At 38.5% G+C, this 63,957-nt stretch overlaps 3 protein-coding genes across 8 annotated transcripts in view; 2 read left to right on the top strand and 1 right to left on the bottom strand.

The window, feature by feature from the left end:
- Nucleotides 1–4,474: 4,474 nt before the first annotated feature.
- Nucleotides 4,475–19,248, top strand: LOC141014234 (protein NLRC3-like). Of its 2 annotated transcripts, XM_073487944.1 has the most exons (8): nucleotides 4,475–4,640; nucleotides 4,735–4,854; nucleotides 5,591–5,670; nucleotides 5,783–7,646; nucleotides 9,043–9,216; nucleotides 16,891–17,064; nucleotides 17,736–17,909; nucleotides 18,944–19,248. In XM_073487944.1, the coding sequence occupies exons 1-8, from the start codon at nucleotides 4,510–4,512 to the stop codon at nucleotides 18,963–18,965; spliced, it is 2,739 nt and encodes a 912-aa protein (XP_073344045.1). In that variant the 5' UTR covers nucleotides 4,475–4,509; the 3' UTR covers nucleotides 18,966–19,248. The 2 variants fall into 2 exon arrangements, with proteins under 2 accessions (XP_073344045.1, XP_073344046.1); XM_073487945.1 differs by lacking the exons at nucleotides 9,043–9,216; nucleotides 16,891–17,064; nucleotides 17,736–17,909; nucleotides 18,944–19,248 and having other exon boundaries at nucleotides 4,477–4,640; nucleotides 5,783–7,650.
- A 1,934-nt stretch (nucleotides 19,249–21,182) lies between these two features.
- On the top strand, nucleotides 21,183–42,578 carry LOC141014229 (NLR family CARD domain-containing protein 3-like). Its single transcript, XM_073487940.1, has 11 exons — nucleotides 21,183–21,623; nucleotides 23,388–23,538; nucleotides 23,633–23,752; nucleotides 24,276–24,355; nucleotides 24,468–26,337; nucleotides 27,334–27,507; nucleotides 32,943–33,119; nucleotides 38,343–38,516; nucleotides 39,284–39,457; nucleotides 40,131–40,304; nucleotides 41,341–42,578. Exons 2-11 carry the CDS (start codon nucleotides 23,408–23,410, stop codon nucleotides 41,345–41,347), a joined length of 3,081 nt encoding a protein of 1,026 aa, XP_073344041.1. The 5' UTR covers nucleotides 21,183–21,623; nucleotides 23,388–23,407; the 3' UTR covers nucleotides 41,348–42,578.
- A 14,738-nt stretch (nucleotides 42,579–57,316) lies between these two features.
- The window catches only part of ssr1 (signal sequence receptor, alpha), a 9,993-nt gene continuing 3,352 nt past the window's right edge, over nucleotides 57,317–63,957 (bottom strand). For 2 of the 5 annotated variants that reach the window (XM_073487997.1, XM_073487996.1), the window contains exons 4-10: nucleotides 63,942–63,957; nucleotides 63,665–63,823; nucleotides 63,119–63,195; nucleotides 62,950–63,028; nucleotides 62,539–62,632; nucleotides 61,443–61,457; nucleotides 57,317–60,195 (exon numbers count right to left, since the gene is read on the bottom strand). The exon at nucleotides 63,942–63,957 is cut by the window's right edge and continues 88 nt beyond it. In XM_073487997.1, the coding sequence (XP_073344098.1) occupies nucleotides 60,128–60,195; nucleotides 61,443–61,457; nucleotides 62,539–62,632; nucleotides 62,950–63,028; nucleotides 63,119–63,195; nucleotides 63,665–63,823; nucleotides 63,942–63,957 (508 nt within the window). In that variant the 3' untranslated portion in view covers nucleotides 57,317–60,127. The remainder of the gene's footprint in view (nucleotides 60,196–61,442; nucleotides 61,458–62,538; nucleotides 62,633–62,949; nucleotides 63,029–63,118; nucleotides 63,196–63,664; nucleotides 63,824–63,941) is intronic. The other 3 variants (XM_073487999.1, XM_073487998.1, XR_012180485.1) reach the window with 2 other exon arrangements.

Raw genomic sequence — 63,957 nt, 5'->3', positions numbered from 1 at the left:
AACAAGAAGACTTCCGACCAGACTCCTTCAGAATAAAAGCATTCTCCGTAAATATAAACTGGAACCAAACTTAAATCTTGTACAACATAAAAAACGAGCTGCTGCTGGTGACGTATTCATTTTAATGTTTTAAATATATCATTTTAAATGTAAAGTTGAAGTTAAATCTCTATAAATGAGCGCTGCCCCAATCAGTGATCCAATGTAACTAAGTACATTTACTTAAGTACAATACTGAGGTACAATACTGACCAGGTTAGCACCTGGTTAGCGTTAGCGCCGACACACTTCCTCGCTGGCTCAGTTACACAGCATCTTGTTATGACAAACAGTTAACAGCTCCACCTTGTGGTTAAATCCTGTATGACAGCCAGTGACAGGAGGACTCGCCGTTGTAACAGTATTACATTTTGAAAAATATTAATAATCGATTTTTGGAAAATTCATAATCGATTCATAATCGGTCATTTCATAATCGCGATTAATCGATTATCGATTTTTTCCACCACCCCTACTTGTTGTTGACAGGCTCATCATGTTTGTCTCATCCAAACCTGGCAACAATGACCGTGACGGTGACGTACGTACGTAACGTGGCCCGTGGCCGGTGGGCGGGGCCAGAGCGTCAACGTCTGTCCGAGTTGGACGGCGAAGATGCGTCGAAGGATCAAAGCGTCAGGCGCCGAGAAAAGGAGAAGGAAGAGGCTGAGGAAGCACCAGAACCAGAACCAGGTGATGTGCAGTGATGCAGTGCTCACCAGCTGATGGACGTTTAGCGACAAAACGTCTGTTTTTAGTTCAACATGTAGAAAAAGCCGTCAGCGGCTGCGGGTGCTGCTAGCTAGCTAGCTAGCTGTAGCCTGCGTCAGGCTCTGGCGCCACCGGCGGTCGCCTCAGTTCTGGAGAAGAGAGAAACTTGAACCCAGAAGCTGGACGGTTGGATTTCTCTCTTTATTTAAAATAGATAAAACATATATGTGAAATTTTCTCTTCTCCGCATATTTTTGAGTTTATTTAGTTCAGTTATCTGAGTGAAACGTGAAGAGATGTCCTGAAACGTAGCTTCCATCTTCCACATGAGTTTGTGATGATCATCAGGGCTCAAGTTCTCAGCACCTGATGGACCGGGATCATGGACCAAGATCGTCCAGCGGCTCCTAATCAGGGAGAAATCGAGCCCTGCTGATTAGTGGGCTGTGCTACGCAAAGCCCACTATGGACACCTCTATAGCAAAGCTATAGGTGTCCATAGTGGGCTGTGCGAAGCACAGCCCACTATTGTTCTTCACTGGGCCTCTTTTTATTATTCCCCCTCCCGCTCTTATTTCGGCGCGTAACTCACCCCGCAGCTTTGAGCGCACACAAACAAAAAATATATCAAAACATGCGCCTCGATCGGACTCGGTATGCTATTATTTTTATCTCCAAAATATAAATTTTTCGCGTCGTAAGACGCGAAAAACGAAAAAAAATTCCCATAAGAAATGAATGGGACGAGGAAAAAAAACTCAAAAAATCGGCGACGTTTTTCAAACATCTCCTGCTCTGGCCTACATTCACCTACAAACACCATTCAAACTTTAAAATGTAGGTACAGGTCTTGTCTATTTAAGTCGTATTTGAACTTTTTTCCTGCGATGTTTTGTTTTTGAACGGTGACGCTTGAAAGATGGTGAGTGATTTTGGGAAAAATTCAGGATTTATAATGGGTGTGTATTGCGGAATGTTCGTGCAGAGCCAACTGCCAGAGTGTGAGAGACTCAAAAAAACTCTCAGAAATTCTCTCTTTCTCTGACGACGCCAGCCACAAATTACACAGTAGAAATGTGATTTTTTCATAGAGTTGTAGCCACACTTGTCTTCTTTCTCCCAATGTGTCTAGTTTATCAGTAGGATTTACGGTTTTTCATTTATCTGCCCCTAACCGACAAGAGCAGCTCTCAACTGCTCCATTTACTCCAATGTTAATCGGGAGGAGGATTTTTCAGGACTTTCCAAACTGCACCTGTTTTTAACTCGCTCCTATTACCACATTTTAGAAGCTAGGACCACAAAAAATTATGGCTGTGTTCTTTAAGGCCTTTCTGGCTTGATGGTGAAGAAATTTTGCCCATATCATGTTTGGTTTTGAAGATATAGCAGTAGTTTGAAGTCCTGCTTCTGAGCCAAAAGTCACTCTCAGATCAGCTCTGTCACAGGCCGTTGCTAGGGGGTTCCGACAACCATTGCCGTAGCAACCGAGATCAACTGGGCCAGCACAGCAGAGACACACAATTCATATTCACTCTGTCTAACTTTCGGCGCTTAACTCGTGCCGCACCGTTGAGCGCACACAAACAAAAAATATATCAACACGTGCGGCTCGATCGGACTCGGTTTGCTATTATTTATATCTCCAGAATATTAATTTTTCGCGTCGTGAGACGCGAAAAGCTTTTCCATAAGCAATGAATGGGACGAGGTCAAAAACCTCGCAAATCTGCCACTTTTTCAAACATCTCCTGCTCTGGCCTACGTTCACCTACAAACACCATTCAAACTTTAAAATGTAGGCACGGGTCTTGTGTACTTAAGTTGTATTTGAACTTTTTTCCTACGATGTTTTGTTTTTGAACCCTGACCCTTTAATGATGGTGAGTGATTTTGGAAAAATTCAGGATTTTCAATGATTGTGTATGGCAGAATTTTGGTGCAGCAGGCTCTAAACTGCTCCATTCACTTCAATGTAAATCGCAGGCAGGCAGGCAGGCAGGCAGGCAGGCGACACACACACAGACATGCAGCGCAGCACAGCCCACTCTCGCGATTTCCCAACGGGGAATTGTCTAGTTATTGTTGCTTCGCAATAGCAGCAATGAAAGTGTGTTGTCTTTCGACAACTCAAGCCACATTTGATGATTGTGAACTCTGAAAGAGACACAACAGTAAAGTAACATTATAAGATTAAATGAAATACATTGCGCTATAAATAAGGGAAAAATGTCAAATCAAAAAATGTGTCTTGTTTTTATTCAATATCAATTTGGAAAGCTGAGGAGACGAGGAGTTCAGGGTGGACAAGGGCAGGAGAGAGTTATATTACAGTGTAGGGCTGTAGGGCAATTACTCCAACATTAAGAAAAATTAACACAAATGTGAAATTGGTTCATGTTAGTTACTCATAGTCCAGAGAAATATAGGCTGAATATATGCATAGAGGAACTATAAGTAAAACTGAAAAGAAAACACGCACAATGCGTTTATTATAATACCATATAATAATATTACATATAGAAAAATGATAAAATATGACCAGAGGCTCATAAAGCATCCTATTTCTGAGTTGTATAGTTGTGATTTTAAAATCAAAAAGACAAGATATGCTCTTAATAACAAAACAAAAAAATCACTGATATATTCATAGAGCATATTTACTGTACATGTAAATATAAAGTTTGCAGCTAATTCACATAACCTAACGATACTCCTAAAATTATATGAACAACATTATAAAAGTCACACTTCCTTCCATTATTTATACCGACGCGGAAACAGAACCGAGGAGAGAGACAGGAAAACAGGAAAACCGAGCAGGAAGCATCACGGTGACGTCAAATGTTGGAGAGTGGGCGGAGTTAAACGTTTGACTCCGCCCACATTGAGGTCTGCGGCCTGCAGGGCGGAGACATGAAAGTGAAAGTGTTCAGACTCCATTTTGCATCGACAGCAGCAGGAGGAGGAAAAGACGTCCGAGGCAGAGGTGAGTTTTATTTCTACATTATTGTTTTACAGTCAAAGTCTCTGATTCATCTGTGAGAACAGCGGGATCGGCTACAAAATTCACATTGAACAAGAGACAACAAGCTCATATTTAAAGAAAACTGACGAGAGGCAGGATGGTGTGTGTGTGTGTGTGTGCGTGTGTGTTACTTCCTCCTTCCTCAGTCTGGGTTGAGAAAAGAAGAAGTATGAAATGATTCAAACTTGACAGACTTTTCTCGTGACTCTTGTGCTCTGAGCTCAGTCAGTGTTATGTTGCTTATTTCTCAGACTGACTCAAGTCCAGAAGACGACAGCAGTTTTGTTTTATGAATTTTATTGTCAATATTTTCTCTGCCACTTCAGGTTCACCTGACAAAATAGTTTAACAGTAAAAGTTTCCACTAATAAAGCCTCGATTAAAGTCTGTTTCATGGACTTGGACTTCGCTGTTCACTCATTGAAGATATTGTGTTGTACCACAGTAGATCCTGTACTGTCCTGTTGGTCAGAAGGATCCAGATTGCTGTTTCAGTATTAACATATTTTGTTATAACTTAACACTAAGAACTAGATTCTGTTAGACATTTAACCTCTGACATTTAAAAGATGAAACCCAGTTGCAAAGACACAAAATGTTTTCTGTAGAAATCTCAAGTGAAAGATGCCAGAACAATCATTTTATTACATTTTACACCCTCCTCCTTGTCTTCATGTTGTTCTCCTTCCATGTGCTACATATTTACCTCAGTGCTTTCTGAAGTGCAGAAGATGAGTGATTGTGTGGAGGAAGAGGAGGACGGAGCAGAGTCTCCAGTCTCCAGCTGTCTGTCTATGAAGAGTGACTGGTCCAAAGAACCGCCTCCAGACTTCAGTACTGAACCTGGACCCTCAGACACACAGTAAGAAGACTGCTATGTTTTTAATCACCAAACTGTCAGTATCAGCAATTTGTGTATTTAGATGAAATAAATACAAACATGTTGGTGTTTCCAGAAGTCAGTACCACAGACGGAGAGAAGAGTCTCCAGTCTCCAGCTGTCTGTCTATGAAGAGTGACTGGTCCAAAGAACCGCCTCCAGACTTCAGTACTGAACCTGGACCCTCAGACACACAGTAAGAAGACTGCCATGTTTTTAATCACCAAACTGTCAGTATCAGCAATTTGTGTATTTAGATGAAATAAATACAAACATGTTGGTGTTTCCAGAAGTCAGTACCACAGACGGAGAGAAGAGTCTCCAGTCTCCAGCTGTCTGTCTATGAAGAGTGACCGGTCCAAAGAACCGCCTCTGGACTTCAGTAATGAACCTGGACCCTCAGACACACAGTAAGAGAACTGATACTAACTTCAGTTTATATAATTAAATCATTACCATTATATGACTGTAGCTGCCCAAATATAGGACAAAATATTTTTTCTGGAAATTACATTTTAAAACTTTGTATCTCATGGAAACTGTCCCAAAATCTTCACTCTGACATTGTTTTTATCTTCATCAAACCTTTTTATCAAACACAGTTGTTGAAAAAAGAGGAGGGTATATTGTACTAAGCGTGGCCGTGTACTTTGTCCAGTATGGTTTAAGTTTTTAATAGCTGCTAATGAGGTCATGTTTTGTGGTCCTTTTTGTTTGTGTGATAAAATTTCCCATTAAAATAAGTTTGTTTACTAAAATCAAATGATGCAAACTGCTCCACTGTGACTCAGACAAAAACAAACTGTTAGTGATTGGGAGTTCAGTCCAGATTCAGAGCTTGGAGAAGACATACTTATGTTTACAGTCTGTCTTCTCTTTTGTCAGACTGATCTGTGATTTCTAATCTGAGGGATTTTCCTTTATCTCTTCAGAAAGACAGAGGGAAGTGTTTCTGTGGAGGAGCAGCTGTCCTGCTGTCCAGTGTTAGTCAGTCAGACCAACACTGTACAAAGTAAGACTGCACATCTGTCTGCTGATGTCTTCATGTCTGAAAACAGGAACTTTTTGATTTAATCAAGATTCTTGCTCTCAATTTAATCCCAGAATATTTTCTTCTCCTTCAGCTGATAGTGTTCTGCAGGAGGCTTTAGATGAACATAAGATCAGTCTGAGGAGGAGATGTGAACGTGTGACTGAAGGAAGTGATGAAACAGGAAGTGATGAAACAGGAAGTGGAACCCTCCTCAACAGGATCTACACTGAGCTCTACATCACAGAGGGACAGAGTGAAGAGGTTAATACCCAACATGAGGTGAGACAGCTAGAGACAGTTTCCAAGATGGAGGCCCTCCATGACACTCCAATCAAGTGCAGCGACATCTTTAAAGCCTCACCTGACCAACAGAGACGCATCAGAGTGGTTCTGACCAACGGCGTCGCTGGCGTTGGAAAAACCTTCTCAGTGCAGAAGTTCACTCTGGACTGGGCAGAGGGCTCCGAAAACCAAGATGTCAGTCTGCTGGTTCTGCTCTCGTTCAGGGAGCTGAACCTGATCAGAGATGAGCAGTACAGTCTTCTCAGGCTGCTCCATGTTTTCCATCCAACATTACAGAAGGTGACAGCAGAGAAGCTCGCTGTCTGTAAACTTCTGTTCATCTTTGACGGCCTGGATGAAAGCAGACTGTCACTGGACTTCAAGAACCATGAGGTCGTGTCTGATGTCACACAGAAGTCATCAGTCAGCGTGCTGCTGACAAACCTCATCGAGGGGAAGCTGCTTCCCTCGGCTCTCGTCTGGATAACTTCCCGACCTGCAGCAGCCAATCAGATCCCTCCTTCACGTGTCGACAGGGTAACAGAAGTACGAGGCTTCACTGACGCCCAGAAGGAGGAGTACTTCAGGAGGAGGTTCAGTGATGAAGATCTGTCCAGCAGAGTCATCTCACACATCAAGACCTCCAGGAGCCTCCACATCATGTGTCTGATCCCAGTCTTCTGCTGGATCACTGCTACAGTTCTGGACCACATGTTGACTACAGGCCAGAGAGGAGAGCTGCCCAAGACCCTGACTGACATGTACTCACACTTCCTGCTGGTTCAGACAAAGAGGAAGAAGCAGAAGTACGATGAGGGACGTGAGACGAGTCCACAGGAGCTGACGGAGGCTGACAGGGAAGTTCTTCTGAAGCTGGGGAGGCTGGCGTTTGAACATCTGGAGACAGGAAACATCATGTTCTACCAAGAAGACCTGGAGCGGTGTGGTCTTAATGTCACAGAGGCCTCGGTGTACTCAGGAGTTTGTACAGAGATCTTCAGAAGAGAGAGTGTGATCTTCCAGAAAACAGTCTACTGCTTTGTTCATCTGAGCGTTCAGGAGTTTCTGGCTGCAGTCTACATGTTCCACTGTTACACCAACAGCAACACAGAGGTACTGAAGGACTTCCTGGGAAAATCAAAGTCTTTTCTTGAGAAGATTTCTAAGTTTTTTGGTAGAGGCGTTGATGGCGTGGAGACCCGTTACTCATCCCTGGATGACTTCCTGAGGAGCGTCATGGAGAAATCCCTGAAAAATAAAAATGGCCACCTGGACCTGTTTGTCCGCTTCCTTCATGGCCTCTCTCTGAAGTCCAACCAGAGACTCTTAGGAGGTCTGCTGGGTCAGACAGACAACAGTCCAGAAATCATCCAGAGAGCCATCAAGAACCTGAAGGAGATGAACAGAGATGATGTCTCTCCTGACAGAAGCATCAACATCTTCCACTGTCTGACGGAGATGAACGACCACTCAGTTCATCAGGAGATCCAAAAGTTCCTGAAGTCAGAGAACAGATCAGAGAAGAACCTCTCTGTGATCCACTGCTCAGCTCTGGCCTACATGCTGCAGATGTCAGAGGAGGTTCTGGATGTGTTGGACCTGAGGAAGTACAACACATCAAAGGAGGGACGACTGAGACTGATTCCAGCTGTGAGGAACTGCAGGACGGCTGTGTGAGTCCAGATGTGATTATCAACATTATAAATCAGTGTAGATTAGCAGTTTAATTCTTCAGATATACAAACTATAAAATAATTTATTTTGAAATAGCGCTTACATTTTTAAATACAATTGTGATTATTTTAAATAATGTTTCAGTTACCATGAGTGCAACAATGTAGATGTTTCAGTTGGATGTGTTTATAGCTGTCAGGTTGTTGAACTCAGTTATTCCATTTATTTCTAATGATCATTAAATGTGACAGTTTTTCTTCTATGAATCTTTCTTTGGGTGATAGAAGAAACCCTGGTGAAACTAATGAAAGAGGTTTTTTTAACCACTATACTGAAGAGTTTAAAATAAGATCTGTATCATTTTTCATGTGATGTTTCTAAAGTCCTTGAGAATTTCTTTCATGCAGTTATTGTTCTCATTATGTCGGTTTAGAGACATTTCACAGTGAGCAAATGGACCAAGAAGTTCCAGCTCAAATTAAAGCTTCTACTTTACCTTTTACACATGACATGAGATCTTTTTCTGACTTGACTCTTATTTAGTTTTAATCTTCATGTATTTTTGTTCTGTAGAATCAGAATCAGCTTTATTTGGCCAAATATGTGTTGACATACAAGGAATCTGACTCCAGTTTATCATTGCTCTCAGTGTAGTTACACAGAAGAGACATACAGCTGGAAAGGAATACACCGAAACTGAACCAATAACTAGATGAAACGTGAAGCATAAAGAAGTGTGAATGTTCAGGACTGCAATGTACAATAGCATCTGAAAAGACAGCAGGTGTATAAATCAAAATCACCAATGGCAACACCATAAAAGTGTAAATCATCCAAGTCTTTATAGAAGTCAACTGTTCTGAATCACATCTGTATTAGCTGGCAAAATATTAATCATGTAAATGTAGATTTCTAAGATGGTTTTTCAAACTTCAAGCTCATCCATGTTGAATTCGGGAAATGCACGATCATTCAGCAACATGATTTGTGGAGCTCGACACAAGACGTGCGATGATGTTGATTTTGGCACTCTCACCCTCATGCTAACACTGTGTGGGGCATAAACTAATCTAACTTTTTGGCAAAAGACATAGGATCAGATCACACTGACAGACTGTGGACATCATGGAAACCCAAATGTAACTACATTTTGTCTTCCTTCATCTGCAAGATTAAAATAAAACAAAGATTTAAAGTCTGCAGGTTTTAGTAAGTGATGAGAATAACTGTTTCATGTCAAACACAGATCAGATGAAGGTTTGCTGAACCACTGATGTAAATAGCAAATGTCAATCAGAACAGAACGTTTCAAACTGTTTTGACATCAAATGCATGAAGTAAATATAAAGTGTCCTCTTTCATAATAACATTTTTGTAATATCTGTGTCATGACAGACTTTCTGGCTGTGGACTCTCAGAGACTCACTGTGAAGTTGTGGCCTCAGCTCTGAAGTCCAACCCCTCCCATCTGAGACAGCTGAACCTGAGTTTCAACAGCCTGAAGGATTCAGGAGTGAAGCTCCTGTCTGTTGGACTGGAGAGTCAAAACTGTGCTCTAGAGGCTCTGGGGTCAGTTCATTGTCTTGTTTTTCCATATATTCAATTCAAGCCCTTCACTGAGACTTAAACAGTTTAGTTAATTAACTCTGAAGATTTGCAGCAGCATAAATCTGAAGAAATGTCAGTTCTTTGAGACATTTTCTGTGTATTCAAGTGGCTCCATCCTGTGGTGTTCAGAGGAGGCTGCACTGAAGGACTCTATTCAGTGTTTTTATTTATTTATTTTTTTCATTCAGTTTATTTCTAACTTGTAAGTGTTAGCATCCAGCTGATGTCAGTCCCATTCATTTTAGAAACAGGACCATTAATTTAGAACGGACAGTTTCACTTGAACTACTCGAGTACTTCCAGAGGTGTTGGTATACCAAAAGTTTATGGACAGCCTGCAGCCAATCAAAATCCAGTTTTCACCCAGACCATGGTATAAAAATATATTTTTTCCTCTTACCTGTGGTGGTATTTGTCCATCTGCGGTAGATCAGCTGGACCACTGATGTAAATAGCAAATGTTAATCAGAACAGAATGTTTCAAACTGTTTTGACTTCATCATTTGACAAACATTATCAGTATTATACTCATAGTTTGACCAAAACAATAGAAGTTTATAAAATGACTTTCAGTAACACTTTACAACGTTCTACACAAAATGAGAGTAGTTACTACTATATTTAATAGATAATGATGAGTTTCTGAAGAACAGACTGGAAGATACTATATTAATAAAAAATGATGTCATGATTAGTTCATAAATATCCATGAATCAACATACTGACCACTTTCTTCATGAGTCGTTCCTGATAAACCAGCTGCTTAGAGGACAAACACTAGTGATGATTCATTCGTACTAATTACTTAATGCTAAGTTACTTTCTGAGTTCCCCAACAAGTGAAGTGAAACATCAGACTGACATCAGTCACTGTCTGTTCAGTGTTGAGGAGTTTTGAGTGTGTAGGGAGGGTCGAGCTCGTTCTCATGAATATATTTAAATACTGGAGACTTCCGGCGGAGCGTTTTCAAGATGGCGACATAGGTAGAAAGCTCTCCCGATCAATTTAATAAAAAAACCCACCAAACTACGAATATTGCTATCACAAGAAAGTAATATGACATAGAATGAGTGGGACAAGAAGCAAGACTCGGGGAAATAAAAATCAGGTAAACAAAATTCAAGACGAAGAGGAGGGGAAAGAAGCAACGAACAACATCACAGCTAACGCTAGCATGGAGGAATCCGACAGTGAAGAGGTGAACCTCACAACGACCAAAGCCATTCAAAACTTGAGCAAAGACATTCAAAACATGTACAGAGAATTCAAGCAAGATCTAACGGACTTCAAGAACGACATCAAGTAGGAGTTTAATAACTTCAGAGCGGAGACAAATCAAAAAGTACAAAGTGTTGCTAGCGATGTCCGCAACCATGGTATAAGGTTAACTGAAGCGGAGCAACGAGTGGAAGAAACGGAGACCGCTAACACCGAGCTGAGGGATGCTTTGCTCGACTCACTAAAACAGCAAAAACTGCTTCAAGACAAAGTAACGGACCTGGAAGGAAGATCACGCCGTAATAACATTCGCATATACGGCATTAGGGAGGGCACCGAAGGAACCTCCATGATGGCGTTTATTGACAACTTTTTGAAGACGGAACTGGCGCTGGATAGCACAGCTGATTTACAAATCCAACGAGCCCACCGGTCTATTGGCCCAAAACCCCAGGATGAAGCAGTCTCCAGATCTATCCTAGTCAACTTTCAGAGGTATGACACCAAGGACAAAATACTGAAGAAGGCTTGGTCAAAGAAAATCACTTGTGTCGGGAAACCAGTCACATTTGCACACGATTTTCCCACAGAAATTAACAACAGACTCCGGGAGTATAGGGATATAAAGAAGACCCTTAAAGAAAAGCAGATACGTTTTCAGACCCCCTACCGCGCCCGGATGAAAATCCACTGGGATAACGGACCGCGCCTCTACAACAACGCAGTAGAAGTATGCGAGGACATGAGAAAGAGAGGCTTTCAGCTCGACCTGCCGCAAAAAACTACCACCAACTGGGAGCAGAAACTCACCCAGGGCGCATGCTGGAACAGACAGGACGGAGATCGATCCACACGCATCCGGGAGAGGCTCAGAGATTTTCATCGGCAATAACGTAAACATCACAGTGGAGCTCACGTGACCGGTTATTATTATTATTACCCCCCCCCCCCGCGTCCCCCACGGGAGTAAACTTGATCCGGAGGAGAGTGTATGACTGTTCGGCTGAAGAGGAGAAGGACACTTTGCTAATTGCAAAGAGGGAGCCCCTACACAAGTAGGACTTATTCTCCACCAGAGCATGAGTAGGTGTAGGAAGAAGACAGGGCAGTGTAAGACCCTGAGGTTGGAAGTCAGTGTTGTTCTTACTGTTCATGTAAGTGTTTTTTTTTGTTGTTACCACAGTACATATGTTCATAAAGCCAGCACATGTGGATTAATCTATGGTTATGGGGTGTAGCAATTTGACAATAACTTCTTGGAACGTAAATGGCTTAAATAATCCTGTTAAGAGGGGTAAAGTAATGGCAAAAATAAGAAGAGAGAATAATAAAATTATATTTTTGCAGGAAACCCACCTATCTCGAAATGAACATGAAAAATTGAAAAAATTTGGATACAAAAACACATTCTACAGCACATTCAAATCAGGCCATAAAAGAGGCGCTGCAATTTTGATACACAATTCTGTTAATTTCGAATTAATTAGGGAGATTGGGGACAGTGAAGGCAGATATATACTGGTGCAAGGTAAAATAGAAAACCACCTGACTACACTCATTTCAGTTTACTTACCCCCACTAAGCGATCAAAACATTATAAAAAAGCTCCTTGAACTGATTGGCTCAGAATCACAAGGCACACTAATCTGCGCAGGGGACTTTAACACAGTAATGAATGGCAAATTAGACACGTCTAACAGTAAGAGAAATATAACTCCTCAAACTAAAGTGCTGAAGAAAGGGCTGGACGAGGTGGGTTTACTTGATATTTGGAGGGATCTTCACCCGTTAGACAAAAGTTACACCTTCTACTCTGCTCCTCATGCAGTACATTGAAGGATAGACTATTTTTTTATTTCTCAAAATGATAGACATAGAATTCTGAATTGCGAAATCGGAACTAGAGATATTTCAGATCACTCACCACTCTATCTGAAATTATATCTTGACAGTAGATCGAAGAAAACTACTTGGAGACTGAATACAAGTCTGCTTAATGACAAATCTGTCATAAAAGATGTGAAAACTGAAATTAAGATTTTTCTTGATCATAATGACAATGGAGAAGTGAACCCAAATATATTATGGGATACTTTAAAGGCAGTTGTCAGGGGCAAATTGATATCCCTCAGTACAGCAATCAAGAAGGCAAAAGAAAATAAACTAAAACAGTTTGAGGACAATTTAAAAGAACTGGAAAAGCAACATTGCAAAAACCAAGATCCCCAAACCCTGTTAAAAATTAAGAAAATTAAAAATCAGATATCAGACATCTATAAAGAGGAACTTGAGAAAAAACATAAATTTTTAAAACAGTCATACTACGAAGTGGGCCCTAAGGCTACAAAATTACTAGCAAAAAAAGTACGCAAAAAACAAATGTCCCAATCGATATACAAATATCAGACTGTAAAACAGGACAAATATACCATAATTTAGAGGAAATCGATGCTGCTTTTCAATCATATTATAAGAACCTATATTCGCAGCCAGTGCTAGAAACTAAAGACAATATAAAAACCTTCCTAGACTCCTTAGATCTACCTACAATTGGAGATCATCAAAATAAATGTTTGACATCACAAATTACAGAAAAAGAAATGGAAACAGCACTGAATAAGCTCAAAAATAATAAGACACCAGGAAGCGATGGACTACCAGCTGAATGGTACAAAATATTTAGAGAACAGCTGAATCCAATACTTCTTAACTCTTTTAATTGGACATTAGACAATAAATCATCACCACCTTCATGGAGAGAAGCGATCATTTCTGTTATCCCCAAGGAGGGAAAGAATAAATTATTATGTAGTTCGTATAGGCCAATCTCCGTTCTAAACCAAGACTATAAACTATATGCATCAATAATGGCCCGAAGATTGGACTCATTTATGCCAGAATTAATTGATAGTGACCAGACTGGGTTTATCAGGGGGCGTCAAACACATGATAATATCAGACGCTCTCTTCATATAATACAAAACATTAGGAAAAATAAAATAAATGCAGTGCTGGCAAGCCTAGATGCGGAGAAAGCTTTTGATTGTGTTAGCTGGGAATATTTATTTTTAGTCTTGAAAAGATTTGGATTCAATGAAAAAGCTATCAACAGTTTTAAAACATTATATTCTGCCCCTACAGCAAGAATTAGGATAAACGGAAGCCTCACTGATCGCATAAATTTGGAAAGATCCACACGTCAGGGATGCCCTTTATCGGCAGCCCTTTTTGCGCTTTACCTGGAACCTTTGGCACAGGCAATAAGAGAAAACTGTAACATACAGGGTATTTTGATTGGTAATACGGAACATAAAATAGCAATGTACGCAGACGATGTCTTACTTTACATTAATAACCCAGAAAAATGCCTTCCTGTCATTTTAGATCTCCTTGATATATTTGGCACATATTCGGGTTATAAACTCAACATACAGAAAACCCAGGTATTAACCTTTAATTATATCCCCTCACTGGAGCTCAAACGTAGAATGCCAATTGACTGGTCTCGAAAAGTAATTAAGTATTTGGGAATTTGGTTGACTTACTGTCCTGATGAATTGTACAAAAAAAACTATGAATCTGTGAACAAAAAAATCAAAGAAAACCTTGGTAACTGGACATCTTTTTTACTAAGCTTCAGTGCAAGAATTGACCTTATAAAAATGTCTATTTTACCTAAACTATTATATCTATTTATGTCACTGCCTATTAAAATTCCAACTAGTCAATTTCATGAATGGGACAAGCAAATTTCACGTTTTATTTGGAGAGGGAAAAAACCAAGGATTAAATACAGCACATTGACTATTAACAAAGAAAGAGGTGGCATGTCTCTCCCTAATCTCAAGGATTATTACCATTCTGCCCAGTTAAAATATGTGGTTCTCTGGTGTGATGATGGATATGAGGCAAAATGGAAGGACATGGAAAGAGAATGCAGGGGCATCCCTATACAAGCAATGATTGGTGATGTCAAATTATTGACAGCATTTCAAGAACATTTGAGTCCATTTGTCTTGTTTACATTACACACCTGGTTTGGGGTTGTGAAGCAATTCAACTTGTGGAACCAATTGGAAAAAAATCAGATGGGTTGGACATGACACAGACTTTAAACCGAATGGTATGGACGCCAGGTTTAGGTACTGGACAAGTATGGGTATTACTACCTACTGTAATATAATGGAAAAAAACACGCTACAAAGTTTTCAAGCACTGAAAGAAAAATATAACTTAGAAAACCTGGATTTTTTTAGATATTTACAAGTACGTCAATACTTTATGAAAGAAGTCCGAGGAAAGGAAACTACAGATTCAAACGAAATAATACAACTAATAATACGGGCATATAATGGTACCTGCCAATCTGTTATTTCAAGACTTTACCAAGGCATTGCTGAGAGCAGAGATAATACCACAACATACATCAGAGAGAGATGGGAGAGAGAATTAAATGACAAAATAACCTGTAAACAATGGGATAATATGTGTGGCAATGCTTTTTCCACTTCCTGTTCTATGTATTGGCGCGAATTCTGTTGGAAGAACCTTGTTCGTTTTTTTGTAACACCTAAAATGAAAACATATTCAGTTACAGCGGTTCACAACTGCTGGAGGAAATGTGGAAATAAGGAGGCAAACCACTATCACATTTTCTGGAGTTGCCCAGGACTATGTCCTTTTTGGAGAGATATTGTGAAAACCATACAACAGATATTGGGACAACAGATTCCTCTACCATTTACAACTCTTTTTTTAAGTGATTTACCTGATGGAATGACAGAAAATGATAAATATCTCTTAAGGATAATGTCTGCAGCAGCAAAAAAAGCTATCACCCGTAAATGGCTGCAGTCAGACCCACCCTCAACCTCTAACTGGTTAGAGATTATTAAAGAAATTCACCAGATGGAGAGACTAACCTTCCTGCTCAGACTAAAAAGAGACATGTACTACGCAAGATGGGAAAAATGGTTGGCGTTCTTGACGAATGAGGAGGGTCGTTCATGATCCTTCCTCCCTTTTTCTTTTTTTTCTTCTCTACTTTTATTTCATTATCCTGCCAATCTATCTGTTTGATATGATGTTTAACCGCCAGATACTTTTCAAGGGACACATACTGTTTGATCTGTGCAGATCAAAATTATATTTTCTGCTTGCCCTCAAATGATCCAGTTGCCTGGCTATGTTATTCCTCACTTGAATGTACTGTGATGTTGTCATGTTTGACTATTCCTGACATAAAAACTAATAAAATATAAGTATAAAAAAAAAAGAATATATTTAAATACTCAGCCAGATGAAAAAATAACACCTCAAATATGAAATGATAGAAGTGAAAATTGAAAATAAATAATTTATTCAAAAGAATATCAGAATAAAATCCAAATCATATTTAGATTGAAATGAACATTTTCCTTCACTTATTTTTATTTTGAAAATGTTGTTGATATTTTTATGATTCAAGATCAAAACTTGAACTTTCAAGTTCAAATTTTATTTCTTCAATACATTTATTTTTTCCAAATGAACAAACCTCTTGGCCTTGATCTGGCTCCATATCCTTTCACCATCTGTCCTATTTTGGCAGGATTCTGTGAGTGAATCTGACAAAACACTGGTAATTTACTAGAAATAGTGTCGTTGGTGTTTGGGATTGTGTTTTTCTGTATTTGTTCCTCAGAGATGTGCAGCAAACACACACAGGCACAGACCACAGGCTTAAGAAAACCCCTCCCCACATATAATCACACAAGTCTATGGTCCTTTTAACTTCATTGTTACAGAAGAAGCAGCGTCCTGCTTATCACATAAAAGGCTTCATGTTATCAATTCATGATCTTTATTATAAAGATGCTCTACGTGTGCGTCTAATTAGAAAAGAGCCGAGGAGCAGAATTGAAGTGAAAGACATTTTATGTGCTTGAAATGTTACATGTTGACTTTTGATCACTTTTGTGGACTTAGTTTAACTTTTTTGACTTGAAGACTTACATGAAGTCGTTTTACTCACTCTGACGTGTCAGGATATAACCTTTTTAATTAAAACAGCATTAAAATATCATGTGATCTGCTACTTCAGTGCAGACTAACAACAAATATTACTGGGACCATAATAAAAATTTGCACACCAGCTTTTTTAATATCCAAGAGTTCAAATCATAAACTCTACCACTGACTTCCTCAGTAATGAACTGGACACATTTAGGCACCTTGAGTAACCATATACTTGTTTTGTCACTTTTTGTATTTGACAGTGTTGAACCTGCATCCTGTTGGGTTCAGGTGTTTGGAGTTTCCATTTTCTAAACTTCTACATTCTGAACCTTCTTCAGCTCTGAACAGATTATTAAACACTGAATGATTTCAAGCAGGAACATTGTTTCCTAAACTTACATCATTTATTCTTTATTCAGATTGTGGGACTGCAGTTTGTCAGAGATCAGCTGTGCTTCTCTGGCCTCAGCTCTGAAGTCCAACCCCTCCCATCTGAGACACCTGAACCTGAGTAACAACAAGCTGCAGGATTCAGGAGTGAAGCTGCTGTGTGATTTTCTACAGAGTCCAAACTGTAGACTGGAGACTCTGAAGTCAGTTCACTGACTCTGCTAACTAATATTTGAGTTTACATTCAAACATAACTTATATTGATAAAGTTATAGATTTCCTTTGGTTCATATTTTCAATTTTCTTGAACTAAATTTCTTCTTCAGTCACAAAAGACTTCTGTTTCTTCAAGAAACTGTAGAAAATGTTCAGTTAGTTGTTAAAGTTAATTAATGTTTATAATTTAATCTGTTAACAGAAAACTGAACTAACATTTGATTTAAATTGATAAAGTTGAGAAGCTGAAGTAGAAATATTTAGATTTCTGTTGATGTCAATGTGTTTTCACTAATAATGTCTGATCGTTGATATTGATCCTACAGAACACACACAGATCAAAGCATATTTTCAAAAGAAGATGTTTAAAAGAAAATTCATTTTTTTCTCCTCTAATAACAGACCTGACTGAGATCAGCAGCATGTTATTAATCTGTGTTGACATGAACAGCTGTATGAATGTTGTGCTGACATGTGGATGATGTCTGTAGAAGGCTGATGATGATCCACAATAACACAATTACAAAGTTACTCTACTCATTTTAGAGAAAAGCTCATTGATGAGGACACTGTAATGTTGAGCTACACATTCAAAACCTGAACACATCTGATTGGATTATAAATTGATTTTTATCTCCATCATTTATTCTTTATTCAGATTGTGGAGCTGCAGTTTGTCAGAGATCAGCTGTGCTTCTCTGGCCTCAGCTCTGAAGTCCAACCCCTCCCATCTGAGAGAGATGGACCTGAGTGGAAACAACCTGCAGTATTCAGACATGAAGCTGCTGTGGGATCTGAAGAAGAGTCCAGACTGTCGACTGGAGACTCTGAGGTCAGTAGAGGGTTGGAGTCAGTTCATGCTGGTTTCAGCAGTATTGTACTAAACACAGTATCAAAGTAAAGATCCAGTATTTCCTGCTTTCCTCAGTGAAGCTGTGAGAGGAGAACGGTGACAGGCTTCATGATTGGACAGAAAGACAGAGAGAGAGCAGTCAGCCAATCAGATGAGCCAGAAGCTTGTTGTGATCGTGTGTTTGAGTTGATGTGAAGACGACTGTTGTTGTTGTGTTCATGTCTACAGGAAATAAAGCTGGATCACAGCTGACAGCATCACAGGATGTATAGAGACAGTGTCCTCATTCATCAAACTGTCGGAGCATCAAATCTGATCTCAAAGTGTTTGTTCTCTCATTTCAACACTGAACAAGTGATCAGTTCATCTTTGTCACAGCTCTCAGATCAGTCTGACTGAAGCCTGCAAATCACTGGCTCTTATTTCAGAGAACCATCATTACATTTAGTAACCATGTGGCCTGTATACGGACCAGAACCTCTGCTGAAGTCCACAAACCACAGCTGATGTTTTACTGTTCAGTGTAGGACCTTTAACGTTATATTTATATCTGCCCATGTGTCATTTGATTTGTCCAAATATTTTTATAACAGACTCCATATTTACATATTTGTCATGTGATGTTTCCAAAGTAGATGAAATATTTAAATGTGAGTGAGACTCTGGTTTTTAACAGCAGTAAATCATCATTAAAGTGAGCTGTGAGTATCTCTCTGTTCCTGCAGTAATGATGCGTTCAGGGACTGTCAGCAGTTTATTTCCACTGTGTCCTTCAGTGAAACCTGCAGAATAAACAGACTTGATGTCCAAAGTGTCTGCAGGTCTGTGAGCTTCACTCCAACACGTTAACATGAGAGCTGAAAGGAAGCTGGCTACGCTACACAGCCGCTCCACTTGTGGTCTGAACAGGACTGAAGTCCTGCTGGTCTTTATATCACTGACTGACAGCTGATGGAGGGAGTCTCTGCAAACACTCATTTATCACTTTACTGTCTCTCTGCTTCTCTCATCAGCTGGTGGTCTCTGTCAGAGTGATGAGGAAGGTGGAGGTGTTGAGAGGATCAGCTGTGTCCTGATGATCCAGAGAGGTTGAAGCAGCACCATCAGCTGGTGGGTGGAGAGGCTCTGACTGGGCCGTGTTACTGGGAGGTGGAGTGGAGAGGAGAGCTTCATCCAGCAGTGACTGACGGACCAATCACAACAAGTGGAGATGACTGTCAGTGCTGCAGTGTGAACTGCTCTGAGATCAGCTCCACTGTCACACACAATGTCCAGTCCAGCATCGTCCCTGTGTTCCTCTGGATGTGACAGAGTATCATCAGTGTATCTATATATATGTATATATATATATGTATATATATACATATATATATATATATATATATGTATATATATACATATATATATATATATATATATGTATATATATATATATATATATATATATGTGTATATGTATATATGTGTATATATATATATATATGCATGCAAAGTAACTAAAGATCTTGAGTAAATGTACTTAGTTACATCCCTCACTGTCTCCAGATCAGCTGTCTTTATGACAACATAACTGCAGATTAACACATTTAATTGGATCTTTGTGTTCTGCTTCCTGTTGCAGCTCCACCCTGTGGAGCGATGGAGTAGTGCAGTTAATTTCCACATGTTTCTGATGAACAGTAGAAGTTGATGTTGCAGAGTGAAGTTCTGCTTATTACCACTAATATCAGCTGTTTGTCATTTCATAATAAATGAAGTGGATCAAATCTGAACACAGTCTGATTCAATCGAGGCTTTACTGAATCTTCTGGACTGACTTGTGTCTGGATTTTGGTGCAAAGTCAGCAGCTTCATATTTCATCTTTCTATAATGTTTGATATTAAAAAGATGTTTAACATGCTGATTCTACACTTTATGTTCATTAATCATGTCTGTAAAACAATTACAAGTACACAGAAATATAAAACTATCTGGATTTTTACAGAAAACAAACAAATCCTGTGTTTGACTGTAAAGTATGTGAAGTTTAGTCTCACTTTGCTAAATCCACATGAAAAATCAGTTTGTGTCAAATAAAAGCAGCTGGACTGTCATTTTGAGCTCAATCCAACATGAGAGTAAAAGTGTGGAGCAGCAGCTGACACTAAACTGTGTTTAGAGAAAACTAAAGATTTAAAGAAATGTTTCACATCAATCTTGTTCAGACACCAGAACACTCAGCAGGATTTAGTCTGGTGGACATTTGTGGCATCTTAAAATAATATTTCTCTCTCCTGTTTGTTTCTTAAATACAAAACATGTTGATGTTTCCTCTGGTTCCTCAGTCTTCATTCTGTCTCCACAACAATATCCATGTTTGCTCGCTGCCAGTCGTCTTCTTCACTGTGTTTCCTGACACGTGGCTGCATCTGTTGGTGTGTTACCACCAGAAAGTGTCGGTCAGCACACATGTATTTACTTCAAATGACTGATGTGTGTCACCAACACCATGAAGAACATCAAGTGAGACAAAAAACAAAATCGATGTCGTCCTCTTTTATAATTTCTCAGAGAATCTGTCGGTGGATAAAGAGGCACCGGACCGAAACCAGGGTTCAGAAATGTGGTGGAGGCTTTGTTGGACTTTGCTGGTTCACAGTAACAATCCTTCAAACTGCTGCTTGTTACCACAGTGGCTGCTGCCTTCATCGCCTCAGTTATGAGGCCTTTTAACACATAAATCCTTTCCTCAAACAATCAGCACACACTGAAAATAACACACACTGTATTATAATAAAATACAAATGATCAAAAGAAATATTGAGTCGACAGAAAGACTGTTTTCATTTTATTTAGTAATTATTACTTCCTGTTCCTGCAGGTGCAGGTGACGCGCATGCGCAGCTCCTCTCCCCTGCTGCCTCTGGACTGACGAGAAGAAAAGATGAGAGAAAGTTCAACATTTGAAGCTTCGTGCTGACAGAAAGAAACGAGGCTGCTGTGAGTCCGCTGCTGTTTTATTCTATTAAAGCTGAGCTCAGTGTGACTCGGAGGAAAACTAATTCAGGACTGTATTCGTGACTCGCTCGCTGGCTGGATGAGACGGGACTGAACCGGCGGCTGCGGCCAAGATGGCGGCCGAGCGGCTGAAATAACCGTTGTAGCATTAACCAACAAACTCTGGTCGCTGCGCAGATAAACGTGTCATTTTTGTAAAATATGAGCAGAATTGTAAGACGGCTCAACAAATACAGTCAGACAGCAGCAGCGGAGTGAGCAGCAGCGGCTGTAGCAGCTGTTCTTGGCTTTAGCTCGCTGCCGTTAGCTCATTAGCTCAGCGGGCCGTTACTGCCTGGACCGCGGGGCACGAGGGGAGTCGCTGCGGGCAACGGGGCTCAGTTCAACCGGGCTCAACCACCTCCCAGTGAACACCGGACCGGGACCAGACACAAGCTCTGAGGCCGACAGAGGTCAGTGTGAAGACAGGGGGGACGGTGTGGATCCGATCAGGACTATGACTCCGGGGACGAGAAGAGACGACAGGCGGGGACAGGAGAGACGTGAAGCGGCAGAGGAGAGAGGACGAGTCGGGCATCAGTGGCGGCGAAACGAAAACGGCGCGGAGCCTGAATATTTCCACATTTTTACTCTGTGAGCTGATGATTGATTTTCACCAAAGCAGACGTGGTTGTGCAAAGACAAAGCGAGACTTGGTGAGTTTGATTTCATGTGTGTCCAGTTTGAATGAAGTGTTTTAACAGAGTTAACAAGGTGATGAAGCTCGTCTCGGTTCTGTCAGAGAGAAACTTGAACCCAGAAGCTGGACGGGTGAATTGTTCTGTTTAGTCCAGAAAATAACTCTGTGAGTTTATTTAGTTTAGTTATCTGAGTGAAACGTGAAGAGATGTCCTGAAACGTAGCTTCCATCTTCCACATGAGTTTGTGATGATGTGTGTTTTTATGGAAAGAGTCGATCAGGAAAGTGACAAAGTTGTTCTGGTGTCACAAAGACGACTGCAGCAGCAACATGTCTGTGAAGAAGCTGCTCCAGGACAAAGCTCACGTTGAAGAGCTGGACGGTACCAAACACTTCTTCAGCTGATCCACAACCACAAACATTGTTCAAGGGAGGTGAACTCAGCTGACCAGGGGAAGTTTGTCTGACACTGATCTGAACTCAGTTTGCTGTGTTTGGTTTATGTATCTTACTTATGAGGGAGACAGTCACGGAGAAACTGTGATTAAAGTTCACATGTGATTTCCAGTAAATGACAAGAGGAGGAGCAACACTGACCAGGTGGTTCAGGTTCAGTATGTGAAAACAGGACAGGGACAATAAAACAATAAAAGTGAATGTGTTCAGTCAGTCAGACTTCATTTTGAGTCGACAGCAGCAGCAGCAGGAAAAGAAGTCAGAGACAGGGTGAGTTTTATTTCTACATAAATATTGTTCTGTGGTCAAAGTCTCTGATCTGGATCAGTACTTTTGACTGTATGTGGTGTATATGTGATACTTTCCTCTCCTCAGTCTTGGTTGAGACTCTTGAACAGACTCGTTTGATTCTCATGTTGTGAGCTCACTGTCAGTGTTACTGGTCACCTCTCAGACTGACTGAAGTCCAGAAGACGACAGTGGTTTTGTTTTACTGGATTGAGTTTTATATTCAATATTTTGTCCACCACTTCAGGTACAGCTGACAAAATGATTTAATAGTTACACGATAAATCATTATCAGCAGGTTCAGCCTTATTTAACATCTAACGGTCAAAGGTCTGTTTTTATAGGCTTGGATCAAACTGCACACGCATTCAAGATATTGTGTTGTATCAGTGTAGATACAATAAATATTGTAGGATCAGGGTTGCTGTTAAATATTAACATAACGTGTTAATATTTAACACTAAGGACTATGAGCCTCTAACGTTTGAGGTTGAAACCATATTGCAAAGCTGTTTTTGTTAGTTTTGCTAATTTCAAGCTAAAGATTTCAAAATAATCAATCGTTGTATTTGATAAACGCCAATTTAAATGAGATATCACAAAACATGTATGTATTTTAGAAGCTTATGAAAACATGTCATCTATTGCAGGACTATTCAGTGAAGTTACATTTTATTGAGCAAAGAATAACAGAGAAGCTCATAAGTTGATCTCAGCACAAACCTGAGCAGGTGATCCAGGTACATGAAAAATGGAGGAAGCAACCAACAACGTACAGAGAAAGTGTGCAGGCAGTTAGTTGAGTCTCTGCTTTGAGTGGACAGAGCAGGACATCATACTGAGGGACGTCCCTTTAATTAGACAGAGACAAGGCCGATCTTTGTAAATGTCACTTTTGTTTAGCGTCACATTGGGTGATGAGTCTGCAGGCTTCACCATCTCCATTTTACACCCTCCTCCTCTGCATCTTGTTTCACCTGTTTGTCCTCCTTGTCTTCATGTTGTTCTCCTTCCATGTGCTACATATTTACCTCAGTGCTTTCTGAAGTGCAGAAGATGAGTGATTGTGTGGAGGAAGAGGAGGACGGAGCAGAGTCTCCAGTCTCCAGCTGTCTGTCTATGAAGAGTGACTGGTCCAGAAGTTTACCTCCAGACTTCAGTAATGAACCTGGACCCTCAGACACACAGTAAGAAGACTGCCATGTTTTTAATCGCCAAACTGTCAGTATCAGCAATTTGTGTATTTAGATGAAATAAATACAAACATGTTGGTGTTTCCAGAAGTCAGTACCACAGACGGAGAGAAGAGTCTTCAGTCTCCAGCTGTCTGTCTATGAAGAGTGACCGGTCCAAAGGTTTTCCTCTAGAATTCAGTACTGAACCTGGACCCTCAGACACACAGTAAGAGAACTGATACTAACTTCAGTTTATATAATTAAATCATTACCATTATATGACTGTAGCTGCCCAAATATATGACACAATTCTTTTTCTGTAAATTACAGTTTAAAACTTTGTATCTCATGGAAACTGTCCCAAAATCTTCACTCTGACATTGTTTTTATCTTCATAAAACCTTTTTTATCAAACACAGTTGTTGAAAAAAGAGGAGGGTATATTGTACTAAGTGTGGCCGTGTACTTTGTCCAGTATGGTTTAAGTTTTTAATAGCTGCTAATGAGGTCATGTTTTGTGGTCCTGTTTGTTTGTGTAATAAAATTTCCCATTAAAATAAGTTTGTTTACTAAAATCAAATGATGCAAACTGCTCCACTGTGACTCAGACAAAAACAAACTGTTAGTGATTGGGAGTTCAGTCCAGATTCAGAGCTTGGAGAAGACATACTTATGTTTACAGTCTGTCTTCTCTTTTGTCAGACTGATCTGTGATTTCTAATCTGAGGGATTTTCCTTTATCTCTTCAGAAAGACAGAGGGAAGTGTTTCTGTGGAGGAGCAGCTGTCCTGCTGTCCAGTCTTAGTCAGTCAGACCAACACTGTACAAAGTAAGACTGTACATCTGTCTGCTGATGTCTTCATGTCTGAAAAAAGGAACTTTTTGATTTAATCAAGATTCTTGCTCTCAATTTAATCCCAGAATATTTTCTTCTCCTTCAGCTGATAGTGTTCTGCAGGAGGCTTTAGATGAACATAAGATCAGTCTGAGGAGGAGATGTGAACGTGTGACTGAAGGAAGTGATGAAACAGGAAGTGGAACCCTCCTCAACAGGATCTACACTGAGCTCTACATCACAGAGGGACAGAGTGAAGAGGTTAATACCCAACATGAGGTGAGACAGCTAGAGACAGCTTCCAAGATGGAGACCCTCCATGACACTCCAATCAAGTGCAGCGACATCTTTAAAGTCTCACCTGACCAACAGAGACGCATCAGAGTCGTTCTGACCAACGGCGTCGCTGGAGTTGGAAAAACCTTCTCAGTGCAGAAGTTCACTCTGGACTGGGCAGAGGGCTCCGAAAACCAAGATGTCAGTCTGCTGGTTCTGCTCTCGTTCAGGGAGCTGAACCTGATCAGAGATGAGCAGTACAGTCTTCTCAGGCTGCTCCATGTTTTCCATCCAACATTACAGAAGGTGACAGCAGAGAAGCTCGCTGTCTGTAAACTTCTGTTCATCTTTGACGGCCTGGATGAAAGCAGACTTTCACTGGATTTCAAGAACGATGAGGTCGTGTCTGATGTCACACAGAAGTCATCAGTCAGCGCGCTGCTGACAAACCTCATCGAGGGGAAGCTGCTTCCCTCGGCTCTCGTCTGGATAACTTCCCGACCTGCAGCAGCCAATCAGATCCCTCCTTCATGTGTTGACAGGGTAACAGAAGTACGAGGCTTCACTGACATCCAGAAGGAGGAGTACTTCAGGAGGAGGTTCAGTGATGAAGATCTGTCCAGCAGAGTCATCTCACACATCAAGACCTCCAGGAGCCTCCACATCATGTGTCTGATCCCAGTCTTCTGCTGGATCACTGCTACAGTTCTGGAGCACATGTTGACTACAGGCCAGAGAGGAGAGCTGCCCAAGACCCTGACTGACATGTACTCACACTTCCTGCTGGTCCAGACAAAGAGGAAGAAGCAGAAGTACGATGAGGGACGTGAGACGAGTCCACAGGAGCTGACGGAGGCTGACAGGGAAGTTCTTCTGAAGCTGGGGAGGCTGGCGTTTGAACATCTGGAGACAGGAAACATCATGTTCTACCAAGAAGACCTGGAGCGATGTGGTCTTAATGTCACAGAGGCCTCGGTGTACTCAGGAGTTTGTACAGAGATCTTCAGAAGAGAGAGTGTGATCTTCCAGAAAACAGTCTACTGCTTTGTTCATCTGAGCGTTCAGGAGTTTCTGGCTGCAGTCTACATGTTCCACTGTTACACCAACAGGAACACAAAGGTCCTGGAGGACTTCCTAAAAGACTTCATGCTCGGGGACTCAAAACCAAAGTCTGGTCTTGAGAAGATTTCTACGTTTTTTGTTAGAGGCGTTGATGGCGTGGAGACCCGTTACCCATCCCTGGGTGACTTCCTGAGGAGCGTCATGGAGAAATCCCTTGAAAGTAAAAATGGCCACCTGGACCTGTTTGTTCGCTTCCTTCATGGCCTCTCTCTGAAGTCCAACCAGAGACTCTTAGGAGGTCTGCTGGGTCAGACACACAAGAGTCCAAAAAACATCCAGAGAGCCATCAAGAATCTGAAGGAGATGAACAGAGATGATGTCTCTCCTGACAGAAGCATCAACATCTTCCACTGTCTGATGGAGATGAACGACCACTCAGTTCATCAGGAGATCCAAAAGTTGCTGAAGTCAGAGAACAGATCAGAGAAGAAACTCTCTGTGTTCCACTGCTCAGCTCTGGCCTACATGCTGCAGATGTCAGAGGAGGTTCTGGATGAGTTGAACCTCGAGAAGTACAACACATCAACGGAGGGACGACTGAGACTGATTCCAGCTGTGAGGAACTGCAGGAAGGCTCTGTGAGTCCAGATGTGATTATCAACATTATAAATCAGTGTAGATTAGCAGTTTAATTCTTCTGATATACAAACTATAAAATAATTTATTTTGAAACAGCGCTTACATTTTTAACTACAATTGTGATTATTTTAAAAAAATGTTTCACTTACCATGAGTGCAACAATGTAGATGTTTCAGTTGGATGTGTTTATAGCTGTCAGGTTGTTGAACTCAGTTATTCCATTTATTTCTAATGATCATTAAATGTGACAGTTTTTCTTCTATGAATCTTTCTTTGGGTGATAGAAGAAACCCTGGTGAAACTAATGAAAGAGGTTTTTTAACCACTATACTGAAGAGTTTAAAATAAGATCTGTATCATTTTTCATGTGATGTTTCTAAAGTCCTTGAGAATTTCTTTCATGCAGTTATTGTTCTCATTATGTCGGTTTAGAGACATTTCACAGTGAGCAAATGGACCAAAAAGTTCCAGCTCAAATTAAAGCTTCTACTTTACCTTTTATACATGACATGAGATTTTTTTCTGACTTGACTCTTATTTAGTTTTAATCTTTGTGTATTTTTGTTCTGTAGAATCAGAATCAGCTTTATTTGGCCAAATATGTGTTGACACACAAGGAATCTGACTCCAGTTTATCATTGTTCTCAGTGTAGTTACACAGAAGAGACATACAGCTGGAAAGGAAAACACCAAAACTGAACCAACAACTAGATGAAACGTGAAGAATAAAGAATTGTGAATGTTCAGGACTGCAATGTACAATAGTATTTGAAAAGACAGTAGGTGTATAAATCAAAATCACCAATGGCAACACCATAAACGTGTAAATCATACAAGTCTTTATAGAAGTCAACTGTTCTGAATCACATCTGTATTAGCTGGCAAAATATTAATAATTTAAATGTAGATTTCTGTTTCTGTTTGACATCAAATGCAGGAAGTAAATATAAAGTTCATTCATAATAACATTTTTTTAATATCTGTGTCATGACAGACTTTCTGGCTGTGGACTCTCAGAGACTCACTGTGAAGTTGTGGCCTCAGCTCTGAAGTCCAACCCCTCCCATCTGAGACAGCTGGACCTGAGTTTCAACAGCCTGAAGGATTCAGGAGTGAAGCTCCTGTCTGTTGGACTGGAGAGTCAAAACTGTGCTCTAGAGATTCTGAGGTCAGTTCATTGTCTTGTTTTTCCATATATTCAATTCAAGCCCTTCACTGAGACGTAAACAGTTTAGTTAATTAACTCTGAAGATTAGCAGCAGCATAAATCTGAAGAAATGTCAGTTCTTTGAGACATTTTCTGTGAATCTAAATGTACGTAGCCCCAGACATGACATGGTAAAAAAAAAAAATTAAATTGTGGCCACAATATAGCTATAACATGCGCACGAAATACTAATTTGTGGCCACGAAATAAGTATAATGTGCGCATGAAATACTAATTAGTAATATTAATATCATTCCTGGACAGCTGGGTAAGCAAATCGAGCACACCTTCTCTAAGGTCTAAGGTAGAGGCAGTAGAGGGGCTTAAGCTACATGATGGACAGGGATAGTATGATTGAATTTTATTTTAGGCTGGGAATGAGCTACAAAGATCTGAAAAGCCTGACATTGCAGTTTGTAAGTCGGGTGAGATGTCAGCAGATAGGCTACCCGTTGTAACAAAGTATCAAACATAGGCCTAATTAAATAACTGCCTAAATGCGGGATAACAAGATATTGACTAGAACAGAATAAGAAAAGACACTCACCTTAAGGACATCACGTAGGCTATTGCAGTTTCTAGAGAAGGTGTGCTCGATTTGCTTACCCAGCTGTCCAGAAATGATATTAATATTATTAATTAGTATTTCGTGCACCCATTATACCTACTTCATGGCCACAATTTAGTATTTTGTTTATTTAGAGGATGCTGCACTGAAGGACTCTATTCAGTGTTTCTATTTATTAACTTTTTTCATTCAGTTTATTTCTAACTTGTAAGTGTTTGCATCCAGCTGATGCCAGTCCCACTCATTTTAGAAACAGGATCATTAATTTAGAACGGACAGTTTCACTGGAACTACTCGAGTACTTCCAGAGGTGTTGGTATATCAAAAGTTTATGGACAGCCTGCAGCCAATCAGGATCCAGTTTTCACCCAGACCATGGTATAAAAATATATGTTTTCCTCTTACCTGTGATGGTATTTGTCCATCTGCTGTAGATCAGCTGGACCACTGATGTAAATATCAAATGTTAATCAGAACAGAATGTTTCAAACTGTTTTGACTTCATCATTTGACAAACATTATCAGTATTATACTCATAGTTTGACCAAAACAATAGAAAAGTTTATAAAATGACATTCAGTAACACTTTACAACGTTCTACACAAAATGAGAGTAGTTACTACTATATTTAATAGATAATGATGAGTTTCTGAAGAACAGACTGGGAGATACCATATTAATAAAAAATGATGTCATGATTAGTTCATAAATATCCATGAATCAACATACTGACCACTTTCTTCATGAGTCGTTCCTGAACCAGCTGCTTAGAGGACAAACACTAGCGATGATTCATTCGTACTAATTACTTAATGCTTAGTTACTTTCTGAGTTCCCCAACAAGTGAAGTGAAACATCAGACTGACATCAGTCACTGTCTGTTCAGTGTTGAGGAGTTTTGAGTGTGTAGGGAGGGTCGAGCTCGTTCTCATGCATATATTTAAATACTCACAAAAACACACAAAATCCACAAAACAAAGGACATTTCTTTCAGGTTTCTTTTTTAAGTTTAGTTGAAGTAATTGTCATTGATCAAGTGCTACAGTAAACAGTTCAGTTCAGTTTGTTCTGAAGCCAAAACGACCCTCAAAAAAAAGAAAAAGAGCGATTACTTACCAGTTCATTGATTATCAGGGTGTTTGATTCATTTCTCACTCGTTTCTTAGTAACTTGTCACATTTTTGTGTACTGTACTGTAAAGTGTTACCTGACATTCCTTTTTTTTTTTTTTTTACTCAGATTTTATTAATTTTCGGCATATAACAACATTAAAGAACACATTACAGCATCAATGGGGTACATGTTCTTAATAATAATCCTCAAATGTCTCTGACATCAGTCCAAGTTTTCGGTGGTGTCTCTGCTTTGAAATTTATGGTCTGTCCATTTTTCGCATTTCTTATCAAAACCTGACATTCCTTTAAAAATGTGTTTGATAATTATTTATGCACATTACTTACAGACCAATTGTCTCCAAGGCTGAATAATTGTGTTGACTGTGAATTACTGCTGATCAGTAGATGGCAACACAAAATATGATATATTGCAAATAAATCAAATGTTTGTAAATGTTTTAATATGTATTTTAACTCACTCGACTCACTTTTGAACTTTTAACAAATTACCTAAATTACCAACTTTACTTTTAAGAGCTGTTTTTTTTATACAGACTTGAGTGAATGTGGACCTCTCCTTTAATTACACAGGCTATACAGCCCTACATGTCTTATTTAATGATGATCCTCTAGTTCCAGACCTGACTGAGATCAGCAGCATGTTATTAATCTGTGTTGACATGAACAGCTGTATGAATGTTGTGCTGACATGTGGATGATGTCTGTAGAAGGCTGATGATGATCCACAATAACACAATGACAAAGTTACAGTGTGTGTGTGTGTGTGTGTGTGTGTGTGTGTGTGTGTGTTTTTGGAGTATGTTTTCATTTTATTCTATTTTTTTTTTTCTCTTAGTCACTTCCGACCTCGAGTTGCTATTATCTGTTATTGTTTGCACACTGTTCCTTTGTGCTGCAGTGTCAACTTGATTTTTTCTACAGGGATCAAGAAAGGTTCATCTTATCTGTACTCATTTTAGAGAAAAGGGAGGCACTCACATGCACTAACATGCACACAGCTCAGATCACAACACACACACTGAGAGTGTGACGTCATTCTGTGTTCAGGACACCATGACTCCACTATATCTTTACATAACTAATAGTTGTATTTTAACTTCCATCTTGTTGTGTTCAGGTGTCTACATCCTGTCTACCAGGAAGTGAGACAGGAGCCTTTCCCTATTTTTAAGCCTTTCACCTGCTGTGCTCCCGTTTGGTAATTTCTCCTGTTAATATCTCGGGGTGTGACGAGATCTTGTGTCACGAGATCTTGTGATATTAAAACGTTTCTGACATTGAACTCGAAATTAGCATAGAAGATGCTCCCGCCACTTTTAAGTCGTTTGTGTGGCAGCATTTTGGTGCCTGGTGCCATCAGTGTTTTCATTGCAGCTGACATGAGGCCATTTCCCATGGTGGAAAACTGGCGACTCCTCCACACATTGGAATCAAAGTACACCATCCCAGTGGTCCTGAACCTCTACACAGATAGCATACCTTTCCATCCCTGCTACCTCCGCTCCAAGTGAGCGTGTCTTTTCAACTGCAGGCGACATAGTTAGTGCCCAAAGGTCTCAACTGCTGCCAGAAAACGTAGACATGCTCATATTCTTGAACAAGAACGTGACCATATCTTAGGCTGGGCAGTGTAGTTGTAGCCAGCTCTCAGCTCTGTATCATGCTTGGAGGGAAATCATGTCAGTCTCTGTTTGCACTTTAAGTATTGAGAGAGAACTACTTTGATTATTGTTTGCACTTAAAACAAGAAGACTAAGAAAAACTTAGTGTTATTCATTTTTGTTATTTATACTGTTTTTATTTTTCACTTTGAATTTGTGGAGAGGAGTTCAGTTAGAAGGTCACACAGCTTCAATTAGAAGTTAGAAGCTCACACATAGTTCATGCACAGTTATAAGGTCTGAAGAGACTCATGAGAAATCATACAGGAGAGAAGCCAGTCAGTTGAGTTTGTGGTGAAACCTTTTACAGTTCTTACATATTGTTTGTGTCTTTTACTGCATATGATTCATACTCAGTCACAAAGTAGAGCTGAAGTCACATTCATTACAAGATGATTACTAGTTAAAACATTTCAAAATGGACCTGCATTGTTTTACATTTTGTAAGTTAAATAAAAGGAAAAGTGTTAAAATCTCGTCTCGTTCTCATGAACCCAACATCGTGTATCGTCTCATCTCGTGAGCTGAGTGTATCGTCACATCTCTATTAATCTCCAATTTTCATAGTGATACAAATCAAAAAGGTCTCTCAGGTTCTGTGTGGGGGTATGTGTCGTGGTACCTGGCAACCCAACTCAGAGGGAGAGTTGAGCATGTGCCAACAACCCTGCCTGACGTTTGCCACTCGTCCCTGTGTCACTAATGCTCTGCTCCACTCACTTTGCCCCTGGAAATGGGTGAAACAGCTGCCAAAAAGAAAACATTGCTTCCAAAATTCACATAACTTTGTGTGAAACTTTCCCCTTTATTGATAATTGTCTCCTCTCTCACTTGTGTGGGACACGCAAGAGGCTGACGTGCTGCCAAGTGCTACCTGCTTGTTTTAGGTGTCCAACTGGGCTGTCCAGACTGAGCGCCCCGTGCTGTGGTCCTCCATGGCCAGCTTATGATTTCTACTGATCCTTTTATGAAGCCAGATGAAAAAATAACACCTCAAATATCAAATCATATTTAAATTGAATTGAACCTTTTCCTTCACTTATTTTTATTTTGAAAATGTTTTTGATTTTTTTATGATTCAAGATCAGAACTTGAACTTTCAAGTTCAAATTTTATTTTTTCAACACATAATTTTTTCCAAATTAATAAACCTTTTGGCCTTGATCTGGCTCCATATCCTTTCACAATCTGTCCTATTTTGGCAGGATTCTGTGAGTGAATCTGACAAAACACTGGTAATTTACTAGAAATAGTGTCGCTGCTGTTTGTGATTGTGTGTTTCTGTATTTGTTCCTCAGAGATGTGCAGCAAACACACACAGGCACAGACCACAGGCTTAAGAAAACCCCTCCCCACATATAATCACACAAGTCTATGGTCCTTTTAACTTCATTGTTACAGAAGAAGCAGCGTCCTGCTTATCACATAAAAGGCTTCATGTTATCAATTCATGATCTTTATTATAAAGATGCTCTATGTGTACGTCTAATTAGAAAAGAGCCGAGGAGCAGAATTTAAGTGAAAGACATTTGATGTGCTTGAAATGTTACATGTTGACTTTTGATCACTTTTGTGGATTTAGTTTAACTTTTTTGACTTGAAGACTTACTTGAAGTCTTTTTACTCACTCTGACGTGTCAGGATATAACCTTTTTAATTAAAACTGCATTAAAATATCATGTGATCTGCTACTTCAGTGCATGCTAACAACAAATATTACTGGGACCATAATAAACATTTGCACACCAGCTTTTTTAATATCCAAGAGTTCAAATCATAAACTCTACCACTGACTTCCTCAGTAATGAACTGGACACATTTAGGCACCTTGAGTAACCATATACTTGTTTTGTCACTTTGTGTATTTGACAGTGTTGAACCTGCATCCTGTTGGGTTCAGGTGTTTGGAGTTTCCATTTTCTAAACTTCTACATTCTGAACCTTCTTCAGCTCTGAACAGATTATTAAACACTGAATGATTTCAAGCAGGAACATTGTCTCCTAAACTTACATAATTTATTCTTTGTTCAGATTGGAGCGCTGCAGTTTGTCAGAGATCAGCTGTGCTTCTCTGGCCTCAGCTCTGAAGTCCAACCCCTCCCATCTGAGAGAGCTGCAGCTGGACAACAACAACGAGCTGCAGGATTCAGGAGTGAAGCTGCTGTGTGATTTTCTACAGAGTCCAAACTGTAGACTGGAGACTCTGAGGTCAGTTCACTGACTCTGTTACTGCTAACTAATATTTGAGTTTACATTAATACATAACTTACATTGATAAAGTTATAGATTTCCTTTGGTTCATATTTTCAATTTTCTTGAACTAAATTTCTTCTTCAGTCACAAAAGACTTCTGTTTCTTCAAGAAACTGTAGAAAATGTTCAGTTAGTTGTTAAAGTTAATTAATGTTTATGATTTAATCTGTTAACAGAAGAACTGAACTAACATTTGATTTAAATTGATAAAGTTTAGAAGCTGAAGTAGAATATTTTGATTTCTGTTGATGTCAATGTGTTTTCACAAATAATGTCTGATCATTGATATTGATCCTACAGAACACACACAGATCAAAGCATATTTTCAAAAGAAGATGTTTAAAAGAAAATTCAGTTTTTTCTCCTCTAATAACAGACCTGACTGAGATCAGCATCATGTTATTGATCTGTGTTGACATGAACAGCTGTATGAATGTTGTGCTGACATGTGGATGATGTCTGTAGAAGGCTGATGATGATCCACAATAGAGGGTGACACAGGAGTGGATTTTCATTCCTGTCCCATCCCACTCCCACAGAAAAAAATCTTGTCTGGTCCCAATCCCGGGCCAGAGTAAAAAAAAAATTCCTGTCCCATCCCACTCCTGGTAAAATGACTCCCACTCCCACTCGCATCCCGCTCCCTTTTTTTTTTTCTTCTAGTCTTTAGGCAATACATTGAATTTGATTTGATCTTCTCCCCATTCTTTTTAGATTACTTTCTGCAGTGTTATTTCAAAAGATATGGCAACAGGAACAGTTCATCTGTGGTAATATAAGGAGGCATTTATTGCCTTAATCCAAACAAGAAACCTTCACAAAAGGGCACAAAACATAAATAATACATGGCCTGTGGTCCCCTTAGTTTTTCTATGGAGGACCACCTGCTAAGTCCCTTTTTCTAGCTCTTTTGGAGGTCAGTTACAGTAAAAATACAACAAACAAACAAGAAAACAATACATGGGTCACACCATAACTACCTTAGTTGAATAAACCCAAACAGAACATATAATGTTGCATTTTACTAATTTATTGAGCAGTTCACAATTCACATACTAAATAAAAATACAACTGCCATATCACACATTTGAACACATTTGCAAGAAAACACTGCCCAGAAATTTATTAGGGCTAACTATCAGAATCATCTAACACGTTGAGTCCAGGAACCTTATATGTTGCTATGTAAGAACAAAAGTGCATCAACATTTTCTGGATTGAGGGTGGAACGCCTCTCCTCAATCAGTCTCCCAGCAACACGGAAACTACGCTCAGAAGGAGTACTTGTTGCTGGGATTGCCAGCAGCCTCTTGGCAACTGGCACTAGTCCACCTTACCACATCGGTTTCTCCGCTGGTGTTTGCTCCCTCCATTGCTGTTCTTCTTTTGAATTCCGGCGGAAAGCGGCGGCCGGAAGCACTGTTGGCTTCGGGGGCGTGTAGTTCTTTTGACTTGCGTAACAGTGTAGGCTTATGGGAAGAAAACTACAAAGTGGCAGTGCGCCTGTCCTATGTTTTTTTGTTGTTGTTGTCCTATTGGTTGGTTCCCGCTCCCGTCTGCTCCCGTTAACTTTTTTATCCTGTACCGTCCCAATCACGTGATTAATAGTAAGGTTGACTCCCATCCCGCGGGAATCCCGTGACCCGTGGGATTCCCGAACAAATGTCAGCCTCTAATCCACAATAACACAATGACAAAGTTACTCTACTCATTGTGGAGAAAAGCTGATTGATGAGGACACAGTAATGTTGAGCTACACATTTAAAACCTGAACACATCTGATTGGATTATAAATTAATTTTTATCTCCATCATTTATTCTTTATACAGATTGAGGGGCTGCAGTTTGTCAGTGTTGAGGCAGTGTTGACCAAATATGAATCAAGTTCCTCGTTCTCTCAGAAATATATTTTCACTGTTTAGCTGTAATATGATAAAGTTTGTGTCCCTGCCACCATGTTAAGAAAGTACCAGGTACGACAGAGAGGCGTTATTATGGATCCTACTGCTGTTGCCTCTGTTGGTTTAGACATGAGGAATGAGACTGGTTTGGGTAAGAATATCAGGGTAAGATAATCAGAGGCCGACTAGGGCCAATCTTAGCAAGATAAGCAGTGGGATCCAAAATGAGGCAACAGGGAGGCACTCACATGCACTAACATGCACACAGCTCAGATCACAACACACACACTGAGAGTGTGATGTCATTCTGTGTTCAGGACACCATGACTCCACTATATCTTTACATAACTAATAGTTGTTTGCTGACATCTACAGATTTTAACTTCCATCTTGTTGTGTTCAGGTGTCTAGGTCCTGTCTACCAGGAAGTGAGACAGGAGCCTTTCCCTATTTTTAAGCCTTTCACCTGCTGTGCTCCCGTTTGGTCATTTCTCCTGTTAATATCTCGGGGTGTGACGAGATCTTGTGTCACGAGATCTTGTGATATTAAAACGTTTCTGACATTGAACTCGAAATTAGCATAGAAGATGCTCCCGCCACTTTTAAGTCGTTTGTGTGGCAGCATTTTAGTGCCTGGTGGAAACAATAAACGGCGTCAGACTGACAGACAAGACACGAACAATATGTAAGAACTGTAAGAAAATAGTGCCGTACACCGCGGCTAACACGAGCACTATGCAAAGACACCTACAGAACCACCACAGCTCTCTACTGAAATCAACCGTGCCTGTGAAGAAAACACTGAAAGGCCGGACAACACTGACAAATGCTTTTACATCTCAACTTCCACAGTCAAGTGCTCGAGCCACAGCAATAACGAAAGACATCAGTGTTTTCATTGCAGCTGACATGAGGCCATTTCCCATGGTGGAAAACTGGCGACTCCTCCACACATTGGAATCAAAGTACACCATCCCAGTGGTCCTGAACCTCTACACAGATAGCATACCTTTCCATCCCTGCTACCTCCGCTCCAAGTGAGCGTGTCTTTTCAACTGCAGGAGACATAGTTAGTGCCCAAAGGTCTCAACTGCTGCCAGAAAACGTAGACATGCTTATATTCTTGAACAAGAACGTGACCATATCTTAGGCTGGGCAGTGTAGTTGTAGCCAGCTCTCAGCTCTGTATCATGCTTGGAGGGAAATCATGTCAGTCTCTGTTTGCACTTTAAGTATTGAGAGAGAACTACTTTGATTATTGTTTGCACTTAAAACAAGAAGACTAAGAAAAACTTAGTGTTATTCATTTTTGTTATTTATACTGTTTTTATTTTTCACTTTCAATTTGTGGAGAGGAGTTCAGTTAGAAGGTCACACAGCTTCAATTAGAAGTTAGAAGCTCACACATAGTTCATGCACAGTTATAAGGTCTGAAGAGACTCATGTCAGTTGAGTTTGTGGTGAAAACCTTTTACAGTTCTTACATATTGTTTGTGTCTTTTACTGCATATGATTCATACTCAGTCACAAAGTAGAGCTGAAGTCACATTCATTACAAGATGATTACTAGTTAAAACATTTCAAAATGGACCTGCATTGTTTTGCATTTTGTAACTTTTGATCAAATAAAGTTTTTAAGACGTTTTTTAAAAAATGGTGTTAAAATCTCGTCTCGTTCTCGTGAGCTGAGTGTATCGTCACGCCCCTATTAATCTCCCATTTTCAGAGTGATACAAATCAAAAAGGTCTTCTCAGGTTCTGTGTGGGGGTATGCGTCGTGCAGTGACGTGCGGTGAGGTTCATGGCTGGTGAGGCACTGACTCCATCAGAATCAGATTTACAAATATATGAACCCAACAGAGTAGATTATTCACCATTTGACAGCAAGGGCTGGCTCAATTCGTGGCAGCGGCAGCTAGTAGTGGCACTTCCTGCCTTTCACTCCAGTTGCCGGTGTCTGAGGCAGCTGAGTAGTTAGTCTGAGGCAAACCTTTCAGCTCCGGTGTTGGTCTTCCTTTATTTATTACCTCCTGTTTCGATTGAAAGTCCAGTTTAGAAAATTGTTTGAGCTTGGATATAAAATCCTCCATTGTAAATCCAGGCGGGGCGAGAGGGGGAAAATATCCCTGCACTTGACCCGCTCGTAACCATGGAGACTGTTGCTAGCTCGCTGTCACTTACTCTGCAGAAAATGATATCAGTGAAAATTGAAAATAAATAATTTATTCAAAAGAATATCAGAATTAAATCCAAATCATATTTAAATTGAAATGAACCTTTTCCTTCACTTATTTTTATTTTGAAAATGTTTTTGATTTTTTGTTATGATTCAAGATCAGAACTTGAACTTTCAAGTTCAAATGTTATTTTTTCAACACATAATTTTTTCCAAATTAATAAACCTTTTGGCCTTGATCTGGCTCCATATCCTTTCACAATCTGTCCTATTTTGGCAGGATTCTATGAGTGAATCTGACAAAACACTGGTAATTTACTAGAAATAGTGTTGCTGCTGTTTGTGATTGTGTTTTTCTGTATTTGTTCCTCAGAGATGTGCAGCAAACACACACAGGCACAGACCACAGGCTTACGAAAACCCCTCCCCACATATAATCACACAAGTCTATGGTCCTTTTAACTTCATTGTTACAGAAGAAGCAGCGTCCTGCTTATCACATAAAAGGCTTCATGTTATCAATTCATGATCTTTATTATAAAGATGCTCTATGTGTACGTCTAATTAGAAAAGAGCCGAGGAGCAGAATTTAAGTGAAAGACATTTTATGTGCTTGAAATGTTACATGTTGGCTTTTGATCACTTTTGTGGACTTAGTTTGACTTTTTTGACTTGAAGACTTACATGAAGTCTTTTTACTCACTCTGACGTGTCAGGATATAACCTTTTTGATTCAAACTGCATTAAAATATCATCTGCTACTTCAGTGCACGCTAACAAAAAATATTTCTGGGACCATAATAAACATTTGCACACCAGCTTTTTTAATATCCAAGAAGTCAAATCATAAACTCTACCACTGACTTCCTCAGTAATGAACTGGACACATTTAGGCACCTTGAGTAACCATATACTTGTTTTGTCACTTTGTGTATTTGACAGTGTTGAACCTGCATCCTGTTGGGTTCAGGTGTTTGGAGTTTCCATTTTCTAAACTTCTACATTCTGAACCTTCTTCAGCTCTGAACAGATTATTAAACACTGAAGGATTTCAAGCAGGAACATTGTCTCCTAAACTTACATCATTTATTCTTTGTTCAGATTGTGGAGCTGCAGTTTGTCAGAGATCAGCTGTGCTTCTCTGGCCTCAGCTCTGAAGTCCAACCCCTCCCATCTGAGACACCTGCAGCTGGAAAACAACGAGCTGCAGGATTCAGGAGTGAAGCTGCTGTGTGATTTTCTGCAGAGTCCAAACTGTAGACTGGAGACTCTGAGGTCAGTTCACTGACTCTGTTACTGCTAACTAATATTTGAGTTTACATTCATACATAACTTACATTGATAAAGTTATAGAGTTCCTTTGGTTCATATTTTCAATTTTCTTGAACTAAATTTCTTCTTCAGTCACAAAAGACTTCTGTTTCTTCAAGAAACTGTAGAAAATGTTCAGTTAGTTGTTAAAGTGAATTAATGTTTATAATTTAATCTGTTAACAGAAGAACTGAACTAACATTTGATTTAAATTGATGAAGTTGAGAAGCTGAATTAGAAATATTTTGATTTCTGTCGATGTCAATGTGTTTTCACTAATAATGTCTGATCATTGATATTGATCCTACAGAACACAGTTATAAGGTCTGAAGAGACTCATGAGGAATCATACAGGAGAGAAGCCAGTCAGTTGAGTTTGTGGTGAAACCTTTTACAGTGCACGTTAACAACAAATATTACTGGGACCATAATAAACATTTGCACACCAGCTTTTTTAATATCCAAGAATTCAAATCATAAACTCTACCACTGACTTCCTCAGTAATGAACTGGACACATTTAGGCACCTTGAGTAACCATATACTTGTTTTGTCACTTTGTGTATTTGACAGTGTTGAACCTGCATCCTGTTGGGTTCAGGTGTTTGGAGTTTCCATTTTCTAAACTTCTACATTCTGAACCTTCTTCAGCTCTGAACAGATTATTAAACACTGAATGATTTCAAGCAGGAACATTGTCTCCTAAACTTACATCATTTATTCTTTATTCAGATTGGAAGGCTGCAGTTTGTCAGAGATCAGCTGTGCTTCTCTGGCCTCAGCTCTGAAGTCCAACCCCTCCCATCTGAGAGAGCTGCAGCTGGACAACAACAAGCTGCAGGATTCAGGAGTGAAGCTGCTGTGTGATTTTCTACAGAGTCCAAACTGTAGACTGGAGACTCTGAGGTCAGTTCACTGACTCTGTTACTGCTAACTAATATTTGAGTTTACATTCATACATAACTTACATTGATAAAGTCATAGATTTCCTTTGGTTCATATTTTCAATTTTCTTGAACTAAATTTCTTCTTCAGTCACAAAAGACTTCTGTTTCTTCAAGAAACTGTAGAAAATGTTCAGTTAGTTGTTCAAGTTATTTAATGTTTATAATTTAATCTGTTAACAGAAGAACTGAACTAACATTTGATTTAAATTGATAAAGTTGAGAAGCTGAAGTAGAAATATTTTGATTTCTGTTGATGTCAATGTGTTTTCACAAATAATGTCTGATCATTGATATTGATCCTACAGAACACACACAGATCAAAGCATATTTTCAAAAGATGTTTAAAAGAAAATTCAGTTTTTTCTCCTCTAATAACAGACCTGAGTGAGATCAGCAGCATGTTATTAATCTGTGTTGACATGAACAGCTGTATGAATGTTGTGCTGACATGTGGATGATGTCTGTAGAAGGCTGATGATGATCCACAATAACACAATGACAGTTACTCTACTCATTTTAGAGAAAAGCTCATTGATGAGGACACAGTAATGTTGAGCTACACATTTAAAACCTGAACAAATCTGATTGAATTATAAATTAATTTTTATCTCCATCATTTATTCTTTATACAGTTTGTGGAGATGCAGTTTGTCAGAGATCAGCTGTGCTTCTCTGGCCTCAGCTCTGAAGTCCAACCCCTCCCATCTGAGAGAGCTGAGCCTGAGTGGAAACAACCTGCAGTATTCAGACATGAAGCTGCTGTGTGATTTTCTACAGAGTCCACGCTGTAGACTGAAGTATCTGAGGTCAGTAGAGGGTTGGAGTCAGTTCATGCTGGTTTCAGCAGTATTGTACTAAACACAGTATTAAAGTAAAGATCCAGTATTTCCTGCTTTCCTCAGTGAAGCTGTGAGAGGAGAACGGTGACAGGCTTCATGATTGGACAGAAAGACAGAGAGAGAGAGCAGTCAGCCAATCAGACGAGCCAGAAGCTTGTTGTGATCGTGTGTTTGAGTTGATGTGAAGACGACTGTTGTTGTTGTGTTCATGTCTACAGGAAATAAAGCTGGATCACAGCTGACAGCATCACAGGATGTATAGAGACAGTGTCCTCATTCATCAAACTGTCGGAGCATCAAATCTGATCTCAAAGTGTTTGTTCTCTCATTTCAACACTGAACAACTGATCAGTTCATCTTTGTCACAGCTCTCAGATCAGTCTGACTGAAGCCTGCAAATCACTGGCTCTTATTTCAGAGAACCATCATTACATTTAGTAACCATGTGGTCTGTATACGGACCAGAACCTCTGCTGAAGTCCACAAACCACAGCTGATGTTTTACTGTTCAGTGTAGGACCTTTAACGTTATATTTATATTTGCCCATGTGTCATTTGATTTGTCCAGATATTTTTATAACAGACTCCATATTTACATATTTGTCATGTGATGTTTCCAAAGTAGATGAAATATTTAAATGTGAGTGAGACTCTGGTTTTTAACAGCAGTAAATCATCATTAAAGTGAGCTGTGAGTATCTCTCTGTTCCTGCAGTAATGATGCGTTCAGGGACTGTCAGCAGTTTATTTCCACTGTGTCCTTCAGTGAAAGCTGCAGAGTAAACAGACTTGATGTCCAAAGTGTCTGCAGGTCTGTGAGCTTCACTCCAACACGTTAACATGAGAGCTGAAAGGAAGCTGGCTACGCTACACAGCCGCTCCACTTGTGGTCTGAACAGGACTGAAGTCCTGCTGGTCTTTATATCACTGACTGACAGCTGATGGAGGGAGTCTCTGTCAACACTCATTTATCACTTTACTGTCTCTCTGCTTCTCTCATCAGGTGGTGATCTCTGTCAGAGTGGTGAGGAAGGTGGAGGTGTTGAGAGGATCAGCTGTGTCCTGATGATCCAGAGAGGTTGAAGCAGCACCATCAGCTGTTGGGTGGAGAGGCTCTGACTGGGCCGTGTTACTGGGAGGTGGAGTGGAGAGGAGAGCTTCATCCAGCAGTGACTGACGGACCAATCACAACAAGTGGAGATGACTGTCAGTGCTGCAGTGTGAACTGCTCTGAGATCAGCTCCACTGTCACACACAATGTCCAGTCCAGCATCGTCCCTGTGTTCCTCTGGATGTGACAGAGTATCATCAGTGTATCTGGACTGCTCTGCTGCTGCTCTGTCCTTCTACACAGTCTCTGCAGACACACTGACGCTCCTCCACTCCTTCTGCTCCACACTCAGACACCTCCTCCACCTGGAACCTGGATCTTTATTCTTTTATTCACTCACATCTTCTCAACACAAAGAGCCTCAACACATTAATCTATCGAGGCGTGTTTATCACCACATAATCGTACATTGACGCTTTTAATTGGATATTTCCTTGGTGCAGTTAATCTCCACATATTCCTGAGTAACAGTGGAGATTAATGCAGTACTCTGTGTGTACTGCCACTGAATAAGACATCAGTGATGTTGTAGATGTTAACTGACATTCATTTTAATGTAAAATCAACATTTTAACAGATGAATTTATGATGTAATATATGATGTAATAAATGATGGCATTGTTTTGTTGCTGTAACTGATGACCATGAAAGGAAGAACATGTTGATTGGATCAGGACAGACGAGCTGCATGGGGCCATTTTATATCACAAATGTTTGGTGGAAACATCGAACCTGTAAAATATATCGACATAAATGACGACAGATTGAGGGACAGCACAACCTGGTGTAATATGAACAGTGAGAAGTGAACTTACAGTTCAGGACTGAATCTAGAAATGTGGAGGATGTCCTTTACTGCTCGTCCTCACGCACACAAGTCTGAAGTTAAATTTAAAGATCAGCACATGTGATATAAAGTTCTGCATGAGGCCATAAAACAGACAAATCTACCAGTTCATCAGACTCATCTTCCAGATCTACTGTGTCACTGAGAGCTGAAGCTTTTTCTATGGACGATGATTTCACCAAGAATTACAATTAAACACAAAGTGGCACATAAACAATTGTTTTATTGCATTAGTCAGATATTTGGCTCATAATTACATGTTGAAGAGAAAAAACAACCTTAAAAAGGAAATTGACAAATTGTATTTAAATTAGTTAGATGTAATTTGTAAATTGAAGGAACTGGAAAGTGGCATTGTGGGTAATGACACTGCTGGACTCATGGACAGTTTAAAAAACAAAGGATCCAAATCGATACAGCAGAACCAGAGATATCACCTTTTTCAAGACAAAAAATTGTCAATGTGATGGTGAGAAAAGATTAATGAGTTAAAATAATTCTTTCTGCATCTTCAGAGAAAAACATCACATATACAGTTTGTGTTTATGTCAATAAGTTTAAAGCAAGATTAAGATTAAAGGGTTAATGGGTCTTGCAACAACTCACCTCTGGAGAGATTTCAGGTGCTACATAAATTAATTAAACGTTTCAGGACGATATTATGGAGGACTAAAACTGCCAGATACATAAAGCATTAAGTAAATGTCTCAATACATTAATTATGATGCCGTCAAAGGCACCAAAAAATTATAAATAACTCGTCTACTGCTGCTTTAAAACATGAAAAACAAAATTATGAATAAATAAGTAAAAATAAGTAAATTAATTTATCCAAAAGTAAATGCATGCAGTAAATACCTACATTTATTTTGAGTATTATTTTGGTTCATGTATTGACATGATATTTATGTGATATATTGTATTTATTTTTAGTTTTGGCAGCATCAGTCCTCCATATAATGAGGCACAAAACATGAAATACATCAAAAACACTGAAAAACAACAGTAATAACGATAATTAAACAGATTAAACTAGTTGGAAATAAATATAAAGATTTGATCCTGAACTGTTTTCATCTGTGTTGCATCAATCTGTTCTCAGTTTTAATAATAATTGTTTTTTTCTCGCCTTTTCTCTCAGTGATTCACCACTGATATCATTTATTCATTTATAGGAAGACTTCCGACCAGACTCCTTCAGAAAAAAAGCATTCTCCATAAATATGAACTTGCACCAAACTTAAATCTTGTACAACATGAAAATGAGCAGCTGCTGGTGAAGTATTCATTTTAATGTTTTAAATATATCATTTTAGATGTAAAGTTGAAGTCAAATCTCTATAAATGAGCGCTGCCCCAATCAGTGATCCAATGTAACTAAGCACATTTACTTAAGTACAATACTGAGTCACAATGTTGAGGTACTTGTATTTCCATCTTCTGTAACTTTAAACTTCACTCCACTACATTTTAGTGGATTTTACCAAAATAATATTTTATTCTGACGGATTAAAGTGTTTCACACAAAAAAAACTAAATTTTTAGGGAAAAAAATCTGAATTTTTAGGGAAAAAAATCTGAATTTTTAGGGAAAAAAATCTGAATTTTTAGGAAAATATTGGAATTTTTAGGAAAAAAATCTGAATTTTAAGGAAAATATCGGAATTTTTAGAAAAAATTGTGAATATTTTGACTTCTAGAAGATGTTTTTCCTTCTATTAGATTGTTTCCCCCACTCTGTACCAGTTTCACACATGAAAAGGAAATCTATAAAAACAAAACAAATGTGAAATCTGAATCTGAAAAGAAATTGGAATATTTTGACTTCTGTTACGGCCCTAATGTAAACAAAAGCAAAAACTCAAACACAACAGGGCCAGTAACATATAGAGGACGCCGACTCAGCACAGTCAATAACAAAGGAGTATTTATTTAATGCAAACAAAAACGAACAAAGCCAAACACAAGCAAACCCCGATAATTAAGCAACCCAAAACAAAACAAAAGGGGCAGGAGTTCCTGGCCAAAATGAACAAAAGGAGAGAAGAGGCTGGTCGCCTGCCACGACCGTCGCATCCGGTGTTCCTCCCGACTAAACTACCTAACCCAAAACTAATCTATAAAGAGAAAATAATAAAGACACGAAAACAGGACTACCAGGAACTCAAACCCAAATGAAAATAACAAAACCCGGACGCTCTAACAGGCCGGGGAACTGAAATCAAATGCAAATCAGGGACAACCACAAAAGACTGTGTGGCCAGCTACCTGGCCACACGTAACAACTTCTAGAAGATGTTTTCCTCCTATAAGATTGTTTCCCCACTCAGTTTCACACAAAATATCTGAATTTTTAGAAAAATATCTGAAGTTTTAGAAAAATATCTGAAGTTTTAGAAAAATATCTGAAGTTTTAGGGAAAAATCGGAATTTTAAGAAAAATATCTGAATTTTTAGAAAAAAAAAATCGTTTCCCCACTCTGTACCAGTTTCACACAAAAAATCTGAATTTTTAGAAAAAAATCTGAATTTTTAGAAAAAAATCTGAATTTTTAGAAAAAAATCTGAATTTTTAGAGGAAAAAATCTGAATTTTTAGAGAAAAAAATCTGAATTTTTAGAAAAAAAAATCTGAATAATTTAACTTCTAGAAGATGTTATTCCTCTTTGTTACGGCCTGAGAGCCGTCACTAGTTGTGTGTGGGTGTGGCGGCTCTCTCCTGTGCTTCTGTGCCCTCCAGCTGCTGCCTGGCTGTCTCCAGTTACTAATCGGGGAACAGATTTAAGCTGGGGCCGGAGTTGTGGCTGGAGCCAGCGGGTCGTCCAGCAGCGTCCATTGTGTATGTGTGTTTTCTGAAGCCAGAGCAGACTGGGTCTTTTTCTGTGCTTTTCTGTTGGTAGAAACCTGTTTGTGTAGTGCCACCGGCTTCTCAGTTTTTTAAAGGGAAGTTAGTTTTCACTTTGCATTATCGCTTTGTGTACTTTGTAGAGAAAATCTTTGTTTGTGGTAATAAAACTTGAAACTTGATTTGGGAGTTGCTTTATTTTGTAATGTGTTACTCCTCACAGTCCCTAGACCTCCTAGAGGATGTAACACTCCTATTTAGATTTTTCCCCACTCAGCACCAGTTTCACACATGAAAAGGAAATCTATGGAGAAAAAAAAGAAATCATAATTTTTTTGACAGGTTTTGTCTGCCTAGAAAAAAATTCTGAAATGTTTTCCAGATTTTTTTTTCCTCCTAGAAAAAAAATCAGAATTTTTAGGGAAAACAAATCTGAATAATTTTTACTTCTAGAAGATGTTTTTCCTTCTATTAGATTGTTTCCCCACTCAGTACCAGTTTCACACATGAAAAGGAAATCTATAACAAAAATGTCCTCCTTTTTACTAAAAGTTCTGAATTTTTAGGGGGGAAAAATCTGAATTTTAAGAAAAAAAATCTTATTTTTTAGAAAAAAAATCTTATTTTTTAGAAAAAAAATCTTATTTTTTAGACAAAAAATCTGAATTTTTAGACAAAAAATCTGAATATTTTGACTTCTAGAAGATGTTTTTCCTCCTATCAGATTTTTTCCCCACTCAGCACCAGTTTCACACATTAAACTGGAAGTAAATCTATGAAAAAATCAGAATTTTCAGTAAAAAAAAATCAGAATATTTTGACTTCTGGAAGATGTTTTTCCTCCTATCAGATTTCTTTTCCACTCAAAAAAATTCATAATTTTTTGCCAGGTTTCTTCCACCTAGAAAAAGAAAATCTGAATTTTTAGAAAAAAAAATCTGAATATGTAAGAAAAAATATCTGAATTTTTAGGAAAGAAATCTGATTTTTTTTTTTTTACTTCTAGAAGATGTTATTCCTTCTATTAGATTGCTTCCCCACTCAGTACCAGTTTCACACATGAAAAGAAATTCTATAACAAAAATTTCCAAAAATCTGGATTTTAAGAAAAAACATCAGAATTTTTAGAAAAAAAATCTGAACTTTTAGACAAAAAATCAGATTTTTTTTTCTTCTACAGGATGTTTTTCCTCCTATTTAGTTTGTTTCCCCACTCAGCACCAGTTTCACACATGAAAAGGAACTTTTTTACTAAAAGTTCTGAATTTTTTTTTAAAAATCTGAATTTTTAGAAAACTAATTTTTAGTAAAAGAATCTGAAGTTTTAGTAAAAGAATCTGGAAAAAATCTGAATTTTTAGGAAAAAATCTGAATTTTTAGGAAAAAATTCTGAATTTTTAGGAAGAAATTCTGATTTTTAGGGGGAAAAAACTCTGAATTTTAAGAAAAAAAATCTGAATTTTAAGGAAAAAAATCTGAATTTTAAGGAAAAAAATCTGAATTTTTAGGGGAAAAAATCTGAATTTTCAGTAAAAAAAAAAACAAAACTGAATTTTTAGAAAAAAATCTGAATATTTTGACTTCTAGAAAATGTTTTTCCTCCTATTTAGATTGTTTCCCCACTCAGCACCAGTTTCACACATGAAAAGGAAATCTATGAAAACAAACACAAATCTGAAATTTTTTCCAGATTTGTTTTCCTGCTAGAAAAAGAAATTGAGAATTTTTAATTAAAAAAAAAAAAAAAAAAAAATCGTTAAAAAAAACCTGAATTTTGGGGAAAAAATCTGAATTTAACAATTAGACTTTGCTGTTCCTGTAAGTGTTCCCTGGTGCAACTCGTTCCCTGGTGCAATTGTTTTTTGGAGTTTTTTAGAGGAAAAAGTACACACTTAAAAGTGCACACTTTAAAAAAGTACACACTTTTTTGAGGAAAAGGGGAGTAGGCTCCGTAGAGTTGCTGTTCCTCTAAGTGTTGAAACTCGTTCCCTGGTAGCTCCAATCTCCAATCTTTTTTGCCAAAGTTTTTGAAAAAAAATCTGAATTTTAAGGGAAAAACATCTGAATTATTTCGGAATATTTTGACTTCTAGAAGATGTTTTTCCTCCTATTAGATTGTTTCCCCCACTCTGTACCAGTTTCACACATGAAAAGGAAATCTATGACATGGAGGGAATTTGCGTGGAAGTGTTTGATAAGATTCTTCACAACCCCAAAGAAGAAATTTCATTACATAGGGGAAGACCCCAAATGTTGGAGAGGATGTGGAGATCAAGACGCAAATCATTGGCATGTGTTCTGGAAATGCCCAGGGTTGCAGAACTTTTGGTCAGAGGTTCATAAAACAATGGAGGAGATATTTCATATCAAGATACCCAACCGATTTGAAACCTTTATCTTAGGCAAATCAGACTTTATTATTGGGAACACTAATAGATACCTTTTCATAATTATGGTAACTGTAGCTAAGAAAAACATCACTAGACACTGGTTGCATCCCGAATCTCCCACAGTGAGTGAATGGATGGACACGATTGATGACATATATCAAATGGAAAAAATCACACACTCACTAAATTTACAGATGGAAAGATTTAATAAAATATGGTCAAAGTGGATCTCCTTTGTCGAAAAAAGACAACCTAACCGAAGGGACAGAATAGATTGATCCTTATTAAACGACAAAACATCCCTCCTAGCATAATACACCAAAAGAATATAGGCCTACCACTGCTAGTGAATCTCCCATAAGTGTTTTGCTTTTGTTTTGTTTTTTCTTCTTCTAATGTACATCCCAGTTCTTATGTTTTCTTCTGTTCTATTGAAGTTAATTATTACCCATCCCTACCCCATGTTGGAGGGGAGGGAGGGGGGGAAGGAAAGTACATTTCTTCAAAGAGAGATACTGTTATGAGAGGTTCTAACATTACTCAGTTGACTGATTGTCAGACTTTGTTTTGTTTTTTGTGACAAACATACACCTCCTACAACAAATGTACTGGATGTTTCAAATGTGTACTGTATCTTGCATTGAATAAAAATTGTAAATTAAAAAAAAAAGAAAAGGAAATCTATGAAAACAAACACAAATCTGAAATTTTTTCCAGATTTGTTTTCCTGCTAGAAAAAGAAATTGAGAATTTTTGATAAAAAAAAAAAAAAAATCGTAAAAAAAAAACTGAATTTTGGGGAAAAAATCTGAATTTAAAAATTAGACTTTGCTGTTCCTGTAAGTGTTCCCTGGTGCAACTCGTTCCCTGGTGCAATTGTTTTTTGGAGTTTTTTAGAGGAAAATGTACACACTTAAAAGTGCACACTTTAAAAAAGTACACACTTTTTTGAGGAAAAGGGGAGTAGGCTCCGTAGAGTTGCTGTTCCTCTAAGTGTTGAAACTCGTTTCCTGATAGCTCCAATCTCCAAACTTTTTTGCCAAAGTTTTTGAAAAAAAATCTGAATTTTAAGGGAAAAACATCTGAATTATTTTCCTTCTGGATGTCTTTCCTCCTACCAGATTGTTTCCCCACCCAGCAACAGTTTCACACAAAAATATCAGAATTTCTAGGGAAAAAATCTGAATTTTTAGCCCAAAAAAATTCTGAATTTTTAAGAAAAAAATCTGACCAGTACCAGTTTCACACATGAAAAGGAAATCTATAAAAACAAAACAAATGTGAAAATTTTTCCAGATTTTTTTTCCTCCTAGGAAAAAAAAGTCAGAAGTTTTAGAAAAAAATCTGAATTTTTTGGAAAAAATATCTGATTTTTTTGGAAAAAATCTAAATTTTTTTTTAAAAAATCTGAATCATTTTACTTCTAGAAGATGTTTTTCCTCCTATTAGATTGTTTCCCCACTCAGTACCGGTTTCACACATGAAAAGGAAATCTATAAAAAAAAGAAAATTAGACTTTGCTGTTCCTCTAAGTGTTCCCTGGTGCAACTCGTTCCCTGGTGCAATTGTTCTTTGGAGTTTTTTAGAGGAAAAAGTACACACTTTAAAAAAGTGCATACTTTTAAAAATACATACTTAAAAGTGTGCACTTAAAAGTGTGCACTTTAAAAAAGTACACACTTTTTTGAGGAAAAGGGGAGTAGGCTCCATGGAGTTGCTGTTCCTCTAAGTGTTGAAACTCGTTTCCTGGTAGCTCCAATCTCCAATCTTTCTTGCCACATTTTTTGAAAAAAAATCTGAATTTTTAGGAGAAAATCTGAATTTTTAGGGGAAAAAATCTGAATTTTTAGAAAAAAAAATCTGAATTTTCAGAAAAAAATCTGAATTTTTAGGAAAAAAAATCTGAATCATTTAACTTCTAGAAGATGTTTTCCTCCTATTAGATTGTTTCCCCACTCAGTACCGGTTTCACACATGAAAAGGAAATCTATGAAAAAAGAAAATTAGACTTTGCTGTTCCTCTAAGTGTTCCCTGGTGCAACTCGTTCCCTGGTGCAATTGTTCTTTGGAGTTTTTTAGAGGAAAAAGTGCATACTTTAAAAAAGTGCATACTTTCAAAAATACATACTTAAAAGTGTGCACTTAAAAGTGCACACTTTAAAAAAGTACACACTTTTTTGAGGAAAAGGGGAGTAGGCTCCATAGAGTTGCTGTTCCTCTAAGTGTTGAAACTCGTTTCCTGGTAGCTCCAATCTCCAATCTTTCTTGCCACATTTTTTGAAAAAAAATCTGAATTTTTAGGAAAAAATCTGAATTTTTAGGGGAAAAAATCTGAATTTTTAGGAAAAAAAATCTGAATTTTTGGGAAAAAAATCTGAATTTTTAGGAAAAAAATCTGAATCATTTAACTTCTAGAAGATGTTTTCCTCCTATTAGATTGTTTCCCCACTCAGTACCGGTTTCACACATGAAAAGGAAATCTATAAAAACAAAACAAATGTGAAAATGTTTTTCCTCCTAGAAAAAAAAAAGTCAGAATTTTTAGGAAAAAAATCTGAACATTTTTACTTCTAGAAGATGTTTTCCCTCCTATTAGATTGTTTCCCCACTCAGTACCGGTTTCACACAAAAATGTCTGAATTTTTAGGGAAAAAAATCTGAATTATTTTTCTTCTATATGTTTTTCCTCCTCAGATTTGCTTTACACTCAGTACCAGTTTCATACATGAAAAAGAAAATCTATAAAGAAAGAAAATCTGAAATTTTTTCCCGATTTTTTTTCCTCCTAGAAAAACAGATCTGAATTTTTAGACAGGGTCAGCAAAGTGTCCAAATGTTACAGTCAAAACCTCCCAGAAAGAAGATACAGATGTTCTGACTGAGTAGCTCAGTGTGTAGAGATGCTGCCTCTGAGATTTGAAGTTGTTGGTTTGATTCTTGAGTCTCTCTGGTTCAGGAAACTGATCTGTGTTGAATTTTGAAGGCTGAAGTCCAAAGGAAAGAGTGAAAAGCTCTGAGAGACTTCAAACATTCGTTAGACATGTTAACGTATGAAGTCCTGGTCAAACATCTCAGCTGAAAGTAAAGTAGCTGAACTTGACTTATTGGAAAAGCAGGAGAACATCGTGGGCCCGTATTTCACTGTTTCCATCTATGAGACACCACATTAGAGGACGCAGCCCAAAAACAAAGGGTTGCAGGTTCTGGCAGGCAGCAGGATCAGAACCAGCACAAGCTCCTCTGGTTACTACAAGCTGAGAACAAACCCACCTCACCACCATGTCCTCTTCACATTGAGAGCTCTTCTCTGGGTGCTTTTCAGTCGCACTTTAGGTGTTGGACTTTGAAATTGAATGAGTCTCATAAGAAGTGAACCATCAACCTGAGAAGTTCAGAGCAGTCCTGTAACAGCCTGAGCTGTCTGATCAGACAGGCAAACTTTGTCTCTCAGAGCTTTTCACTCTTTCTTTTGGACTTCAGCCTTCAAAATTCAACCAAGATCAGTTTCCTGAACCAGAGCAACTAAAGGATCAAACCCACAACCTCAAATCTTGGAGACAGCATCTCTACACACTGAGCTACTCAGTCAGAACATCTGTTAATGGTTCCTTGGAGGTTCTGACTCTGTCATTTGGACACTTTGCTCTAAAAATTCAGATTTTTTCCCCTAAAAATTCAGATTGATGTTTTTCCTACTATCAGATTTTTCTGAATGAGGGACATTTCCCCACCACTCCGCTACAGGTTTTTTTGCAGGTTTCATCTACCTAGAAAAAGAAATTCTGAATTTTTAAGGAAAAAAATCTGAATCATTTAACTTCTAGAAGATGTTTTTCCTCCTATTAGATTGTTTCCCCACTCAGTACCGGTTTCACACATGAAAAGGAAATCTATAAAAAAAGAAAATTAGACTTTGCTGTTCCTCTAAGTGTTCCCTGGTGCAACTCGTTCCCTGGTGCAATTGTTTTTTGGAGTTTTTTAGAGGAAAAAGTACACACTGTAAAAAGTGCATACTTAAAAAAAGTGTGCACTTAAAAGTGTGCACTTAAAAGTGTGCACTTAAAAGTATGTACTTAAAAGTATGCACTTAAAAGTACGCACTTAAAAGTGCACACTTTTAAAAAGTACACACTTTTTTGAGGAAAAGGGGAGTAGGCTCCATAGAGTTGCTGTTCCTCTAAGTGTTGAAACTCGTTTCCTGGTAGCTCCAATCTCCAATCTTTTTTGCCAAATTTTTTGAAAAAAAATCTGAATTTTAAGGGAAAAACATCTGAATTCTTTTTCTTCTAGATGTCTTTCCTCCTACCAGATTGTTTCCCCACCAAGCAACAGTTTCACACAATAATATCTGAATTTCTAGGGAAAAAAATCTGAACTTTTAGGAAAAAAATCTGAATTTTTTGTGAAAAAAATCTGAATTTTTCGTGAAAAAAATCTGAATCATTTAACTTCTAGAAGATGTTTTCCTCCTATTAGATTGTTTCCCCACTCAGTACCAGTTTCACACATGAAAAGGAAATCTATAAAAACAAAACAAATGTGAAAATGTTTTTCCTCCTAGAAAAAAAAAAGTCAGAATTTTTAGGAAAAAAATCTGAACATTTTTACTTCTAGAAGATGTTTTCCCTCCTATTAGATTGTTTCCCCACTCAGTACCGGTTTCACACAAAAATGTCTGAATTTTTAGGGGAAAAAATCTGAATTATTTTTCTTCTACATGTTTTTCCTCCCATCAGATTTGTTTTACACTCAGTACCAGTTTCATACATGAAAAAGAAAATCTATAAAGAAAGAAAATCTGAAATTTTTTCCAGATTTTTTTTCCTCCTAGAAAAAAAGATCTGAATTTTTGGTACAATGTTACAGTCAAAACCTCCCAGAAAGAAGATGCAGATGTTCTGACTGAGTAGCTCAGTGTGTAGAGATGCTGCCTCTGAGATTTGAGGTTGTGGGTTTGATCCTTGAGTCTCTCTGGTTCAGAAAACTGATCTGTGTTGAATTTTGAAGGTTTAAGTCCAAAAGAAAGAGTGAAAAGCTCTGAAAGACAGTGTTCACCTATCTGATCAGACAGCTCAGGCTGGTAGAGGACTGCTCTGAACCTCTCAGATTGATGGTTCAATTCTTATGAGACTCAGTCAATATTAAAGTCCAACACCCAAAGTGAGACTGAAAAGCACCCAGAGAAGAGCTCTCAATGTGAAGAGGACATGGTGGTGAGGTGGGTTTGTTCTTGGTTGTTAGTAACCAGAGGCTCTTGCACAGGTTTGAATCCTGCTGGCAGCCAGTCATTATTGTACAATCATGAGGATGTTCCTCCAGCAGCTGGCTCACATCTTTGATTCACACAACAAAACAAACGCTAAATAAACTTCTTCAAACATTCGTTAGACATGTTAACGTGTGATGTCCTGGTCAAACATCTCAGCTGAAAGTTAAGTAGCTGAACTTGACTTATTGGAAAAGCAGGAGAACATCGTGGGCCTGTAGTTCACTGTTTCCATCTATGAGACACCACATTAGAGGACGCAGCCCAAAAACAAAGGGTTGCAGGTTCTGGCAGGCAGCAGGATCAGAACCAGCACAAGCTCCTCTGGTTACTACAAGATGAAAACAAACCCACCTCACCACCATGTCCTCTTCACATTGAGAGCTCTTCTCTGGGTGCTTTTCAGTCGCACTTTAGGTGTTGGACTTTGAAATTGAATGAGTCTCATAAGAATTGAACCATCAACCTGAGAAGTTCAGAGCAGTCCTGTAACAGCCTGAGCTGTCTGATCAGACAGGCAAACTCTGTCTCTCAGAGCTTTTCACTCTTTCTTTTGGACTTCAGCCTTCAAAATTCAACCAAGATCAGTTTCCTGAACCAGAGCAACTCAAGAATCAAACCCACAACCTCAAATCTTGGAGGCAGCTTCTCTACACACTGAGCTACTCAGTCAGAACATCTGTTAATGGTTCCTTGGAGGTTTTGACTCTGTCATTTGGACACTTTGCTCTAAAAATTCAGATTTTTTTTTCTAAAAATTCAGATTGATGTTTTTCCTCCTATCAGATTTTTCTGAATGAGGGACATTTTTCCCACCACTCCGCTACAGGTTTTTTTGCAGGTTTCGTCTACCTAGAAAAAGAAGTTCTGAATTTTTACGAAAAAAAATCTGAATCATTTTACTTCTAGAAGATGTTTTTCCTCCTATTAGATTGTTTCCCCACTCAGTACCAGTTTCACACATGAAAAGGAAATCTATAAAAACAAAACAAATGTGAAAATTTTTCCAGATTTTTTTTCCTCCTAGGAAAAAAAGAAATCAGAAGTTTCAGAAAAAAAAACTGAAGTTTCAGAAAAAAATCTGAATTTTTAGGAAAAAATCTGAATTTTTAGGAAAAAATCTGAATTTTTCGTGAAAAAAATCTGAATCATTTAACTTCTAGAAGATGTTTTCCTCCTATTCGATTGTTTCCCCACTCAGTACCAGTTTCACACATGAAAAGGAAATCTATAAAAAAAGAAAGTTAGACTTTGCTGTTCCTGTAAGTGTTCCCTGGTGCAACTCGTTCCCTGGTGCAATTGTTTTCTGGAGTTTTTTAAAGGAAAAAGTACACACTTTAAAAAAGTGCATGCTTTAAAAAAGTACACACGTAAAAGTGTGCACTTAAAAGTACGTACTTAAAAGTGCACACTTTAAAAAAGTACACACTTTTTTGAGGAAAAGGGGAGTAGGCTCCGTAGAGTTGCTGTTCCTCTAAGTGTTGAAACTCGTTCCCTGGTAGCTCCAATCTCCAATCTTTTTTGCCAAATTTTTAGGAAAAATTATGAATTTTAAGGGAAAAACATCTGAATTATTTTCCTTCTAGATGTCTTTCCTCCTACCAGATTGTTTCCCCACCCAGCAACAGTTTCACACAAAAATATCAGAATTTCTAGGGGGAAAAAATGAATTTTTAGCCAAAAATCTGTATTTTTAGGAAAAATTCAGAATTTTTACGAAAAAAAATCTAAATCATTTAACTTCTAGAAGATGTTTTTCCTCCTATTAGATTGTTTCCCCACTTAGCACCAGTTTCACACATGAAAGGGAAATCTATGAAAACAAACACAAATCTGAAATTTTTTCCAGATTTGTTTTCCAGCTAGAAAAATAAATTGAGAATTTTTAATATAAATTTTTTTTTTTTAAATTTCGTAAAAAAGCTGCATTTTGGGGGAAAAAAAATCTGAATTTTTAAGAAAAAAATCTGAATCATTTAACTTCTAGAAGATGTTTTCCTCCTATTAGATTGTTTCCCCACTCAGTACCGGTTTCACACATGAAAAGGAAATCTATAAAAAAAAGAAAATTAGACTTTGCTGTTCCTGTAAGTGTTCCCTGGTCCAACTCGTTCCCTGGTGCAATTGTTTTTGAGTTTTTTTAAAGGAAAAAGTACACACTTTAAAAAAGTGCATGCTTTTAAAAAGTACACACTTAAAAGTGTGCACTTAAAAGTACATACTTAAAAGTATGCACTTAAAAGTACACACTTTTTTGAGGAAAAGGGGAAGTAGGCTCCGTAGAGTTGCTGTTCCTCTAAGTGTTGAAACTCGTTCCCTGGTAGCTCCAATCTCCAATCTTTTTTGCCAAATTTTTAGGAAAAATTATGAATTTTAAGGGAAAAACATCTGAATTATTTTCCTTCTAGATGTCTTTCCTCCTACCAGATTGTTTCCCCACCCAGCAACAGTTTCACACAAAAATATCAGAATTTCTAGGGAAAAAATCTGAATTTCTAGGGGAAAAAATCTGAATTTTTAGGGGAAAAAATCTGAATTTTTAGCCAAAATTCAGAATTTTTAGGAAAAATTCAGAATTTTTAAGAAAAAAAATCTGAATCATTTAACTTCTAGAAGATGTTTTTCCTCCTATTAGATTGTTTCCCCACTCAGTACCGGTTTCACACATGAAAAGGAAATCTATAAAAAAAAAGAAAATTAGACTTTGCTGTTCCTGTAAGTGTTCCCTGGTGCAACTCGTTTCCTGGTGCAATTGTTTTTGAGTTTTTTTAAAGGAAAAAGTACACACTTTAAAAAAGTGCATACTTTAAAAAAGTACACACTTAAAAGTGTGCGCTTAAAAGTACACACTTTAAAAAGTACACACTTTTTTGAGGAAAAGGGGAGTAGGCTCCGTAGAGTTGCTGTTCCTCTAAGTGTTGAAACTCGTTTCCTGGTAGCTCCAATCTCCAATCTTTTTTGCCAAATTTTTTGAAAAAAAAATCTGAATTTTAAGGGAAAAACATCTGAATTCTTTTTCTTCTAGATGTCTTTCCTCCTACCAGATTGTTTCCCCACCCAGCAACAGTTTCACACAAAAATATCAGAATTTCTAGGGAAAAAAATCTGAATCATTTAACTTCTAGAAGATGTTTTCCTCCTATTAGATTGTTTCCCCACTCAGTACCGGTTTCACACATGAAAAGGAAATCTATAAAAACAAAACAAATGTGAAAAAATGTTTTCCTCCTAGGAAAAAAAAGTCAGAATTTTTAGGAAAAAAGTCAGAATTTTTAGGAAAAAAGTCAGAATTTTTAGGAAAAAAAATCTGAATTTTTAGGAAAAAAAATCTGAATTTTTAGGAAGCTGAGAATAAACCCACCTCAATTTTTTCTAAAAATTCATTTTTTTTTCTAAAAATTCAGATATTTTTCTAGGATGAAGAAAATCTGAAAAATTCTGGTTTTGTTTTTTTTAATACATTTTCTTTCCATGTGTGAAAAAGAAAATCATATTTCTTTTTTCCTAGATGTTTTTCCTCCTATCAGATTGTTTCCTCCACTCAGTACCAGTTTCACACATGAAAAGGAAATTTATAAAAAAAAAAATATATTTGTAATTTAACTTTTCTTTCTCTCAGTTTCTACCTTATTCAGGATTTGACTTTTTTCAGAATTTTAGCTGATTTCTTTTGTTTTTTTCAGAATTTTATTTTAGAATTTGACTTTTTTTCTCACAATTAACTTTTTCAGAATTTGACTTTTCCTACCAGAATTTTAACATTTTTCAGAATTTTAGTTTTTTTCAGAATTTGAATTTGTCACAAATTTTTTACCTTTTGTCAGAATTTTCAGTTTTTTTGAGAATTTTCGCAACTTTTAGAAAATTCTGTTTTTTCCAGAATTTGACTGTTTCTACCATAATTTTCACTTTTTTTCATAGAATCTTTGCTTTTTCAGAATTTGACTTTTCCTGCCAGAATTTTCACTTTTAAGAATCGTCAGTTTTTATAGAATTTTGGCTTTTCCCCCCTCAAAATTTTGTAGTTTTGTATTTGTCATAAGTTTGACTTTCTGAGAATTCTCACTTTTTTCAGAATTTTAAACTTCTGGTAGAAAAAGTCACTTTTTTCATAGAATTTTCATTTTTTTTAGAATTGGACTTTTTCTCAGAATTTTCCCTTTTTTGACAGAAGTTTCACCTTTTCACAAGTTTGACTCTGAGTTCTCCCTTTCTTTCAGGTTCTGACTTTTTCTACCAGAATGTTCAGCTTTTTCAAAATTTGACTTTCTCAGAATTTTGACTTTTTCATTTTTTTTTGGCTCCCCCCCAGAAGTTGAGCCTTTTTTCAGAATATTGTCAGAATTTTCCTTTTTTCATAAGTTTGACTTTCCGAGAATTGTCCCTTTTTCAGAATTTTATTATGTATTTTATCTGACTGACAGTAATTAATCATTAACATCCCTACCTGTACCATCAAGTCTCAGTGAAATGATCATTGTAAATATTTATTTTTGAAGAAAAGACAAACACAGCAGGTCTACAGCAAATCATCAAAGTTTATTTCCTGCACATTTAAAAGCAAATAAAAGTAGAAGCTTCTACCGATGAATGACAGCCCCATCAGTTTAGAAAAAAACAACCTCAGTTCTGTGACACCAACCAGCGGCTGTGTGTTAACGTTTGGATCAAGTGTTTCCTGTTCTGCTGTTTGTTGGATTGTCTGCAGTCGATTCAAGAACACCAACATGCAGCAGCAGCAGCAGCTCACATCCAAACTCTGAGTCAGTTTCTCACAGAACCATTTAAATGACACAAATCTGCAGTTCGAGAACTCTAAGACCTGCAGAGTGAGTCAGTGTCGCCCTCTAGTGGTAAATTAAAAAACAGTGCATAAACCCCCCGTTAATCTGTCACTCAAATAAATTAGCTCGGCAATTTTGCTCTCAGGTCATCATCCTTCAGCCAGTATTTACACCAGTGCTTCAGCCAGTTCAACATTTTTACAATCTACAGACAAAAAATAGAAAACGTAGACCCAAATTCACCTTTTGGTAAATCATTTCAGATTTTTGAAAAAGCTGCGTGAGGAGAGAAGCTGGACGTAAACAAATGTACAAACAGAAAAGTAGAAAACAGGCACACGTTGAGGGTTTGGAGGTCGGTCTCATTCAGTTCTTGCTGCTCTCAGGAGAGAAATCAAACCGTTGAGCTTTGTCATGATGAGCCGGCCTGTTGGATGACATCGAGGGAGTGTCCAGATGGTGACAGCCCTCAGTTCCCAGAACCTGTGAGCACCGGGGTTAAAGGGCAGGTTCGTATCCGACATCGCTCAGCTGACTTGTCACTTATTTCCTGTCCACAGATCTGATTATGATGTCTGTGTGTCCACAGGACCATTCAATCCTAAATTAACACCTTTAAAAGTAATTGTTTGTCCGTCCTAAACCCAAAGAAGTTAAATTTACTATCACAGATTAAGAAAACCCCCCAGCAAATAGTCAGACACACTGTTTTTAATCCTTTTGACTTCAACGATCACTCGATGATCATTGTTCTTTTAAGAGACAAATCGGAAAGGAACAGTTCACCCAAAAATCAAAGTTCAGTCATCATCTCCTCCCTCCATGCTGATATAAAGTCAGGTGAAGTCTCGTAGTCCACAGAACATTTCTGGAGCTTCACAGTAAAACAGAGTTGCAGCATTTTGCTAAACAACTGAAGCAGCTGGAGACTTGATTTAAAACAGAAAAACAACCAAGAAAACATCAGATGTCTCCAAACAGCTCGTCTGCTGTAATCCAAGTCTGCAGAAGCCCCGAGATCACAAACTGATCTGAGAAGATGTTATTTACACCCTTGATAAGCAGTCGACTACAGTGAAGATTTCAACTTAAAGGGTGTAAACAGTCTTTTAAAACAAGTCTCCAGCTGCTTCAGTTGTTTAGCAGAACGCTGCAACGCTGTTTTACTGTGAAGCTCCAGAAATGTTCTGTGGACTACGAGACTTTCCGTCAACATGGAGGGAGGAGATGATGACTGAATTTACATTTTTAGGTGAACTGTTCCTTTAAGCTCAATAAACACGTTTTTACACAATTTCAAATCACCAAATGCCAAAGTTATCGTGCAAATGATGTTTGAAAGCAGCACAGCACAAAACACTACACACAGCGTTTGTGTTTATGCTCCTGCAAGTTCCCTCCATGATTAACTTCTTGTTTTTGACACATTGGTTTGGCTGAAGATGAAAATCCATCAGGTCCCAACTCTGAAATGTGAATATTGCCTGTTTTTTTCCTGTGACAGTCAACCGAACATCTTGGGGTTGTGGAGGAAACACTCACCGACATTTTCACACATTGTATAGAGCAAAACAACTAATCCATTACTCTGGAAAAAAATTTGTCAGATTATCAACCATGAAAATAACAATCATTAGCTGCAGACTTTCTGAGGAGTGTGAAGTCAGTAGTGTGAATCTGTGACGGCGGGATCAGACTATGTTCAGGATCTGTGCAGCGAAATGAGTGAAGGTAAAGCTGGACAGCAGCGTCAGAGCTCGACAACGCTCAACAACTACAACCTCAAAACTACACTGAAAAAAAATCCAAGACAACAACTGCCTTTGTTATCGTGGCTCCATTACACACCAGGGCAGGGCTGCAGCTACACATTCATTTTCCAGGAGCCCAAAACATCTTCAGATTGATTATTTGCTCTTAACAACAGTTCAGACGCCAAAAGATGTTCAGCTCACTCTCATTTAAGACCAATACATCAGGGATTTTTGGGTAATCTTCTTAATTAACTACCGACTTGATTTTTGTCTGTCCACTAATTGATTAACCAACCAACCTGTTGCAGCCCTGCACCAGAGTGGGAGGTAATAAACAAGAAAACAAGAAAAACTGACTCACAATGATCAGATCAGCAGTTATCTTTAACAAACAAACAATCTGAAAGAAAACCAACAACCGCGATAGAAAAATATCCTCACGTGCCTTTTAAACCCAACACACCCGTTTCACTTCTCTGCCTCCTGCGACAGCGTCACCAAACTGTGATCAAAACAGCCTGTGTGTGTTCGTGTGTGTGTGTGTGTGTGTGTGTGTGTTCGTGTGTGTGTGTGTGTGTGTGTGTGTGTGTGTGTTCAACAGTTTATAAGCTGAAAGTAGAGAGCCAGCCATCGCTGTGCTTGGCACTGGTTAAAGTTCATCAGTAGAGAGAGCAGAATGCGCTCGGCGTGGCGCTCACAGCCCTCCTCCTCCTCCTCCTCCTCCTCCTCCTCTTCCTCCTCCTCCTCCGTAGACGGGTGGGTGAAGTCCTGTCGCTGTGGTGTCAGGCGGCCGTCACTCGTCTGAGCCGGCCGAGCGTTTCTGGCTTCTCTTGCGAGGAGATCTTTTGGGAGATGCTTTGTCTGGAGGAAGAGAGACACAGTCTGACTCGAGGACAAACACTTCTCAAATATTCAGACATTACTTTCTAGGTTAGGTTCAGTTGTGCACCGATCAGCCGACACATTAAAACCACCGACAGTCCAAGTGAACAACACCGTTTGACTCGTTAAGATGCACTTGTTCTGTTGAGAAACATCGGGCCGTGGCAGCCAAACACCGCTGCAGACCAAGTACAACGCTTGATTGGGGACAATGTGCCCTGACACACCACAGAAACCACTCAGGAACTCCGGGATGTACTTGGTCTGCGACGATGTTTGGGTCGGGTGCCGTCTTTCTTGAAATGTCTTAAATGTCTGTAAATAAATTAAATAAAGAGAACAGTCTAGACCTCCTGCATTTGGAAAGTGTCATAAGACGACTTTTGTTGTGAATTGGCGCGATACAAATAAAGATCGACTGATTGACTGATTGATTGAGGAGGTACCAACATGAATTCCAGGAACCAAACATTTTCCAGAACATTGCACTGCAACAAGACGACCTGACATTTCACCTGTCAGTGGCTCTCACGTTGTGGCTGATCGCTGTAGGTTCACAATTTAACGACAACAACAGAAAAGGACTTTGAAACAATAACTGCGCACAAATATACTTTGAACAATAAACTAGGCCCGGCCGATATTTACCAATTCATTGATCAGAGTTTGACAAATCAGGTGGGTATCTTTTTAAATATTTAGTCTTTTGAGTGCAAAACTTCCTCTCCGAAGCTCAGTGAAAATACAAACATTATTCGACAGTCACATGCAGATGATTTCACTGAGACGCTGCCTGATGTGAGCGGCCATGAGAGAGAAACAAGGTGAACCAGAGAGGACAGACATGCAAACAGTCCTGAGAGGAAATCAGGCTAAAGAAGAGAAATCACCGGAGTTAAAACTGAATATTTAGTGTTTTTTATTTTGTGGTAATTTAATGAAGAAAAGCTCAGATTGTTTCTCTTAAACTGAAAAAAATATTTTTTATTTAAGTCAAAATACTGAATGTTTCCAGTTATTACTCGACTGATTTCAAGTCTCATAACCCCGAATAAGTTATTTTAAAAAACATGGATAAATAAATTCTGTTTTGTTTAAATCTATTACACTGTTTCAACACTTAAACAGATTAATTAAAAGATCCATTAAAGGAGACAAAGGTCAAATGCAAAAATCAACTTCAAGAGTCACACACACACAAACACACGACATAAAGCAGACCTCACCTCTGCGACTCTGCACTGAAGACGCAGGGAAACATGACAGCGAGGAAGGCAGAGAGAGAAAAAGAGAAGAGTGAGTGATCGTCATGCACAGCGAAGGCTGAAGTCGATTCAGAAACAGGTGAAGCAGGAAGAGAACAGAGACACCTGCACGAACACATCAGCTGATTCTGAGAGGAAACAAACATCGAGACACGCGACAGTTTGGACCGAACATCGACCGTCAGGACGGACGAGTTCGTTTCATCTGAACTTTTTCATCATTCTGAGAAATGTTGTCCACGAAACTGCTCAAACTTTGTCACACAATTACAATGTATTAATCCAAACAAATGTATTAATTACAATGTATAAATATATTTAAATGTACTTTATACAACCAACTTTCCTTATATCCAACACAGATGAGTCAGAATCTGACCCGGGTGTAAAGAATACGTCCGTCTCGTTTCATTATCTTCATCATAAAGAGGCATCAGAGACGGTTTCATAACATGTTTAAAGTTCCTTGTAGAAAGTTAATCTACTTATTTATTTATTGCTTTAATTTTCCAGTCAACTTTCTTTTTATTTAAATCTATAAATATAAAATGTAATTTGTTCATTATGAGCAGATTCAAAGTTAAAAAACTGATTGAAATCTTTTGTCTCTTGACTGATGACGAATTTAAACTCTTGTTAAACGTTCTTGTTGTATGTTACTGGTGTTTTGAACAAATTTGACTGCATTTAATCGCTACATAATTTACAGTTATTTAAAGACAAAGAAAACAAAGTGGAAGCTTCTTCTGGATCTGATTGTGATCGATAAGAGACGATATCATGTGTCCATTTTACACAGACACCTGAAGTCAATCAACATCTTTTCGTGGAGGACTTTGTCACATTGTTGACCCTTCCAGCTAAAAAGATTTTAAAAAACACCTACACCACGTTTCCATTTAATTCTGACTCTTTAAGCAGCTTTTTAAACATTATTTTCATAGCGATCAGAAACAAACGGCAGCCTGAGAGCTGCGTAACATAACGTAGCGCAGGTTTTATAATAACTGAAGGTGCAGAAAAAGTTCCTGAGGTGTTTGATGTGACGCGTACGTACTGATCTGGTTGAGTGTTTCCTGAGGGATCCAGCTCAAGTCCACGTCGTTGTGGCTTGAAGTTCCCATTTCCACCTTTGGAGCTGGACGCCTCCTCTGCACACACACACACACACACACACACACACACACACACACACAAAAACACACACACACACGATGTAAATTCAATGTTGCTCCTGCTTCCTCCATCTTTACATGTTGTTAGAAAATCATTTTAAGCAGATTTCAACAGTATTCTGTCCTTTTGTAAACCACTCGTCTCCGCCATCTTAGTTGTAGTTCAAACAAGCTTTCTGTCACCTCTCACTGTCGCCGAGTGTCAGCTTAAAATGATTTTGACAAACGTGGCTGAATTATTTTCCATCATGATTTTAAGAGCTGAACCGATGAGTATCTTAATTCGTCTGTACCTTTCTGGACTCCAGCAGCTGGTGAAGGCCGACGATGACCAGCAGCCCGAGGCCTGACAGGAAGACGTACATGAAGATCCTGGAAGAGACGAGGAACAAATGAAGATTCAAGAAGGAGCACAAACCAATGTATCGCACAGAGCAGTGGGGAAATGTTAAATACACTTACGTCTCTCCGTCCAGGCCATCCTCTCTCTCAGTGATGGTGACCGTCTGGTTGAACACGGCATCCTGGAAGATGTTTCCCTGCAGAGCGGAAGAGAAATGTGGAGACGAGGTCAAGAGAAAGGAGAAAGCAACCGAAGAGAGAAAAGGAAGAAAAGACGAGAGCGAAGAAAACGCAGGTGAATGTTTGAGAAACGTGGTGAGATAAGAGAAATGGAGATAACGGTTGTTCTCTCTTCTTTAATCTGTCAGAGCCGTGATAAGGAGGGCAGAGTTCAGCAAACTGAACTCAACACGTACGTTTGAAAAAACTCTGCAGATTGGACCAGATTTAAGACTCTTACAGCGACTAAGAGCAAAGTAACGTTTGTGATCAAACGTCGATTCTGAATACAGGTGAGTGATTATATGGATATAAGTATATTCTGAAAAAGGTTTCGGAAGAGCTCAAGAAAATAGCATTTTGACGCAGAATTTAAATTTTTCAGATTGAAATACATACGAAGCAGAAACTTCTCCGCCTCATCTAATGACCCCGCCCTCTGCTTACGTTGCCGTCCTTGTAGTTGAGGTTGATGACGAGTCCGAATGGCCGCCCTCCCATCGGCTCTGCGGGGATGAAGGAGTACTCAAAGGTGGCCTGTCTGCCGGAGGGAACCACGGTGCCGAGCTGGAGAGCCGTGAAGTTCTGGATGTAGAACTGGTAATCCTGTCAGGGACCAACAGAACCAAGTCAGAAAGAGCTGCACAGAGATGCTTCGCTGGTTCGTTATCGGCCCTGAGAAGTCAAAGCGGCTCCGCTAAAACAGAAAAGTGTGTTTTTGTACCTGTGGGTAACGGAAG

Source organism: Pagrus major, chromosome 19 (genome assembly GCF_040436345.1).
Source record: "Pagrus major chromosome 19, Pma_NU_1.0".
Classification (NCBI taxonomy): Eukaryota; Metazoa; Chordata; class Actinopteri; order Spariformes; family Sparidae; genus Pagrus; species Pagrus major.
The sequence above is the reverse complement of the archived record's forward strand: the minus strand, read 5'-3'. Positions and strand labels throughout refer to the sequence as shown.

Coding starts and splice junctions, on each gene's coding strand:
- LOC141014229 (XM_073487940.1), top strand. CDS start 23,408: ATGAGTGATTGTGTGGAGGAAGAGGAGGACGGAGCAGAGTCTCCAGTC. Junction 23,539..23,632: donor CCTGGACCCTCAGACACACA/GTAAGAAGACTG, acceptor TGGTGTTTCCAG/AAGTCAGTACCACAGACGGA. Junction 38,517..39,283: donor TGTAGACTGGAGACTCTGAG/GTCAGTTCACTG, acceptor TTCTTTATTCAG/ATTGGAAGGCTGCAGTTTGT.
- LOC141014234 (XM_073487944.1), top strand. CDS start 4,510: ATGAGTGATTGTGTGGAGGAAGAGGAGGACGGAGCAGAGTCTCCAGTC. Junction 4,641..4,734: donor CCTGGACCCTCAGACACACA/GTAAGAAGACTG, acceptor TGGTGTTTCCAG/AAGTCAGTACCACAGACGGA. Junction 17,910..18,943: donor TGTCGACTGGAGACTCTGAG/GTCAGTAGAGGG, acceptor TTCTCTCATCAG/CTGGTGGTCTCTGTCAGAGT.